Raw genomic sequence first — 72,089 nt, 5'->3', positions numbered from 1 at the left:
GCCTGTGTGGTTGGGGAGGATGAGTAGAGAGATGCTAAGCAATGACCTATGGTAGTAATAGTGAACTGCTTGGGACAGTATGTTCATGAGTTTCTGAATAACATAACTTTTAGTTAATATTAACATTTGATTGTGTACTCTAAAAAATGTTCACAATTTTAAAGTTATGTATTACCTGACTGATACTGTGTTTCCAGGCCAGTAGATTTATACTATAATAGACCACTTTTTTTCTTCATTAATTATAAATGAAACTTTTAAGCTTTCTTCTTGCTCTTTAGATAAATACTATCATTAGAAAAATTATAAGTAGAAGTTTTGGTTTTGGTGATTTTACTTAACATAATAATTTTACTGAATATTTTCCCAGTTTTTTATTGGTGTGATTTTTTTTTCAGAGTTCACTCTAAAATGTATATCCTAGCATTTAGTTGGAGTTTAGCAATTGATAAGACAAAAAGTACTCATTTAAACAAATATAATAAAAAAAACATACAGCATTAAACTAATTTAATGACTTATACAATATGAGCATATGTGATAATAAAATGCAAAGCTAACAAAGTATATTTTTAGAGCAAATTATTCCAGTAACACATGTACTGTGATATATAAGTGAGAATCACATATATTTTTATTATTTATTTTACTTCCCACTTCTGACAAGTATATTAATAACCATGCCTTTTCTTCCTACGAGTAGAAACCTGTTTTAACATCCTGCATAATATAATGCTAGTTGTTGCTTTAGAAATCATGTTAAATGAAAGTAAGCTGGTATGTAATACAGAAAGCATACATTTTGTTTTTAAGTTTTTGTTTATTTAAAATAAATATTCAGCATTTCTTATATTTCCCCAATTAAAGAACATGGCACAAAATCAGACATATTATTCAATTGATTGTGAATGTTGCTCTATCTAGCTTATCTGTACTACTATAATTCTATTTTAATGTCACATGAAAGGTGTAAAAATAGCTGATAATGCTCCCTTAACTTTTGGTGATATAAGGGTTCTGTTTTTATTGGTTCATAGGTACTGAGCTTTACCCAAACTGTGAAGTGCTGTGGATTTCTTTGTGAATCACCATATCTAAGCTAACGTGGTGGTGGTTTACAAAGTAATTCATAGGGCTTTACAGGTGCTTCTGCAGTTGAGCTACCCCTTGGTGACTAGGATCCCTTTACTGAGCGATTGAGAGCAAGCCACTTTGTATTACAAGACATGCAAGGCCAAGAGATCACTGGTAAATATCCTTTAGGATCCTCCCATTTTGGTATTTAGGGTTAATTATTATCAAAACTGTGTCAAATACACCAGAAACTACTCTCCATTTACTTAAATTATACATGTTTTACATAGTTGCTCTCTCTCCTGTCCTCTTTCTGAAAAGTAATTTATAATACTTCCTGATTAAGAAACATAACACATCAGAAACAGATTCATTGAATGAGTACTTCTAACCCAAATCACAAATACAACATTTAACTTAAATATTTTAATTTCATGATAATACATATATCGTTATTCTACGTAAAGTCCATTCACAATGAATATATTAAGTAAATAGCTTGACTGCTAAATGGTCAGGGACTTCTAAACATCATTGTTATTCAGTATTTCTGTAAGTAACTAAGCTTGCATATTGATCAATCCAGAAAAACATTATTGGTACAGGCAAAGAGATAGCCAAAATTATACATTGTACTGGTGTATGCTAATATGAGATGTACTCATTTCAATGTTCTATTTTGCAGAAATATAGTAGTTTCTGTGGCCCATTTTATGATAGACAAGATTAACTTTCAAAAAAATCTAGTTACTTGATGACATACTGATTAGTCATTGTTTATTGTAAAACAAACTTTGTGGTCAGGATTATTTACTCTGATTGGTTCCTGAATCCTAAATAAAAATTTTGATGATTAATTATTTAAATAACTGGCTCAGGCTCTAAATACTCATGTTGGCTTTACCAGATCTTTTTTATTTATTAGTCTGTAACTTAGGTTTTATCTATATTTATTTATATGACCACAAGACTTTCTTAACCATGAATACTTTTTATCTATTATTTCTTAAGTGATACTTGTACACACCAAAATGATAATGGTAAAGGCTTCTGAGATTACCTTTGAATTATCATTTAACAAATCTATTGTTTTCATTATTATTTTTATTTTTGTCTTGTTATGTTTGATTCTTTAGAAGTTGATTATGCATGTGTTCTATAAGATTTGATGATTTGAAATAATCACATTAAATTGTTCATCCCTTTTTCTGTTAGATAAAAGAAAATTGGGCTAAAAGAGATCAATGGGGATATATATATATATATATATATATATATATATATATATAATAATTTCTACAATATTTTAAATATATACATATTATTTTAAACATATATATGACAAAAATGATGAATGTTCTTTTGGCATCAAAATATACCTTATACAAATATGATTAGAGATACTTTATAAAAACAACTTGGTGCCCTCATTTTATTTTAGAATTGCTGCTCTCATTTTATTTTAGAATAGGAGAAAAATATATTATTTTAATTGTCTAGCCATTATTGTATCAACATTTATAATTGCAATAAAATCTCTGAAAAATGTCATCCTCTTCCCTCACAATCCCTTTGTGAGAAGCAGGCTTCTCAGAGCTGTAGGATGCCCTGGGCTTCAGGAGCTCCATTGCTGTGGGCCAGCATTGGTTTGGAAAGAGACTCAGAAAAGAGGCCTCTGAGATTCACTTGTCCTAGAGCTCTCTGATTTTTCTCTTTTATGTAAGGGGCTACTTTTTAAAGTTTAGTTCAGTTGAAGCTGTTATTTTTAATGAAGATATTTATAAATGTTTAAAGAAAATCATAACATTTTTATTTTCTTCAGAGAACTTTTAGTTTACTAGAGATAAAATCGGGTTCATTAGCACATTTCATAATCATGCACCTCTCTTCTTGTATCACTATTCTAATCCCAAATTGTTTAAGCCTAGCAATGCTTATTTTTTCATTTTAATATAAATACACACAGGTTTACAAACAGTAAATTAATTTTGAGTGCAGTGTTGAGCAGAACACATGTTCAAAGTAGATTTACACTCTCCTGCCAGAGATAACGGCAGCATTAATTCCCTCTAACTTTTATGAGATACATCCTATATAATAAAAAAAAATAACATGCAAATTGATCATCATTACAACACACGATGGCCAGCCCCATGTGGTCAAAGATGGCTGCCCACAAGTGGACACAAGATGGCTGCCACAAGATGGCCAGCAGGGGAGGGCAGTTGTGGGTGATCAGACCAGCAGGGAAGGGAAGTTCGTGGAGACTAGGCCTTCAGGGGAGGACAGTTGGGGGAAACCAGGCCTGCAGGGGAGGCCAGTTGAGGGGAACAAGGCCTACAGGGGAGGGCAGTTAGGAGTGACTGGGCTTGGAGGGAAGGGCAATTGGGAGTTACCAGGCCAACTGGAGAGGGCAGTTGGTAGGGACCAGGCCTGCAAGGGAGGGCAGTTGGGCAAGATCAGAGCTGCAGGGGAGGGAAGTTGGGGAGAACCAGGCCTTCAGGAGAGGGAAGTTGGGGAGACCATGTCTATAGGGGAGGGCAGTTAGGGGCAATCGAGTTGGCAGAGGTGTCCTTCAGGCTGCCAGGGGAATGGTTAGAGGGTGATCAGGCTGGTAGTCAGAAGTGGTTATGGGCAATCAGGCAGGCAGGCAGGTGATCAATTGGGAGCCAGCAGTCCTGGATTGTAAGAGGGATGTCTCAGATTGAAGAGGGTAAATGCTGAGCTGAGGGACACACAGCCCTGCTCCTCATGTACACATTTCTTGCACCAGGCCTCTAGTGTGAGCATAAGTAAAAAGTGAGCATATTTGAAGGGGTTCTTTAGAGAAATAGAGCCAACAAGGTATGCTTATCTCTATCTCTATCTCTATCTCTATCTCTATCTCTATCTCTATCTCTATCTCTATCTCTGTCTCTGTCTCTGTCTATATCTGTCTATGTCTATGTCTATGTCTATATCTGTATCTATATCATATATCTATCATCTGTCTATATATATCACCAGAGAGAGAGAGAGCTTTAACTTATGTGGGTACGGCAAGTCCAAAATCTGATGAGAAAGGCTGGTGTGCTGAAGACTCAGGGACTAGTTGAAGTTCGAGTCCAAGGCAGTTTGGAGCCAGAATTCCTTCTTGCTCAGGAGAGGTCAGTCTTTGTTCTTTAAGGCCTTTGATTTATTGGTTGAGGCCCACCTACATTTTGGCAGGTAATCTCTTTACCCAAAGTCCACGGATTTAAATGTTGCTTTCATCCAAAGACACCTTGACAGAAACATACAGGATAATGTTTGATCAAATAGCAAGGCACTATTGTGTAGCTAAGTTGACACACAAAATGAATCATCTTATTGAGAATTTTTTTTAATGAATCAAATGTTTACTTTTAGAATAACAAGTTTAAGCTTTTCTTATTAAATGTTTAGTTTTATTTTAATGGGAGTTAAATAGTTTACAATAAATTACGAGTTTACAATTTTAACTTTTATCTTTTTCTTTTATTTTTTACAGAATATCTATTTTACACATTCATTTTTTAACTTTTAGTAACTGATGTACTATAAGTACCAAATAAATATTTCCTGAATGAATGAATAAAATGAAGTAAGCGATTATTTGATCTGAAATTAATAAATTAGAGAAAGAATTTGGGAATCACAATGGCATAAATGAATGATATATTACATGAGTGAAATTCTTAGAGTAAGGGAAGGATTTAGCTTATTAGGAACCTATGAGTTTAAAAAGTTCCAGTTCATTTGAATACTTACTTTGTAAAGTACTTCAGCTGAATTATTCAAATTCTGAAGACATTAGCTGTGTACTAATTAGCAGTGAGTAGAATCCCAGCCTTTTCTTTTCGTGTGGGCATCCTTAAGTGGTGTAACTGAGCACCACTGTAATCAGTGTCCTAATTTTGTCTCCTTGAGAGACTACTTTTACAACCTATTCCCCAAATAATAATTAAAGGAGTAAATTAAATCTCTGCAATTCTGCTCTAGAAAATAATGTGGTGGACTATACAGAGAAAGAAAAATTGGGAAAAGTAAGCAATCTTAAAACTTTTTAAAGTAGCTTTGCTTGAGAAAAGTAACTAAGATTTAGAGATATCTTAATTTTTTCTTCAAGTGATTTTTTTTCTTCTGAATCATCTCATCTAATCTAATTGAGTATTATTGCCCAATTTTAATAGATGAAGGAATAAAATGACCTAATTTCTAAATCACTGTTCTTTTTGTCTTATGACACACTTAATATCCCTGAAAAAGTCACAAGTCACATCCGAGAGGCTTTAAACCTGAAAGGAAATTTCAGAGTAGTAAGAAAAAAAAAATTATAAAAACTGTATCTGGAAAATCCTTTTATTTTCCATAGCACCTAAATTGTAACAATTTCATCAGATTCCATTTTTTAAAATCCTCACCTGAGGACATTTTCCATTGCTTTTTAGAGAGTGGAAGGGAAGGAGGGAATGGGGAGAGAAATAGAGGAGAGTGAGATTGATAGAGAAAGATATGTCTATATCTATATGTCTATATGTCTATATGTCTTTATGTCTATATCTCTATATCTCTCTATCTCTATCTCTATCTCTGTCTCTATCTCTATATCTCTATATCATCTCTCTCTCTCTCTCTCTCTCTCTGTATATATATATATATATATATATATATATATATATATATCTGTATCTGTATCTATATCTATATCTATCTATATTGAGAGAGAGAGAGAGAGAGATGAGAGATTCATATCCACACATCCACACATCCTTTGGTTTCCTCCTATACTTGTCCTGACATGGGGCAGGGAATTAAACCTGCCCAGGTACATGACCTTGAAGGAGAATGGATCCTTTTGGTCCATAGGTCAACACTCTAACTACAGAGCCACACTGGCCAGGGAAGATTACATTTTTTAATGCATTATTGCCTGTAAGGGAACTCACTTTTGGTTTTATCTTGAATGGTGTGTTGTAAAATATTTATATGCTGATTTTAGAAAAGCTTTCTCTAAGCGGATGCCTGTGTCTACCAGTATCTCCTAGAGAGGCAGGTGGATTTCTCATGTGGACTAGATATGTGACCTGGACTAGATATGTCACTATTATCCTGGTCAGATCCAATGACAGCTTTCCATAGCCACATGAACTAAACTCAGCATTTCTGAGTTGTTGACATAGGACAGAAATGGAAACTTTTGAAGACTAGCAGGCATGATGTTTGGAGAGCTGAAGACTGACTGAAGATACAGAAGGAGACAGGAAGGAAATGAGAGTATAGTAGTTAAAAAGTAGCAAGTGCATGTCTCAGGCAATAGAGAGGTTGAACAGTAGTCCTTCATTGGAGTGGGGATCACATATAAAATCTCCCAGGGTGATGGCCTTGTATAATTTGAGAAAACTTCCCAAGTGATTCTTAAATGTTCATCTGCTCCTGAGACCCAGTGAACTAAAATTGCATGTGGTCAAAAATCAAATAAACTCTTAAAGAAGAACAGAAGAGAGGACCATACAATCAGTATGAAGTGAGATAAAGTCTGAGGAGGAAAATTTTTAGAACTCAGATTAAAAGCATCTTTCTCTTGCTAAGGCACGGTTGCCATGGAAACACCACAGAGGCAGGGCCTGTGAGCCTGTGGGGGAAACTTAGAGCTGAGATCTGAATGGAATCTGTATTTCAGAGAGAACATATTAACTGTTTGCCAGGCCCAATCCAGAGCCAGAATTCCAAGAGCAAATGGTAGAAATATCTAGAACAGTGCTGTCCAATAGAAATATAATGTGCTCTACATAGGGAAGTGTTATATGTTCTAGTTTAAAATTATGATAAATTATTTCTAAACAGGAAAAAAGAAGCAGGTGAAATTAATTTTAATAACATCTTATTTAACACAATATGTCTCAGGTACCATTCTTTCAACAAGAAAGCAATGTAAAAAATACTAATGAGGCCTTTTACATTATTCATTTTTTGGTATTAAGACTTCAAAATTTGATATATATGTTACATAGACAGCACATGTCAGCTTGGACTAGACATATTTCAAGTGCTCAGAATCATTTGTTGCTGGCCACTGGCTTTGGACAAGGCAGGTCTAGAGGACAAATACAAATATGCATTTAAATTCTTACATTATTACCAAAATCCTTTTGCTAATTTTCTTAAACACCCTGGCCTCTTGGCGTGTTCAGAAGAGTGGGCTCTCAAATCAGACTGCATGGGTCTAAGGCCTGTTTCTGCCACTAGATAGCATATGTGTGTGACACATATCCTCCGTGTGCCTTAGTTTCCTCATCAGTAAAATGGAAATATAACATTTGTTCTCACAAGTTTATTATGAACAGTAAGTAGGTTAACATGCAGCAAGGGCTTCATTATAAGTAGCACATAGTAACAGCTCAAAAAGCACTGTTCAGGATGTGTTGGTGGTTGTATACTGGCATTTGAATGTTGAAATTTCTTAAGACTCAGTTCTAGTTTTTGCTTTTTCTCTGCTTTCTCTAGGACATTTTCTTCATGCCCAGGGCTTCAATTTCTATCTCTAAGGCAATTCACAGGTTTTCATCTTGGTCTCGGATTTCTCTTTTCCAAATCCAAATAGCAAAGAATCCTAGACAGATCTACTCAGATTACTCTAACTTATGTTAAAATGGACATATTAAAACTAGGACTTAAGAGTCAGCTCCCCTGTTGTTGTTCTTCAAATAAACAAATAAAAAGCATGATTGTCAATTTCCAGTTGACAGGAGCTAATAACCATACAGGGGTGCAGGCCAGAGATTTAAGACCTCATCCTACAATACTTCACTCCCCCTCACTTCCCATCACAAGTGAATTATCAAATAACCTCCTCTAACTGTCTTAAATTCATCATCTTCTCCATATTTCTAGTAGGATCAATTTATTCATGCTAACTTCCTCTCCTCCTGGATTATTGTAATAGCCTTCTTGGTGTTCTCTCTTCATCTATTTTATTTAAGGTGTCAATGTGATTATTTGATTCCTCTCCTTTAAAGGGCTCAGTAATTCCCTCTGTGTTCCAGAGTTAATGACCAAAATCTTTTATGTGGCGTACAATTTAGCACTGCTTGCCTCCAGCCTTTCTTTGGGATCTAGTCACAGTGATTTACTTCCAGTTCCTTTTGCTTCTTTGTCTCCAGCTCAGGACATTTATAGATGTTAATCCAACTATTCAGAATTTTATATTCCCACCAGTTTCAATACTGAATTTCTACTTGCCCTTCAGTCATCAGTTCAAGTACCACTTATTTGGGAGCAGTCTAGGTGAGCCTTTTCTGACAGCTGGTCTTAAAGCACACATAACCCCATTGCACCTGGTGACATATTTGTTTATGAAGTTGTTGATTAATATTAGCCTCATCTGCTAGACTATAGGCTTCGTGAGGGAAGGGGCCATGATTGAAACACATTACTATCCTATTTTCGGTGAGGAATACAGTTTTGCCCCATGGAGGATGCTCAAAATATATTGTGAAAAGATGATAGGGAACAAGAAACTGTTAAAGTGAAGCTAAAGCACAAAATCTCCATGGAAATGAAACCACTTTTCTAATTATAACAGAATTCTGTTCCCCCAACGAGCACAGGACTGTTACTGGTACTATTACAATTACTCCACCTATTCATTGAAATTGTTACAATTTGGCTTGTTCCCACCCTCAGAACTTAGAGGTAACATCACCAAGGTGTTTCATAACTCTTGGTTTATCTCGAAATAAGCATCTTATGAATTGTCATCTCCTAGTTGTCTTGTTTTCATACTGATCGAAGTCCAAAAAAATGTTTTCAAGTTTGTTTCTGCCTAGGGCCTCCCTTGCAGTCCAGAGGAAAATCCAGAGTGTTGCCCAAGGCAAGAATAGTCGGTGATGGGAGAAAGAGGCAGAGGTTGACCCCTGGTCTGGGAGCAAACTAGCACTGCTTTAACTACTCTGGCTCTGGAGAGCCAATTGATTGCCTCTGGGACAGATAGTGCCTGACACAACTGCTGAAACGAGGGTACAATAAACCTTTGCATGTTTCCCACTCACAAAAGGATGAACAGTTAAAGGGATTGCTCATATGTGTGTGTCAGGGCACCTATCTTGTTACATTTTCTGTGGCAAAATACTAAATAAATAAATAAATCACTAACTGTGCAGCAAAGAAAGGAAAGATTTAGACAGCCAAAATAGCCCTAGCCAATTTGGCTCAATGAATAGCGTATCAGCCTGTGGACCAAAGGTTTCCAGGTTGGATTCTGGTCAAAGGCATGTATCTTGGTTTCAGGTTCTTCCCTGGTCCAGGCTCTAGTCGGGGCCTGTGCATAAGACAACCAGTCGATGAGACATCTCACATAGATGTTTCTGTCTGTCTTTTCCTCTCTCTTCCACGCTCCCTAAAAATCACTGGAAAAAATATCCTCAGGTGAGGATTAACAAAACAACAACAAACAAACAGACAAACAAAAAAATCAGGGCGATCAGGTGGTTTTTAAAACCACCTTGGAAAATATGCAATGATAGGAAGAGCATCTATTAAAGAGCCACTGTTTATCAATCTTTGAAGGAAATTCAACACTATGCAGGCAGTCCCAGGAACTGGTCAGGAGCATGAGTGGATTTGTGTTTATATATCATTCACAGCTCCCCTGGAAGTTATACTTTGAAACAGAGGATTACCTAATATTCACTCCTTTTGGCTCTGTATTCATCCTATATAAGAAATGCCTAATATGCAAATTGACCAAACAGTGGAAGGGCTAGTCCCTATGATACTCATTGACCAAAAGGGGTCAGATGCTCAACACAAGAGCTGCCCCCTTGTGGTCAGTGCGCTCCAACAGAGGGAACCCTGGTCAGCCAGAAGCCAGGCTCACAGCTGGCAAGCCCAGTGGTGGTTGCCCTACCAGGGGTCCTCAAACTTTTTAAAGTGGGGGCGAGATCACGGTCCCTCAGAGAGCTGGAGGGCCGGACTATATGAACTACTAATTCCTACTGTAACACCTCAGCTGCACTCACTGCCCAAAAAACCTGGCGGGCTGGATCAGACTCCTCTGCGGGCCGCATGTGGCCCGCGGGCCATAGTTTGAAGACGCCTGCGACAGTTTAGTGGTGGGAGCCTCTCCTGCCCCAGCTGCACAAAGGGGCAGAAGCTTAGTGGTAAGGAGCAGCGAGCAGGTGGGCAGCAAGGAGTGAGGTGTCCCAGACTGCAAGAGGGTTCAGGACTGGCTGAGGGATCCCCTCCACCCTAATGCAATAATTTTGTGCCTGCCTGTGGGCTTTGAGAGGGAAAGGCTCACAAAGGAAAAATGACCTCTGCCAGCACTTCTGTCTGGGAGAAAGCTGCCCCTCCTTGCTCTGAACCCATACAGTTCAGTTCCTCTCCTTATGTCCCTGACACCTTGTGAACTGCTGCCCTAGAACTGGTGTTCAGTCCAAGTAGTTCCAAATAAGTTTTTGTATGGGCCCTTTAAGAGGAATGCCTGCAACTCCAGGAGCCCTTCATCTCACTCTGATACAATCTCCCCTGGTTCTCACACTGAGATGTTATGGAGATTTCTCTTTCCATCACCAGAAACCTGGGCTGTGGGATGTGATTTGGGGCTGAAGCCCATCACTTCTTAGAGAGGACCTCTATAGCTGAGATGACCCTCTCAATTTTTATCTACCACATGTGGGTTGGGACCAGCCCATTCTGATCTCCATCCTTTCTACCAGCCTTGAAGTGGCTTCTTCTTAATATCTTTTGTTATAGGCCTCTGTTCAGCTAGATTTCAAGTGGTTCTGAATGATAGTTGTTCTGTAGTTTAGTTGTAATTTTGATGTGGTTGTTGGAGGATGGGAGCAAGCATTTACCTATGTTGCCATCTTGACCAGAACTCTGTGAACTTATGATTTATCCCTTTTTCCCCTGCCCCCTCCCCACTTCCTGTGTTGATTGAATCTTATACATGATTTTCACTGTAACTTCCTTACTTTTCTCTCTGTTTCCAGATTCTCTGCACAGTCCATAACCTACTCTAGTACCAGAATTATACCACATCTTGCTTCTGTTAATATATCTTGAATATGACAAACTCCCAAGTCTTTTTTTAAACCCTCACAATTGCTATACCTTTTATTTTATATTTTTAATACCCTAACATCATTTTGCTGCACAGAAACAGAACTTTTAAACCAACAACCTTCCATTCATTTTCTGTCACATTGCCATTATATTTGAAGGCCCAGGGGAAATATTTTATTCTCAATAAAGCCTTCTCATTTCTACAAATAGAACTAATATACACTCCTAAAATACTGCTTTGCATATGACACTATGAGTGCATAGTAATTATTCAAACTTAAAATTTATAGCTATTGGGCCCCTCAAAGGCAGAGGCATGCCTTAGACAGTGTCCCTGATTTACAGCATGATCTATGATACTAGCCTGTTCATAACATTAATCATAGATAACAGTTTTGAGCACTTTTTACAGTGTGCGCTTAAATCAGAAATTCTCCATTTTTCGAATTAACATGTTGGGCCTGATATATTCTTTTCTTTCAACTTTATTTTGTATTGGTTTCAAGTATACAGCTTAGTGGTTAGACAATCATATACTTTACATAGTGTTCCTCTCCATATTTCTTTATTGTGGTGTGCTGCCTTGTAGGGTGGGGCGAGATTTTAGCAGCCTTTCTGGACTCTACCCATTGGGTGCCAGTAGCACCTCTTCCCAAGTTTGTGATGTCCAAAAGTGCTTCCCATCAATGCCACCTGCCTCTTGGATGGGAGGAATTGACCACAGTTCAGACCAAGTGATTTATAGGGATTGTCTCATTTAATCTTCCTCATTACTCCATGAGGCAGCCACAGTTTATTTCACCCTTTTTTTTTCAACAATAGAAACTGTGGCTTAGTTTATACAGGTAGGATGGTGAGTCCTCGATTTAAACCCCAAATGCCTCTGCAGCACATGTGGCTGATAACCAAGCTATATTGCATTCTAATTCATTGCTACTGAATAGTTTTTCTTTAATAACTGGAAACCAGTTTAATTTCTTGATATTATACCCTTAAATGAAATTTTAATTCACTTTAAGAATTGATAGTAATGAATCTGTTTGTGTGGATACTGATAGGAAACAATTATGCACATGTTCATGACTAATAGATGCCTGTGGTTTCCACCTGTCTTTGGGCCTCTAGCTCTATCCCTCAGTCCTCAAACAAATCTCTGATGTATCATCCAGTGCACAAAGGCATGGAGGTTAAAATAATGCATATATAATTTGGGCATCATCTGTAAACAAGTTTCCCTCTTGGAAACACAATAGTTTTCTGAAGTGAGCTAAGGTCCGCCACTTGTTTTTTCAATAGCCCTTAGCTTCTGTTAGACCCAGCTTCCTTCTCTGTGAAACAGAAATAATAATTGCAGTCCTGGTCACCACACCCATAAATATCCACTTGCTTGCTCAAGAAGACAGTGCTAAATAAATGAGGAGCAGTACTATTGTGTTTTAGGCTTACAGAAATTGCACTTGTCAGGCTGAGAAGGACTTCATCTTCATGAGATTATTCTTACAGGGAAACTTGGGCAACCAACTGGTAGAAGAATGATGTCTGGAAATGATCCCTTTTACTCCTGGAGGCAGGAGAAGTTATTGTAATCTGTAATACATTCCATCTCCAAGATATCTATTTCATAATCATCAGAATCTGTCCATTTCTTAGGTTACATGGCTTGGAAAATTGATTTTTCAGGTGGGTTTAAGGCGGCTAATCAGCTAACTTTAAAATAGGGAGATTATCTTGGATTATGAAGTTAAGCCCAATATAATTACAAGGGCCCTTAAAAGTAGAGGAGGGGGCAGAAAAGACAGCACCAGAGAGATGGCAGTGTGAGAGTGTGCGAAGGACTTGGCCCAGCATTGCTGGCTTTAAAGATGGAGGAAGAGGCCATCCTCTCAGGAATGAGGCTGTCCTCTAGGAGATGGAGTGAAGGCAAATGGATGGGATCTCTCTTGAAGCCTCCAGAAAGGAATGCAGCCTTGTTAGCACCTTAATTTTAGCCCAAGGAGTCCATTTCAAATTTCTAATGTCCAGGACTGTTAAGATAATAACTGTATTGTTCAAACCACTAAATTGGTGATAATTTATTACCAAAGCCATGATGGATAAATATATTGTGTGAGCATTGGGCTAACATTTGGTTGTTTCAGATCTATGAAATACAACTCCTTCAGGAGTTAATGATTGCTCCTGGGACTTTTGAGTTACTTTTTGGAACTCAATCGAAGTCCACTGGGAGTCAGTCATTCAAAGAAACACATGTCCTGCCTTGGAGAACTGACGGTTTAGCCTTGGGGGACAAACACATGAACACAAACATGTCACTTACTACAGTAAGTTCTTACAGAAGGAAGGGTACTTAGGGACTGTCTTTAAGGACATAATCAAACCTGGCCCTGGCATGTGCACAAAATGGGCATGTTGGTGAGAATATCCTATCTGGTTGAAGTTCCTCTCTTCCCAGAACTAGAGACACTGGCTGCCCCTGTTCAAACAAAAGAGAAGCTCAGCAGGTGTAGGCTAGGCTATGACACAGTAACAATATGCCTTACAATGTCAGTTTATTTCGAAGGCATACTCTGTGTCCAGGTCATGGAAACTGTTCCATATGGACTGTGTTCCAAGACTCTGCTTAATACGCACTCTGTCCTCTGGAATATCACACAGAGCAGTGCTAGCACAGGAACCAAGCCCCTGGACCAAACCAGTATGTGCATATTTCTCACTCTCCCTTCAGCTATGTTTCTCCACTTGGTTACAGTTAGTAGTCCATCTAACAATGGCCAGGACAGGATTTCAAGATTATTACCATTAGACTACAGTTTTCAAATTGTTGATATTATAGCTTTCTACCTGGCCCATTATCATTTCAGAGCTGCTGAAAGTGGTTCAAGTAATGAACATCAAATTTCTAAGAAGAAGCTAGATGTAAAAAATTAAATTTTTATTTAATTAAGTACAAGTACCCCTTGAAGGAAGGGGCAGTTTGAAAAGGAAACCACAGAACCAAACTTGGTCTGATAAGCACAACTTGTTTCTTTCAGTAAGAATTTACCGAAGTCTTACCCTGTACCAGCAATGTGTTGGGCGGGAGGTCTTAGTTTATACAAAATAGACAAGGCTTCCCCATGATGGCATAGTGGAGGATTCAGAAAAATAGACCAGCAAATTCCAAAACACGGCGATGAACACTAAAACGAGGAGGAGGACCGGATGCTGTACTCCTAAATCAGGTAAGGTAACAGATCAGGAACATTGCCTGGGAGAATCATGATCTAAGCAGAGAACTCCAGGAAGGGAGGGATTAAGTAGAGGAAGGGAGGCGTAGAGTTGGATACCTGTGGTGGGAGACGATATTGCAAAGCTAAGGAATTTGTATTATGCTTAAAGGCTTGGCAAGTGTATGTTATCTACCCTCACAGACAAAAGGGTCAACTTCCGGCACTGCAGAAGTCTCTGCTTCCTCTGTAAATTGTGTTCCATGGCATATGTGGGCATGGTGCAAAGCACAGTGATGCCAGTAGAGCCAAGTTTCCAATGTTTCTGGTCAACTCTGTGGATTAGAGAGGCTTCTTTCATCCAACCTAGGTCCTACTTTGAATGGCAGTGAAGACTTGGAATAGGCTGCATTTTAGCTAACACAGGTGCTGCTGTTCTGGGCTTGTGTGGCGCACGCACAGAGCTGAGGGCTTGTTTTTCTGCGTTTTCACCTGCTGGATAGAGTGTTGCCTTAGGGACTGAGGGGATGGAATAGGTGCCTGAGGTGTTTGCAATTTGCTACACAAAGTTTGTTTCAGATCAAGTCAAAATAAATGCAGTTTGAAATGAACGTTATTAAACCAACAAGCAGAAGTGTTTTTGCTAAGATGTGTTTCGAACAAGAACAGCTTTAAAAATGTAGGGGCTATAAGATGTTTTTGAACAGGTATACTCACTGGTGGTAGTGGGAAACCTAAGCATAAACTTCTGGTGTGGATGTTGAGATTTTGTTTTCCCAAAACCCCTAAATATGTGTCCTATATTATGCTCAAAAGGAGGGAAGCATCAAGAAAGGCCACTTTCCATAAAGAACACCAGACTTGGGCTCTTCCTGTCATTATTTAGGTTTCAGTTTTGCATGAAAGGACTGTAGAAACTCCACGTAAGTTATGTTTCTCTTGTGGCCTCAGTGTCCTGATTGTCCCCTGATACATAACAAGGATTGCACTGGGGATAAGTGGAGCCAATGTGTATAACTTAACAAAACAAAAAAAGGAGATATGTGCAAGTGTATGATGGTGTTTTTGTTGATTACTTATTTATAGCATGCAGAATCTGGGGTGAGTGTAGAAAAATATGGTTATGGGTGTGGACTGAGCATAGAGGAATCACTGGACTAAATAATTGAAAGGAAAATGGTATCAAATTATCTGGAAAAGGGGACAGGTAAGTGGTTAAAGAAAACAGGGGACATGTGGTGGGATTTTGAAACCAGGAGTGTGGCAGTTAGAAATTTATACAGCAAACTTATATGAAACACTAGAGCCCAATGCATGAAAATTTCTGCACTTGGGGGAGGGAGGGTCGCTCAGTCTTGCATGCACCCTCTCACAGTCCGGGACCCCTGGGGGATAGGGCCTAAGCTGGCAGTCAAACACCCCTCTGGCAGCCTGGGAGCCCTCAGGGGATGTCAATCAGACATCCTTAGCACTGTTGAGGAGGCAGGAGAGTTTCCCACCACCACTGCTGTACTTGCAACTGTTAGCCTGGCTTGTGGCTAAGCAGAGCTCCCCCTGTGGAAGCGCAGTGACCACCAGGGGACAGATCCTGCGTTGAGCATCTCCCCCCTGTTGGTTAGTGCACATCATAACGACTGGTTGTTCGGTTGTCCCACTATTTGGTCTTTTTGCATATTACCTTTTATTATATAGGATTTTCTATAGTTAGGCACTCTTCAAGGCACAGGGGAAACCCATGAAGATGGCATGGCTTTTGCCTTGTAGAATGTCATTTGATGAGAGAGAAACAAGGGCAATATAAGGGAATCTTAGCTGAAATGGAGACTCTGCTGAGCTGCTCTCTAAGCCCCAGAAATTGGGAAACCCTGTTTACACAAATTCACACAACAGGTGCAGGGCGCTGGAATATCCCTGAAGTTTTCAGAATTTATTTTCTGAAATGTGCATACTACATAGAACTCCCACACTATTTGTTGATCAGGGACTCACCTGTGGAGCTGGGAGAGATAGGTTACAGAAGGAGGTAGAATTCAGAAAGGAAGGTGGGAGTGAGAGTGTGATTAGGATTTCCTCCTCAGGATTTTCCCTTTTAAACTGCCTTCTTTCTGAAGTCTTCCAAGTAGACAGAATCCCACAAGACCCACTGCTTGGTTTAAGAAAGACTAGAGATGTAAGAGATGTTGGTTCTAGCAGCTGAGGTGTTGTATCAGTGACACTTCTCCTGAGGTTCAGAACCAAGAGGGTGGAGTTACATATTTGAAGAGGATTTATTATTGGAATTGTTTATAGTATTTCAGAGGGCTGAGAAGTCCCATGACCTGCTGTTTGAATGCTGGGGATCCAGAGGGCTGTTAGTGCACATCACAGAGATGCACGGGCTCCATCTGGACAGAAGGAGCAAAGGGTGATGGGAGGATTCCAGGGAGAGATAAGGACTCCTTTTCCTTCTCCCGATTTCTGGTCTCCCAGGAAGATTACCAACACCAAGTGGGCAGTATGGGAGTAACTATGGATTTAAGTCATGGTAAGGAGCAGTGGAGGGTTTGGGCTGCAGGGCTAAAATAAGTCAAGTTGTGGGAATAGGACTGCCTTGAAAAGGACAGTGGGGGAGAGAGAGTGGGAGGAGGAGAGGAAGAAGTGGGAGTTTCAACAGCCATCTTCAAAATAAAACACAGGAAGAGGTGACAGTTGGTGTGAGAATGATATTTATAACATGATACTATTTATAGAATACTAGAGGCCTGGTGCATGAATTCGTGCACAGGTAGGGTCCTGTAGGCCTGGCCAGTGATAGGGGCAGGTAAGAGGGAGGGACCTCGGGAGGTTGCCAGCTGTGGGAGAGGGACCACAAGAGGCTGGCCTGCTACGGGAGGTTGGCTGGCTGCAGGAGGTTGGCTGTCAGAGTGCACTGACCACCAGGCAGTAGCTCCTGTGTTGAATGTCTGCCCCTGGTAGTCAGTGTACATCATAGCAGCTGTTCAACCAGTCACTCCAGTTGTTTGGTTGTGATGGTCACTTAAGCTTTTATGTATATATATTTCAGTAATGATAGTTTGAAGCAACAATATGGAAAATAAATACACACACACACACACACACACATCAATAGCTTTAGTGAGATAATTCACTTTCCATATAATTCACTCATTTAAAGTGGGCAAGGCAATGATTTTAGTTTATTCACAAAGTTGTATAACTATTGCCAACATTAAACTTAGATAATAACGTGGATATTTTCCCATATTTCCATCTCTTTTCATGCTGTACACATAAGCTGTCTTCCTGTGGCCTTTCACTCAGTGGTTTCTTCTTGACATATAGGGAAGGATTGAAGAAAAGCTTTTTAGTCTTTTTCTAGATATAACCCAGGATATATAAGACAACCAGAAAGCACAGGGCCTTGTTGAAGTAAATTGTTTTGTTTAAAGTAGACCAAGCAGAGAAATTGAAGTGCATTTTAAGAAGTAAAACACTGTCCATTTCAATTGAATGACACACATTTCAAAATTATAATTATAATTTCTGAAAACTGTCCCTTAAAATCCACAGGAAATACATATATATGTTTAGGCAAATAACCAGATACAAATATGTAAATGGTAAATGTTTGGTCACTGGATTTTGAAAGATGAGCAATAATGTGCAACAAATCCCTTTTCATTTAATTTCTTTTTATTTTATTTTCTGGTCTTGACATGTGACAACTGGGAGTTTCTTCCAGCTCAGAAAATCACTTCAAACGGAGCCACGGGCTGGTACAGCCCCGTGGGGTGTGAGCATAGGAGGAAGGGAAGACCCGTCACAGCAGATGGATGAGAAATGACATAACTGCCGAGCCTCACACAGAGCTGAGATGAAATAACACCATAAATGAACCTGTGATTCTTGTACAAAATCTGACACATAAGGTTGCCTGGATTGAAAGAAAAAAATGGGTCAAGTCAAAGCATATTTCTGTGGTGTTTCAGCTGCCTTCAACTTCACGTTTTCTGTCTTACATATTGTCAAAAATGGAAATCTTTTCTTCTCAGCCCACCAAGGCCTGCAAGGCTGGGATTGGGGTCCTGAGGGCTGAGGTGGGTCAGAGTGGCCGAGTACTGTGGCCAGATCTGTAGGAAATTCCAGGATTGTTCACCACCCTCCCACTTCTACCTGTGAGAAAATTATACCTCCTCATCCCACTAAAATTCTTTCTAGCCATGCCCACACAGTAGCTCCTGAAATACAGGGTGGGTCAAAAATAGGTTTACAGTCATGAGTGTGGAAAAACAGTTTATTCTTACATTACTATTTATTCATTACTAGTGACCCAGTTCACAAAATTCATGCACATTAAAAGGGAATTAATTAGAAGAAATATTTTAATATTTGCCCTTTCTCTGTAATAGAAGTGTCAGAGATGAAAGAAATTTATAAAATGTATATGAAAATCATCCTTCTGTCAGAGCCTGGGAAGTGCCATGGGAACTAGCATCAATTCCCTGCCCTCCCACAGGCACCTTGAAATTGCTTGAGACCCAGACCCAGCTGGCCCCAGTCCTATTGGCCTAGATCCAGACCTGCCTGGCCCCACCCTTGGCAAGCACTGTCAGGTGGGAGGCAAGGCCTCAGCTAAACTGGCCTTTCTCCAGGTCGGGGTGTGTGGCCTGAGGTCCCCTGGGCTGGGGCAGGGGGGCACACTTTGAGGTCCCTATCAAGCCCTGCCGGGTAGGGGGCACAACCTCAGGTCCCCTGGCCCAGTGCCAGGGCTGGGGCCATGGCCTGAGATCCCCTGCCCTGCCCAGTGAGTGCCATACAACCTTAGGTCTCTGCTGATTGCTTGGTAAGTCTCATTATGGGAACTTCGCCTCTACTGTGGGTCTAGCCATCTTGTTATGGCATAACAGTCAATTTGCATATTCTTGCTTTATTCAATAGGATTGTGCTAGAGCCTATTGCATGAAATTTGTGCATGGCAGGGTGTCCCTTAGCCCCGGCCGCACCCTTTCCAATCTGGGACCTCTTGAGGGATGTTTGGCTGCCAGTTTGGATCCAGCCTAAACTGGCAGTCAGACATCCCTCTCATAATCCTGGACTGCTGGCTTCTAATTGTTCACCTGCCTGCCTGCCAGCCTGATCACCCCCTAACTGCTCCCTGCTGGCCTGATTGATGCTTAACTGCTCTCCTGCTTGCCCAATCGCCCCCAACTGTCCTCCCCTGCCAGCCCAATTGCCCACAACTGCCCTCTCCTGTCAGCCATCTTATGGTGGCCATCTTGTGGTGGGTGGCCATCTTGTGGTGGCCATCTTGTGGCTAGGGCATGAGGACCACCCAGGCTTTTATTAGTATAGATTACTTTCTGTATGAACAGCTATAAGCCTACATTTGACACACCAAGTATATGTGGCCTGATATTGCCTCTTCTGGGAAGAGCTTTAAGAGTCATCACATGGGTTTGGCATTGTTCTTTCCCCTTTGCAGTGGGTACAGTTATGTATAAGATATATATATTTTTTTATATTCTTCAGCCTGGATTTCATATTTCAGACTATATGTGGAATGCAGAACGTTGCTAACCAATATTCAACTTGTAATGTGGGTGAGAAATAACCTTGTTTTTGTAAGCCACAGAACTATTTCATTTGCTCCGGCAATGTAATCTAACAAAAATAGGTGGATAGTATAAGACAGGGAAGTCAAATAATAAGAGACAGATTGGGCTGAGAGATGGTAACTAAAGCTACTGGGTCAGGAGCTGGGCAAACAAGGGGTCCCTTGATGGTTACTGTGATCACAAAGGAAGTTTCCATGGCCACTGACTTGTCTACTTCTTAGTGTCTTCAGCCAGAGTGCTATTTGGTAGGTGAGTTGGTCATTTCCAAATTAACTCATAATAGTTAACATTCTTTTAGAAAAGGGAAATCCCCAGAAACCACAGTAGATTCAGAACTCTCAGGGAGTGACTGATCCAGAGCAGACAGGTTTACACAAAACCATTGTAAGTAAATTAATCTCTCCTTGGCCTCCCTGGACACCCTATGGGAATAACTGGCCGAAATAGGCCTGAGGAATATTACTGCCTCTTTCAATAGAGGTTCCAGAGTGGACAAGAGTCAGGCATATTGACTACAATGGAAAGATGAGTGAAACCTGTGCTGTATCCTTAAAATTTACTTACACCTGCAGAGTGACCTGCACATTCATTCCCGGGGGCTTCTTTCTTTTGGGTGAGAGAGGGAAATGTCTTCTACCTTCTACTTTCTGCGTGTGTCTTCTGATGAGTAGAACTAGATGCATGACCACTGGGTGTTGTTTTCCTGGTGTGTGTGTGTGTGTGTGTGTGTGTGTGTGTGTGTGTGTGTGTGTGATGAAGCATTATTTTCTGGAATTCTGTTACGGTAACTAGAAGTCATGCTTATAACTCTAGAAGGCTCATTATGAGGACCACAGGGCATTGTCTCTGAGCTAAAACCACATCCCATCCATGGACAAAGCTTAGCAGATAGCTCCATTCAGGCTTCTTGTTTTCAGCTGAAAGAAATTCTTTATCTGCAACATTTCATACTGTCCTAAACAAATGGAAATATTTTTTTAATAAGAGAAATCACCTGTTAGATCATTATTTCTCAGACTATAACATTCAAAGTCACACTTAATGTAAATATTGAATACTCATATATGTATATAAACTACTAAATTTTAACAGAAAGTACACTCTAAGGAAGGCCAGTTAATTTTTAAATGCTTCAATTAATTTAAAAATGATACCATTATCTCTTCACTCCCCCACATTGCTTTTCATTATTTCCCTTTGAGTTGAAACCATGGGCTATAATTAACTTTTTGAAAAGATGCTATGTGGGAAATAGGAAACATACAATGCATGACTGTTTTACATCAGTTCTGTTCAAGGAGTAATTAATTTTTAGGAGACATAATAAGGAAATTTAATGAAAGGCAATTCTTATTCCTAAAGGAAATCTGGATGCTAAGACCATACTATTCCATTGCTTTCACAGAGTATTCAGAGATTTTTATTAGGGGGGGAAATGAATCTTTCATGCCAAAAAAAATGTTCAGTAGTGAAATACAACAATGACTGCCCCCAGGTCCCCAATTTAGAGGAATTTAGAGAGCATCTGCTCACAGCACACTACCAAGTGCACCTTTTTTATCTTTTGTCAGGAGGCTTACATTTTCCTCCCATAAATGAATCATCCTGTGCCTAAAGAGCCCATTAACGAAGTGCAGTGGGTTGGTCTGACCTGTTTGAGGCAAGGAACTTCACGTTTTCATAACTTTTTGATACACAGTAAACCCTCACCATTTGTGAGTGATCCCTCCGGGGAGCTTGTCAATCCTGAGTCATGAATAGCTCTTTAGACTGTGATTTTCGCTATAAAGTGAATGAATAATAATGAAAGAGAACAGTACAACCGTGTCGAGCTGTGCCTTCCAGTGCCTCTGCTGGGCTCTCTCATTCCCTCGGTGTCTCACTCCTCACACCAGCTGGGAAGGATTTGTAGTAACATCCTACGTCTCACCAAAAGGACAAACTGACCCCTTGTTCTGGAACTCTTTGGTCAATCCCAAAATGTTAGCTAGGAATGCTAAATCCATAATGTCAAGATCCACTTTATTTCTCGTTACAAAGGCATGTGACCAGGGGGTAGATAGTTTGTGCCCACATAGAGATTTGGCCCTGGGAAGTGTAGGTGAAGAGATTTACTGATGAAATAGCGTCACTGACAACAACACAATTGGACCTTGAGAATATTCTGTGAAGGGAAATAAGTCAAACAGGAAAAGCTAAGACCTATATGATGTCACTCACATGTGGGATATAAAACTGAAACTTATGAACACGAACAGCAATGTGGTGGTTACTAGAGGAAGGAGGGTGCGAGAAGAAGGGGTCCTTAGGTGAGGTGACAGGAGATTTGACTTTTGGTGGTGGGCACATGGCCTTATGTACAGATTGTGTAAATTAGTAATCCACACATGAAACATATACATTCGTGTTGAGTAATGTCATCCCAATAAAATTAAAAAATAAATGTTAAAAAAAAGAGTGTTACCTTCCTGAAATGTGATGAAGTGTTTTCATCAGAAAGTAGGAACAGGAGGTAATTTTTAAAATGATTAAGTCAGGATATATGTACCCCTATGTTCATAGCAGCACTATTTACCATAGCTAAGATTTGGAAACAGCCTAAATGCCCATCAGCAGATGAGTGGATTACAAAACGGTGGTACATCTACACAGTGGAATACTATGCTGCAGTCAAGAAGAAGGAATTCTTACCATTTGCAACAGCATGGATGGAACTTGAAAGCATTATGCTAAGCTAAATAAGCCAGTTAGGGAAAGATAAATGCCACATAATCTCACTCATTTGCAAAATATAATGAACAATATAAACTGATGAACAGAAACAGATTCAGAGACAGAGAAGCATCTATCAGACCCTCAAACCTCAGAGGGAAGATAGTGGAAGGTGAGGGTAAGAGGGAGCGATTAACCAAAGGACTTGTATGCATGCATATAAGCCTAACCAGTGGACACAGACACTGGGGGGGTGAGGGCATGAGTAGGGGAGTGGGAGCAATTAGGGGAATAAGGACACATATATAATACCTAAGTCAATAAAGGAAAAAACAATAAATAAAAAGATGAATTCAGGATGCAACATAAAAAGAACAATGTTCTGTGGTTTTGTCTTTTTAAAATTTTTTAAATTAAATTATTATATGTGTACATTGCCCCCTCTCTCATAAATGCCCTCTCTCCCCAGAGTTTTGTGTCCATTGGTTATATTTATATGCATGCATATAAGTCTTTTAAATATACAAAATTATATTCATTCCTGAATATATAAGTTAAACATTTTATAAATATATGCATTTGCATTTTACTAGTAACATAATGTATTACCCCAAACTTTCAAAATTCTCCTGTCATTACCCTTTCACTACCATGTTTTTATATAGGACTAGCGGCCTGATGCATGAGATTTCTGCAAGGGCCTTGGTCCTGGCCCCTGCCCATCACTGCTGTGGTGGTGCTAGGGGGTCTCTTCTGTGGCCTGTGGCCCTGCCCGCAGCAGCTTTGTTCGGAAGGAAGGAAGTCTGGTCTAATTAGCATATTACAGTTTTACTTTTATATTATTTCCTTCTGTGTTTTTCTTTAGGCAGACATAATTCTAAAATCTAAGGTATTTATATTAATACAGCTACTTGTCCATAGTACTTACTGATAATTAATCCCACTTTAAAGAGGAGACTAACACTCAGAGAAGTTACCCGTCTATGCTCTAATTAGTGTAGCTCATAAATTTAAGAGCCAATATTTTAAACCCAGATCTTTCTAATTCTACTACCTTGTGCTCCCCTTTAGAACTAAATTCATTGAAAAAATAGGAAACAGAACATAAGCCAAAACAAAGCATAGTTTCCTCAATACATTGGATATAGAACAAGCAGTGCCATCAAAAACACAGGTTGAGGGTTTACAAACCAACATATAGTCAGGAAGAGATACATTCTTGAGCAAAGATGGATCATTTTCTGTCTCTTCCTTTCTCTTCCACTCTCTCCTTACACTTTTATTTTTCCTTCCCCTCCTCCTTCTCTTTTATTCCCTTCCTCAGTCTCTCTTTTCATTCATTTGGTTATCTTTATATTCTTCCTCTATTGTTTTCTCTCTCATGCAGATTTTTTTAGTGTGTGTTTCCTTTCTCTTTTTTGCACTCCCTCTCTTTCCTTATTTCTTTTTATTTTCCCATTTCTATCTCTTTGCATTATTTTAATCCTGATGTATTAATATTTTTCTGTGACCTGAGGAGCCATCTGATCATTAAAGTTTCTCTATAAGACAAGTAAAGACAGGATATTGGATGATTTTTAAGTAATATAAAGAAACTCATGCTTATGGAGTAAAAATAAATGGAAAGGATACGTTTAAGAAATGCAAGGTTTACTTTCAGGGTGAACTGTATGAGTGGCATTTTTATAGATCATAAGAATTAAATATTGACTGTTATATATAGTTGAACCTAGTATTATTTCTTGAACTTTGAATGTTTCTGAAGAATTTACTGACATCTTATTTTAAGGTGCAGCATGTATTTTAATTTCTAAAGATATTCATGGGATTTGGAGGAACTGCAGAACAATAGCTTTAATCAGAATCTGTCTCCCTGCTGTCATTAGTTGTCATAGTTCAGTTTCATACTAGCATTTATCGTGTTTCTTAAAAATATCAGCCATTATATCTCACTCGGAACATAGGAAAATAGTAATTTATGTCTTCTAATTGTCACACTTCTGAGAAAAATAAGTCCAAAACACAACCAAGAGTCAATAACAGACTCTATTCTGTAATTATTTCCTATCTCATCTCACAGTAACTAAATAGACATCAATAAAAAAGCTTCAGTGAGATGGGATTAGTGTTCCAGGATAGTTTCAGGATTTCAGAAGTAGGTTAATTTTGGCCCAGAGATGACAGTTCCAAATTAACAGATCTGAGAGCATGTAAGTATTCCAAAGGAATTATTCTTACCTTTCATATCCTGAGTATCTTAGTGTGATGCAGAAGTCGCTTAGAATGACCAATGAACTTACATTCTGTGAGTGCTTTAGGGCCATCCATCTTTATAAGTGACACTTTATTTCCCCTTCACTGGAAGATATTTCTTTGTTCTGCCCTGGAGAAGACAAGAAAAGAACCTTTCATTTATAGAAGTTATACCAGTGATGTTCTTCTCAACTTTAATATTGTAGCTCGTTAGGAGAATGTAATAATGGAGAAGTCCCTTTGCATAGTTTTGGAGGTGAAGAGGCAAAATCAGCCACTCAGCGGTTGCACACTTAAATTTCTGAGACTCAGTTTCTTAGTCTGAAAAATGGCATAGTAATTTTCTTAGGATCCTTGTGAGAAATCAATGGTAGAAGGGTTCAAAATATGTAGCCATTTCTGTTTCAGGTGTTATTATTAACCTACACCAACTAGGGAGAGGGACAGCCTTTCAGTCCTGTGGGGCTGGCAGGAATAAGTGTTTTTTCCTTGTCAGGCTGACAGTGGATCCCAATTTCCATCCCTCCCAGGAAATTGGAGAATTTCTTGACATAACTTAGTTTAGTTTCATTGTATGTTCACCCAGGGCATGTCTACAAGAAAGAATCAGAACCCTAGTGTAGCATGAGAAGTAGAAAATGCTTCACGGATAATTAATCCATAAGACTCCTGGTTCAGTAAAATGCTCTACTATAATATATTTCAAAGCCTCATTTGTGAAATTGACTACCTGAGGAAGAGTTTCTTTTTCAGTCAGAAGTATAGTGTGGTGTTTTGGATCTTTCTCAGGTGGTTGACTGAGCAAATATAATGACTACTATTTACTGAATAGTTTGGAGAATATTTTGTACTCAAGAAACTGAACATGTCCAAACTCAGAGGTAGGATGGACCATCTCATGTTCTAAGACCAGTAACCCCATCAGTGTTGTTTGGTCATAGTAAGTGGGAAAATATAGGATATGAAGATGGAGAGAGAGGCATGAACCAAACATTCTCTCTAATGAAGACCTTATATTGCATCTTATCAGGCATATTAAATTGCACCCATGTCCCTAATTATATATAACTTTTATAGAACTAAATGTGTTCTGTTGACTAGCTGATATGGCCATCTTTAGATTTTAAAATAAATATGAGTTATTTTTTATTTTGTGTATCTATTTTTAAAATATATCTTATTGATTTTTTATAGAGAGGAAGAGAGAGGGATAGAGAGTTAGAAACATCTATGAGAGAGAATCATACATCAGCTGCCTCTTGCACACCCCCTACTGGGGATGTGCCCACAACCAAGTTACATGCCCTTGACTGGACTCGAACCTGGGACCTTTCAGTCTACAGGCCCATGCTCTTTCGACTGAGCCAAACTGGCTTTGGCTATTTTTAAAAATTGCATTAATGATCATTTTTCTTAAGTCACAGTGTGCTATATCCTTTAAAGTTCCCCAGGATCTTGACACTGGGCTGTAGCATTGGGATAGCATTGCCTTGCTGAGTGAAAGAATGGATCTGAGAAAGGCAAGAGTAAAAGAGAAGCAAGGGTGTCAGCAAAGATGCTGTTGTCATGTCAAGGAGTATTGGGTCTCAAGTTATGGTGCTGCACTAGAGAGAGAAAGAAGTGAGCAAATCAAAGATAGATTTTGTTAGTAAAGCTTACAGGCTCTGGTGATAGCTGAGATGTCATAAGGGAAATGAGTAAATGGGGGAAAATGCAGGCTTACTCCATGATTCATAGCTTGAGTAACTGGGAGAATAATACAAATAATAAATAATTATGTATTGATTCATTTAATATAAAACTAGTAAATAACCACACATTAAATAACATGTTTTATAAGAACAACTACACTTATTTTATAAAGGACAAAGAGAAAATAATGGCACTGTTTTATATTTTTATCAAGCTCATTAATGTCTGACCTGGTAGAAGACAGATTCTCCTATCTGCCTCTGCACTCCCATCTGTTGTGATATCACACATCATGTAGTTTTTGGAAAATAATACTGTGCATTCATGTCAAAATGGCTGTGAAAAAGGCAAATAATGTTTCAGCATAATTATGCAACTTGTTTTGACCTTGTGAATCCCTAGGGCCCCTGAATGCACATGAATGCTTCTAAGGTAAGATAGTTGATGATTCCCAGCATCTTTCTCCTATTATTTCTTTACTTCCTTTCTCCTGACTTTTTGTATAACTTTGTTTCTTTGTTCTTCTCACAGTCTTAAACTGCCTTTATGGGAAATTGTAGTATACTAGAGACCCAGTGCACAAAATTCGTGCTTGTGGGGGAGGGGGGGGCGGTGGTATGTGTCCCTCAGCCCAACCTGCACCTTCTCCAATCTGGAACCCCTCGTGCAATGTCCGACGCCTGTTTAGACTCTGTGGGATGGGTCCTAAACAGGCAATTAGACATTCCTCTCACAATCCAGAACTGCTGGCTCCCAACCACTTGCCTACCTGCCTGCCCAATTGCCCCTAACTGCCCTCCCCTGCTGGGGCAGCCATTTTGTGGCAGCCATCTTTTGTCTACATGGGGGCAGCCATCTTTGACCATATGGGGGCGGCCATCTTGTGTGTTGGAGTGACAGTCAATGTGCATATTATTTCTTTATTAGATAGGATTTAAATTTAAATCTAGATAACTCTTTGGAAATCCCACCCTCCTAATTCTTACTTCCAATCCCTCCATTCACTGGGCTTACAGAAATTCATAACCTCAGATTTTAGTTTTACAACTCATCCTTCCCTTGTATTTTCTGATTAAAGGAAAATGTTTCATAGGAGCAAAGGAAGCAGCCTGCACTGTCTGTCTCCAAACTTGCTTTTCAGCATGGAGGCCAGTCTGGCACTGTACCCCTGAACAATCCCCATTATCCCAACAACATTTACCATAGTTTCTTGGCTCATTTTCGGGAACCAATTCTGTTCAGGGAGGGTGGGCTGACAACTATAAAATCTTTGTTATGTGGGAAATCAAAACACACTTTCAGATATTTGATTCTGTTCTTGGCAGACTGAATGTTCTACACCCTTGGATACATGACTTTCTAATACTTGGTTTCTTGAGAAAACATTCTTTTATGTCCTAGCTCTTGGCTTGAACAAACAGAATAAACCCAGCATAGGTAAGAACAGAGGGATATATTTATGAAGCCTGATCTTATAGTTCAAAAACATCTATTAACACACAACTGTAGAAAGCACACTTTTCTCTTAAAGGATAAGTATGCCCTGTCATTGAGATCTGGTAATTTTGGAATAAACTATAGAACTGCATAAACTAGTATATAACTAGTCAGGAAATAGCATATTAAATGGAACTGCTATGTGTTATGAGTGTCCATTCACTTAAAGGATGAACATTTTATTTTAATTATATCTGTTTTTATCAAATAGGAATATATACATTAAATCCTATATAATAAGAGGGGAATATGCTAATTATCCATTACTCTATAACATCATGACCAATCTACAAGTGGTGGAGAGCTACAGGAGGGTGGGTCAGCAAGCTGCAAGGAGATAGAGCTACAGGAGGGTGGGGTAGTGGGCAGAGAGCTACGAGCAATGGTGGGCAGGTGGCCAGCTGAGGCACACATCAGTGAGCTACTCAAGCATGGATTAGTGTGCAGGGCTACTAGTAATGATATAAGAGTAAGAAAAAATTTTGTTAGTGTTGGTATTAAATATAAAGCTAACGTAAGACAGTTTAGATTATCTGAGATTTGACATGCACCTACCTCTTACCATAGGTCAGGACTTGGTACTCAAGAGTCAGTGAAATAAGTCAGTCAGAGAATGGCATAAGTGATTTCACTTATATGTGGAATCTGAAGACAAAATAAATAAATAAAATTGAAACAGACTCTTAGACACAGAGAGCAGATTGGTGGATGCCATAGGGGAAGAGTGTTGGGAGATGGGATGGCAAAGGTGAAGGGATTAAGAACTACAGATTGGCAGTTACAAAACAGTCAAGGGGATGAAAAGTACAGCATAGGAAATTCGGTCAATTATGTTGTGACTACTATGTGTGGTGCCAGGTGGGTACTAGAAATATTGGGGCAAAACTTTGTAAAGTGCTTGTTTATCTAACCATTATGCTAAAAGCAATACAAAATAGTATTTAAAGTAAATTGTAAGTGAAAAAAACATAAAATAAAGAATTCGTGTTTTTCAAGTTTGTTAATTTCTCATTCATTTCAGTTTTGATTGTTTCTACCTGACCCATTGTATTTGGTTTGTATCTTTTACAGAGAAAACATCTTCTTGCAACGTAGCTGTTCATTCATTAACTCACTCATCCACTTATCCATCAAGTATTTATTGGACAAAAATGAAAAATGATTTGATCCCTGCCATCAAAGGAATCATGGCCAGATAAGGAAAAGAGCTGTAGGGGATGTAAAACAAAGAATGTGATAAGTGAAGACTGCATGTGGCCTAAAATCTGACTCTTCTAAGCAAGGCATCTCCATAGGAATCCATGACATTTTAGTTGGGCCTTGAAGTGTTAGTAGGACTTTAGCAGGTGAGAAAAGAGAAGACAAGGAGAGATAGGAACAACCAGGAAAAGAGAATGTTCTGCACAGGAAAGATAGTATTAGCAAGCTGGACAGGTAAAATGGGCCTGTATGTTCAGTTTGATAGTCACCTCAGCTCTTTTCCATAACAATTAGGACATCAAGAAGTTAAGTATATTTTATATATTTGTTAAAGCCAGTAGGCTATATAATAATCACTTGTGTGTCCTCAGTAAAACATAAATATATATATATATATATATATATATATATATATATATATATATATATATATATATATATGGAAGAAGGGAGAAGGAAGGGAGAGAGAAATAGGAACATCAATGTTAAGAGACAATCATTGATTGGCTGCCTCTTGAACACCCCCTACTGGGGATCGAGCCAGCAACCCAGGCACATGCCCTTGCCTGGAATCAAACCTGAGACCTTTCAGTCAGCAGGCCAATGCTCTATCCACTCAGCCAAGCCAGCTAGGGCTCTAAAGTCCTTCTTAGTGGGAATATTTGACTTGATTCATTTGAGGACTCTGGAAAATGAAAATAGCTCCATTAAGTAAGCCTACAGAAGCCTCATCAATATTCTTATATCTGGTAAAGTTAAACAGCAAAATAAGTTACTTTAGGAAAGTCATACTAACATTTTGCATAATATTTATTTATACATTTCCATTCAATATTTCTTGCTCAGAAGAAACTTTTCAGAAGAGCCACTTCTATCAGTTTTATGTTTGATTCTTGCAAATTCAACTGTTTCCTGAATCTAGTTCTCATTCTAAATGTTCAGTGCCTTTCTGAGTTTATGCCTCCAGAAATATCAGCTCTTACCTGGACAGTCCCACCTCCAGCCTGTTTTCATCTCCTCCTTCTTGTAGAGAAATCTAAGATCCAGATTTGCTTTCACTTATTTTACTTGCAGTCTTCACTGCAAGAAATCTATCCCTGCTCTGCTAAGCTTTACCTCATTCATTTATCCACTCATTCAGAAATACTCACTGAGCACATATTTACTTATTCTGTATCAGGTACTGGAGATAAAATAGTGCACAAGGTCCTATAAGGGTTCTCCTATTTTTTTTTTCTAATTAGTTCCAATATTGTTTCCAGTGGAAGTGGGGTCCCTGAGGTGTCACAAGAAAAAGCATTTTCAAGGACCCACAAGAAAAAATAAGGTCTAGTGGTAAGATTAATTTGGATGAAAATAAAAGGTGGCCCCTGGGTTTCCAATGCCCCATCTGTTGTGTGTCCCACCATGGAAAATTGGGGCCAGAAATAGGGCAGAAATCCTGTGCCATATTAAAGCTTCATGCTTTGAATCCCACCTGGTCCCAGGGCACAGGCAGCTGCTAAGTGGTTTCAGTCTCTGTCCAGGTAGCTAAGCCTGTCCCAGGCCATGATCCATTGCAGTGTTATTGTCCCAGACTTCTGCCTGGAACCTAGGTCTGAGTCTTAGCCACCATCAACCACAAGGCTGCTAAGGCCACATGGTTACTATGGCCAGCACCTAATGAAGGGAGCAAGGTAGTGGAAAGAGAGCTCCTTGTTCCCAGGCTTGAAAAGGACCAGAAACTTTTTCAAAATAACCAATCAACTTCCAAAGGTTTCCTGGATGTGTGCTGGGCCCTCCTTCCAACCAAGTTATTGTTCCCCCAGGCTAGACTGCCAGGCCTCTGTGGTCGCCATCTGGCTTCCATTGCATGTGCTTACTTCCTCCTGGTTTTGTTCCTTTCCTCAGTGACCTGCTGGGTAGGACCCTGGGTTCCCTGGAGAGTGTGTGAAGCTGTAGCTTCCCCGTGAAGCAAGCAGGATCAGTGTCTGATTCAGCTCCCCAGCCCATTAGACTCAACAATGTCCGATTCCCTTTGCTTTCTTTATTAATATCCATCTACCTATGCTAACAATATGAGACAACTGAAATTAAATAATTCACTTATACTATACCCAAACTCTCCAAGTTGCCAAAAAATGAAATAGAGTTGACTCTTGATCAATGAGCAGGTTAGGGGCACCTACCACCAGCAGTTGAAATATTAAGTTGCCCCCCTACTCCCCCCTCCAGCATATGTGGATTCCTAGCCTTAGAGGAAAATATATAGGTCAAAAGAGTAACGTTCTTGAATTTTCTATAAGATCAATAGTAGGTTGGGTAAGATTACTACAGTGAAAAAATAAAAACATAGTTTATATAACAGGAGCAAGGAAGTCAGTTAGAAGGTAGAAGAATATTGAAAATTTGATCTGCTTAAACTAAGTAGCTTCATTAGTTCCAAATGCTGTTTATTATTATGGTTGTTGGCACATTTTCAAAATGCTTAAAATAATTTTATTAGGATTAAGTTTGCAAACATAAAGTGAGTTTAATACATTTGGATTTGAAAATAAAATGGGATTTCAATATAAGGAGCTCTGTATATTTTTCTAAAATAGGTACAGAGCAACATTTAAAACATCTTGGCATCTGTCTGTGAAAATTCATACTAATATTGCCATAGTAACAGACTCTTCAAACTTTCACATAAAGTATATGCACTTAAATGTATTAAGTATTATGAATACAACTTTATCAGTCTGTTCCATGTTTCCACACCTTTGATTTGAGCATTTGCCCCTGATGGTCAGTGTGTGTCATAGTTTCTGGTCAAACAGTTATTTGGTCACTTATGCTTTTATATATATATATATATATATATATATATATATATATATATATAGTGATTTTTTTGACAATTCCTTATTTCTGGGCTCAGTTCCTCTTATTTGTCATTTGATCCTTTTATTTATTAAAAACATCCAAGTGGTATACTCTTTAATTATAAGCATTTTATCAAATTCCTTCTGAATCTAAACTTATCTTTAATAGGAATTGAATCTCATTAGTGTTGAAATCTTTCTCTTAAATTATCCAATCGATTAATCATTCAGTCATCTATCATATATTCAGTACTGGATCAAGTATACCAAAGGATACAGAAGAAATAGGGGAAAAGGAGTTTATATAGGCTAAGCCAGTATACAATAAACCATCCCTTATAAAATACAGTCCTTGAGTGCAATAGAAAGAAGGGGCTCCGTGAAAGTTATATAAGGTAGGCCATGAGTTGGGCTTGGAAGGGTAAAAAACTGTTTGAGGTGGGGGTGAGCTTTTATTACCAGTATCCTTGTCTTACATAGAAGGAGTTATTTCTTTCTCTTCTTTCTTGTATCCTATTGCTGAACATTGATTTTTGCTCATCTGTTTTCAGAGACCCACATTCTAATTATTGTTTTTAACCTCTGGAAAACCATGGGAAAAATGACACAGGCTGTGAATGCTCAGCATCTCCCAGATATTTGAGAAGGAATCACATTTATACTTGTACATTTATATAGAAATACTATTTAACATCCCAAATTTGTTTTCTGTTTCTAGATTTAGGTTTATGTACATTTTTTAAAATATAGAAAGTTTCATGGATTTATGTCTGATTCTTGCACAGGGGCCTTCCTAATCTCTGCATCGTTCCAGTTTTTTTGCGCTGCCACGTGAGCACTGTTAGAGAGGACTGAAGATTGACAAACCTAACTTTGAATGAGTAGCAAACTAAATTGAAGACTGTGAGAATGTGAAGGGTTCTCTGCAGACTGTCCAAGGGAACCAAGGGAATGTCAGATTGTGCAATAGATCACAGGATTGATGTTTACGGTAGTGCATTGGAAAGGAACTCTGAAGGCAGGTTTGGGGATCATAGTCAGATCGCTGATTCCGGCATTAAGAACTCGCGCAAGGGAGAATGATAAATGGTAGATGATAAATGGGTCGAATATCAGGGCTCACCATAGAGAAAGACACACTGGGGTGCACGGCTGCTTTAGCATTTAAGATTGGGGAGGATAGGCTACCTATTTCGGTTCAGAATGAAACTATACTATAGTTCAGAAATGGGGATTATATCTCATTTCTGCTTTTGGCTTGTGTTTCCGACAGAATTAGTTATAAATATAAAAACATATAATTGTCTAAGTTTGTAGATGTGCGAAAAACTATTCACACTTAAAAACCAGCTCATCCGGAGCTGGTTCTTTCTCTTTGTTATCAGAGTTTGGGCTACTTCAGTGAGCCAGGAGGTGCGCTAAACTGGACAGCCCTATAAGCAGATAATTAGAACAAATGTAATAAGTGCTGCAATCAAAACATGAGTCAAATGCCAATGAAAGAGTGATTTCTTGGAGTAGGATCCATTGACAGCTTGACTCAGACAGTGCCATTTGGACTAGAGTTCTCTGGGTGGACAGGGGAAGGAGTGTGGAGGAACTGTGGAAGGACATGGCTGGATCAGAATCCCCACTTGGCAACTTTCATTTTGTCAGGTAATTATACAGGATGTAGCTAAAATAATAATAATAATAATAATAATAATAATAATTATTATTATTATTATTATTATTATTTTAGCTTTGTGAACCAATGATTATTTTCTAGAAAATTCCAAGACAGTGATTGGCAGGGAGTTTATATCATTTCAAGTTACCCTACTAGGAAAAAAATCAGAGAAGTTACTTGGTTCTATAGAGCAGATAAGACAAAAATATAAGTTTCATATGACATTTCTTTTGTCTTCAAGTTTCAATAAAAAATACAATTTTAACAAATGTTATGAGATATTTATAAAAATTATGTAAGGCTGCATAGGTAAAGAAAAATGTCATTAGCAATGAAGTATTAAGAGTGGGAAACAATGCATTTGTTTTCATTACATCAGATAAATGTGGAATGAAATTCTAATAAGAATGGGTTTCCTTTTAATACCTTGGCAACCCCCAACTGCTTTTCTTTATTGATATTAATTTACCATTAAATTGAAAATAATTTTCTAAAATTCAAATTTAAATTAACTAAAAGGTTTTCACTTAACAGGAGTGAATCAAACAGTTCTGAAATTAATTGAGAAAAAATAAAAAGAATATACATAAAATAAGCAAAATTAGAAAAAAAAATATTATGAGGCCCTATTGTTCTGTATTTGCTCCTTTGAGGTCTAGTGCTCCACAGTTTGTTCACATAGTCTTTACTAATTCATAGGGAAGAGAAGAGTAAAATAATAAATATACATTTAAAGCTACATTCAGTTTGGAGGTCACTCTCATGGTTTGGTTATAGAAGAAATGGTGATGTCCTTAGGAACATGTCCTGGTTCCGCCATGAGGAATTACTGGTAAAAGTCAATAACTGTGCCTCCAGTTTATGCTATGTATACTGTAACTTTTCCTTGTTCCTTTTTTCTCTCTCAGTCAGTCATTTATCTATGTCCTCTTCCATTCATCTGGATATATCTCCTATTGATGTTTTACTGATTTCTGCTTTTTTCTCATACCATTCTTGGTGTAATCATCTCCAGTCCATATTTACCATTATTTTCTGTTCAATTTAGGCTCCTGATGAATATCTCTGACAGACCTAAGCTTAACTTTTGTCCCTACCACTTTCTACCCAGGCAGAGTACTCACTTTATCTATATTACTTGGCCTAAAAAACAAAAACTGAAAATTAGAGGAAAATAAATAAAATGGGAAGGCTAAAGTTTGTTTGGAGCATTTGAGCACATGTTAGAAGCATGCTGTGTTCTTTCTGGTAGAATTTCTCTGATATATTTGTTATCATGCAATCTCTATTTTTCTGTGTGACGGTAGTCATTTTTATTTTCTGAGAAAAATTAATGTTTTCTGAAGTCTTATTTCATAGGAAGTAAGAAATTCAACTGGAAATGGATAACTATTAGTAAAAGAATATATCAAACACATTTTTGGAATTGGATTCAACAAGATTGCTAAACATGGCCAGTTTAGTGCTATTTTCTTTGTTTAAATAGAGTTTACAGAAGACATCTGATTTATGTAACTTGCAGAATCCTTTATGGATCTTAACTTATTACTAAAAGAAGCCCTAGCACTGCCCCTCCTCGAGAGAGAAGGAACTCTGCTTCCTTCACAGTTGAAAGCCCCACTATGGCCGTAGCTTCCTGCCCTTTTCATGTTAGCCCAGTGCTGTGGGGAATGGTTGTGTTCTCTATGCTGTGTTAGTGTGTATGCATGCTTGTGTGCACATATGTGCATAAATGTGTACACATGCGTATTTGTAGGAGCAAGAGGAGGTCTCATCTGTGATAGCAATAGTTTTGGTGGGGGATACGAAATATAATTTAAAATCTCAGAATCTATATAGAGTTATATGTCACAAATTTATTATAAAGCTACCCAGAGCTAGAGCTGTTTTAAATTCATTTCGTCCTTTGGGGAGCTAAGCCCTCTTAGTTGCCTTGACTGTCATATTGGCCTCTTAACAGATTTCCCTGCTTCTAATCCCCATGTCTGTCTACCTGTATTTCAATCAATGGCCAGGGTTCTCTTCATGAAACAAATGCGTTCATTTCAATTCTTGTGTTGAAAGCCTTCTGTGACTCCCATTTGCTCTAAGATAAAACCCACACCCTTAGCAGGTGATTGCAAGTCATCCACAATCTGCTCCCAATCAATTTTTACAGCTGTAGCCTTTATCATTATTCTCTCCTGCCTTTCCCTTAGTCTACATATGAGTGCTAGGGCTATCACGGACTATCCTCATTCCCAGAATGAACTTGCATGATTGTTGCCCAGCTTCCCATCAGCCCATGAGGCAAGCCTTTCCCTTCACATTCATTTGTTGAAATGTTACTCATCCCTCAAGGTCTAGTGAAATGTCCCCTTCTATTCTAGATTTCTGGCCAAATTTCTCATTCCCTCATCTGTGGGTTGCAGCACTCTGTTTTTATTTCTATTGTAACAATAGAGATTTTTAATCCTAGAATTTATGGAAGAAATTTGATTTCCAATAATCTATTCTGTTGTCAGTATTTTGCTGGATTTGGTTCTGAATGTATGTTCCTGTTTGTGACATTTATATCATGCCTAATTATATATATATATATATCCTATATAATAAAAGCCTAATATGCTAAGTGTCCAGTTGTCCAGTCATCCATTCAACCAAAGCATAATATGCTAATGATATGCTAAGGCCATCAACTGCTTGCTATAGCATGCAATGACCAGCAGAGGGCAGACACTCTGACTAGTAGGTGAGCTTGCTGCTGGGGTCCGGCTGATGCTGATTGGGATTGAGAGAGAAGGGCCAGACATGCCCTGGAGCCCTCCCATGGCCCCTCTCCAGCTGGTCAACTTCCCGTGTCCCTCTCAAGTCCCAATCGTGCACTGGTGGGGTCCCTTGGCCTGCCCTGCACCCTCTTGCAATCTGTGAACCCTCAAGGGATGTTGACGAGCCAGATTCGGCCTGATCCTGCAGACCAGACCTAGGGACCCCACTGGTGCATGAATTCATGCACTGTGCCTCTAGTGTGTGTGTGTGTGTGTGTGTGTGTGTGTGTGTCTATATATATATATATATATATATGTATGTATATACAATATATATATACATATGCATATATATATATATATATATATATATATATATATATATATATATATATAAATAAATAAATCAGGGTCATAACATCCAAAATGACCAAAGGCACAACTGAACGCCAGGCTGCATGTGCAGTAGGTGAGCGGGCTGAACTTCTGACCTCTCAGAGAGAGAGAGAGAGGCAGGGCTGATCAGCAGTGCAGTGGCTGCAGGAGAGGCCAGCAGGTTGATCAGACCCTGCTTCTTTCTCTGGGCTTCGCCAGCAGCCAAGCCTCTCTCTCTCTCTCCCAGAGGTCGGCAGTTCACCTTGCTCATCAGCAGCCTGGGGTGGCTGCTGATCAGCCCCATCTCTATGATCAGGCCTGGAGATATGCCTGGTGATGCTGACTGGCATAGGAACCGACTGTTCAGAACCAAATTTGGGTGAATTGTGAGGAGCCAGTGGCTGCCTAGAAGGCAGAGCTTTTGACACTGACTGGCATAGAAACCGACCAGTCAGAACCTACTCTAAATGAACTGCAAAGGCAGAACCTAAGGTAGGGGATTGAGGGCAACAACTGTTTCATGTAAGGTGTAAGAAAGCAATTCAATTTTTTAATGACTGGTTTGGCAATATAGTACATATGGCTGGCTATCAGTTGAGATACAGAGAATCTGAGGTTTTGTCCGCCAAGAGCATCTCCTCCTGCTGAAAAAAGGCCTTTCTCCCCCATTTAAGCATTCCTCTCCTATATAATCTATCTATGCTAACAAAAGGGTAATATGCTAATTAGACTGGGACAACTGGCCATCTTCCAAGCATTAAACTTCCTTATGGACAAAGCCATGGTGGTGGGGGTTGAGGCAGAGGCAGTTAGGGGTGATCAGGCCAGCAGGGGAGGGCAGTTAGGGGCAATCAGGCAGGCAGGCAGAGAGGTTAGGAACAATTAGGAAGGCAGGGATCAAGGTAGGGGCAATCAGGCTGGCAGGGGGTGAGGTACGGGTGATCAGCCTGGCAGGCAGAGGGGTTGGGGCAATCAGGCACGGAGGCAAGTGAGTGGTTAGGAGCCAGTCATCCCGGATTGCTAGAGAGATATTGGACTGCTAGGTGCATGGGAATCTTGCACTGGAGGGGTTGTGACCTGTAGGGATTGGCCCGCTGTGGGAGTGGCTGTGGACCCGCCTTCTGAGCAGCTGCCCCTGCTGTGGAAGCACTGCTCATCCCAATTAGCTGAGTGGCGCTCCCACTGTTGTAGTACACTTACCACCAAGGGGCAGCTCCTGCATTGAGCATTGTTCTGGTTGTTCCATCATTGGGTCATTGGGTTTTTATTATATAAAGTATCTGAATTTTTACCTCCTTAATTTTATCTTTCTGGGAAAAATAAGTGTGCAAATAAATCATTATTTATAAATTTAATTATTTGTCTTTTGATTTCCATTTACCAAATGTAGTCTGCATGGTAAGCAAAGGCCAAACAAATCTCTTTCTCTCCTCCCTCTCTCTCTCCTCTTTCTTATGTTTCTTGACAGCCTCTAATCCCATTCATATGCAGAGTAGGGACTCAATTATGAGGAGTTAAATAGAAATGATTCAATAAAACAAAAAGGTGGTTAACTTCTACAGTGTTAATGTCTCTGAGGTTCCTCCTGTGAAGAAGTTTGATAATTACTAAAGGGTGTGGGTGAAGTCCTGGCCTGTGTAATGCAAGTCAATGTACTAGTGCTGACAATAGTACTTGGCCCATGGGTCTTATCAGCAGCTGCAGGTGTTCAGGAATCTGGAGAAGGAGCTGTGAATAAATGAATGAAGAGGCTATAGAAGAAATATGAATTTGGAAGGCATTTTGGGGTGCCAGACAGAAATTTAGTTGTAATGACTATGCACCCTGAATCTCTGGACCCAGAGATTTTTATTCACATATTTTACCCTCTAGCAAAGCAGATATACATATTAAAAGCAAGGTCAGGTAAACAATAAAGGACCATCAGGTTGGGGGAATTGCCTTAGGCCAGTGGTCAGCAAACATGAGGCTCAAGAGCAGTGATTTGCTGCTCTGTTGACTGAGTTTGCTGACCACTGTCATATCTTTGCACACAATATGCCACAATTGCCTAATCCTCACAGCTTCCAACTACAAGGTTGCATTTAGTCTATCAGAGTGGCAAACTGCTACTCTAATGTGGCTCGCAAGCCTCAGTTTGCTGACCACTGCCTTAGACTGTTCTAGCAGCACATAATGACATGCAGATTTTAGCCTGGTGAAAGAGTCCATTCAACCATATGAGGACTTCTCGCATTTATTATGATCCGCTGCCTTCCTCTGCCTGTCTGATGACCCAGCTGAAATTCCAGACCACAGTTCAGAAGTTTAGAGACAAGAGTATTCCCTCAATTCCACTGAAGCCACACACATTTTATAAACACTTAGGGCTTTTCTTCTTTTCTGTTTTCCTCAGAGAACTATATTGTTTCTGATCTCTTTTACTCACCAAGAAGCTCAATCTTCCACTACACATATTCAAATAAAACCATCAGGAAAACTGATTTCTGAGTGTTATCTTTTATTAATTTGACTCATAACATTAAATTAAAACTTTCACACAGTATCTCCTCAATTGAAGTTAGAAAAGGACAATATACAATAGCTTTGAAAATTCTTTGGTATTATGAAATACAAAAGATTAATTTTGTCTTAAAGGAGGAATAGATGATAGAAATTATCTGTGCATGCGAAAATTGCAGCTTTTAAAATTGTAGTTTGAAATTATTCATGTAGTAAAAAAAATGTTTTTTTCATATCCACCACACAGCATTACAGAAGTACCCTTTGAGGCCTGATGTTTGCTTTGTGATTAAAGAGAATGTATCTGGGTGGTTTTTTGTGCACGATGAAAATTATGTGCTTCTAATTTTTTTCTGGCTACTCCCTGCTTAATTCTGTAATCAGGAGAATCCATTTAGAGGAGGAAGTATAGTAAGCAAATTATATTATAAATCAATTTATATTTAGTTAAAACTATTAAGTGGCCCCTTCTATAGTATCATGTAATAAGAGAAATAAAAAGCATAACCATTCTTGATTCCCTTTGGGAGTGAACTTAATTAAGATCCAGTGTGTAGAAATTAGGCACTTGGATTTGTCACAGACATATGGCAATATGATGTGAGATAATGTAAAAAACAAGCAAACAAAAAAAACACACACAAACACACACACACACACACAGGGGAACTAGAGAGATAGAGAGAGAGAGAGAGAAAGAGAGAGAGAGAGAGGGAGAGATATCATCTCAGGATTGGAGCATTATGAATTGAGACTTAACCCATGGAGACATTTCAGTAGGGGAGGCTAGAAGATAGGACAGGGGTCTTAGGAGATCATAAAGGGAAAGTTGTAAATAAGTGGAGATGAAAAGTGTACCTACTATTTGGGAAATAGCACAGGAACCAATGAAGAAAGATTAATGCAAGATGATGGCTTTTAAAGGTTTTAACAACAAATATCCCTTTCTTTAACTAATGCACTTAGGGAAAACCTACTATTTTTTGAAAAAACACAGATAAAAATTAGCTGTTTTGACTGAATCCAGGAAAGTCAGGATGGCAACTTTAAGAGCAGGTGAAAATTCTCAGTAACAGTGTGGATTTATTAGAAAGTTTCTTCATACTTGTGCCTTGTATTTTTCTTGTTTATCTCTGCAATTTGACTCCTGCTGGTCAGACACACTTACCTGGAATGCAGGTAAGTGTCTGACCAGCAGGAGTCAAATTGCAGAGATAGAATTGTGATTCTCACTCTGTTTCTTCTGGATTTTAGAATTGTGATTCTCATTCTGTTTCTTCTGGATTTTAGAATTGTGATTCTCACTCTGTTTCTTCTGGATTTTAGCAGCCCCCATGGACCCTTGATTCTGTTCTCCTCTAGCCAGTACCTGGTCCCTAGGTCTGTCTACCCCATTCGTCTTATTTGTTCAGACTTCCCTTCTTCCTACCTACAGCTTTGCCCAAGAGTAGGTCACCACTTCAGCCAAGAAAACCCACCCATTTTGAGAATGGTGTCATGACACAAGTATTAGGTAGTAAGAAAGGAACTGCAGAGACAACTGTGGGAACAGAAAGGAAAGAACCTTTGCTTTGTAATGAGGCTATGATAGCACTCGTAATGGGTTAGATATAGGAAGTGAAAGAGTTCAAACAAGCAAGACTTACAGGTTTGGATCAAAATGCAGAAAGAATGTGCCATAGTAAAATAAGTTTTAATAACTACTACTATGTGTATAGCCTTTATGGTCCATAAAGCATATTATTTGTGTTCTCATATTCACCCTCATAATAACCCTGTTAAGATTTGTTACCTTTGTGCTGCAGAATAAGAGGAAAAGAGATTATGTGCTTTGGTCAAAGACATACTGTAAATTAGTTCAGACTGCCAATTTAACTCTCATCTTATGGCTGTAGATCCATTCTTCACTTCATGGTAAACACCAACCAGATACTGTACAAAGCACTAAGGGATTCTTCATTTGCTTTCATATTGGGTCCTGTGATGAGGGCCACATTTACAATTAGCACATTTCACAGGATTAGGAAGTACATGGTATGCATGTTGAATAGTTCTTTCTGCTCTAGTGAAAGACATCATTAATCAACTATCCTAGTCTTCCCTGCTGTGCCTGGATGCTGCCTCAATATATTACTCTAGGCAACCACTACCCATAAATCAGAGTTGTCTGAAAGTTGAAACTCATTTGCCATTCTGGCACTAGCATCTTGAAATGACACATACACTGTGGTACAAAACTCAATAAAATGACATGCTTGGTTTCTAGTCCCTCAGGTTAGCCTTTTATATTCCCACATCTGAGGCCAATTAACCCCTTGAGCATAAGGTTAGACTTGTTAAATGAGATCTAATCAAGCGCCTACTAATTAGTCTTATACTTTGATTCCTGGGACTAAGCTCCTACATTCCCCTCAATGTCTAGAAATAAATGCTCTATCTTATTCTTCACTCACAGGGTTCTGTTGCAAAGCCCAGTTCCTCCAAGCTAGGACCTTCTCATGAGTTCTTCCCTGTATTTCAAGAGACTGGAGTCCAGTTCCTATTGTCCAGGTTCTGTGACTAGATCCCTGTATTATCTATTATAGTAAAAAAAAAAAATCCAAATTTAACAGGCTTGAGGGAATAGCAACAGTAATATTTAGTAAAAATGTACAATTTTGCTAGGGATTTTCATGTTTTCAGGAATGGATCCTTTTTGTTCCATGTGATTTAGTTCTAGTTTAGTTTTATTTTGTTTTTTCCTGATTGGCAATTTAATAGAATTTAATTTTATAGCTTAGCAATGAAGGGGCATACACTTAAGTCAATATACATATATACCTATAGATATGCATGCCCATGTACTCAGCTGAAAACAATTACAAGATATAGCCTAACAGAGACTAGAGGGCCTCAAAACAAAACTAACACCAACAAAAGAAATGTTGATAAGTATTGAGCTTCATTTTGCACACTGAAGTTCTCTATTTTTGGTGGGTCATTTACATGTCTGGCAGTGTGCTGCTGTCTCTGGTAACTGATCCGGACTATGTGCTGGATCTTTAGTTCTCTCTACATTGGCTGCTCTGGGGCTACTTAGTCTTATTGACAGCATGGTGCCTGATTTTCAAAAGCAAGCATTTCAAGAGTGTGTGGCATTCTTATGGCCTAATCTCAGAGCCACTTCAGCCATATCCTGTTGGTCAAAGTGGTCACAAAGGCCCACCCAGCTTGAGGAGAGGGGACACAGATTCCATCTCTTGATGGGGAGAGGTAGCAAAGTTCTAGAAAACCTAGATATCTGGAGATATTGCTATGGCAATCCTTGGAACAATGGAAGTTTTCACAGTGTCTCTGCAAGGCTCTGCTGCCTTTTTTATTTTTTTATTTGCCCATCACTTTGCCCATCTTTTGAGATACTGACTTCCTCCTGCCTGCTGCCAGATGTCCCAGGTGCCATCTGCCTGGATCTGAATTCCCACTGCTATAGTTTATCATGTTGGTGCCATAATATATTTATAAATGCGCCTACTGCCAACATTTAGCACACAAACCAGAAGGTGTTTACTGAACTTGAAGTTTCTGATATCCCATCACCTAGGAAATTATATGATTGAGAGAGAAAAAAAATTTAAAAGGCTTGTTTTTTTTTTTGTTGTTTTGTTTTTGTTTTTTGTTTTTTTTGAGCCAAGTGGATCTCATATCCAATCCCAGCTAACACTGTGGGAAGCTTACCTTTCTCAGCCTCAATTTACTCTTCCATCCAATGAATATAGTACATTTTTAATTTCATAATTGTGAGAATTAAATATATTGATGCAGTGAGAGGTTTGTTGACTAGCCTAGAAGCTGTGGGGCAATAATATAAAGCATGCATATTTTTATTCAATTATTACTTTGAACCATGCTCTGTTTTTACCCTTTTTTTTTTTTTTTTTTTTTTGTGCTCAATGTCCTCAATGGCACTATTTTTCCATTTCTTGTTACTTTGTGTTACAGCTAAAACTCCCATCTTCTGCTCACTTTAACACCTCTGCCTCCCCACCGTGCAAGTCCTTTTTCATGGGGTTACTTGGAGTGGTGAGAGGGCCTGGTTTGTGCGCTCTCTTCCTTTGCCTTCTACCCATCACTGTAGAGTAGATACTGGGTTGTGTTGAGTTTGGTTGAGTTTGGTTTGACTGTGAGATACCTCTCCCTCCTTTTCGGAGTCTGGCTTCACGGGGTTGGCTGGTATCCAGCCGTGGCAGGTAAGACAAGGAAGGGTCTCCTTGTCTGTGATGCATTCAGCTCTCTGGCCAGAATGTGGTTTTTTTTTGTTTTTGTTTTGTTTTGTTTTGTTTTGTTTTGTTTTTTCTGCTGCCGGTGGTCTCTGTTCATGGTAAGCTTGATTGTGAAAGAGATAGCTTCCAGCTTCACCCTCTCCCTGTCAGTTAGGACACCTTGATGGAGAGGAAGCCTTGCCTCCAGCCTCCTGAATGTCTGTGCCACCCCTCTAATGACAGATTCCTTGACTGGCCATTTAGTCCTAACTACGGCTTCTTTCTCTAACCTAGATGTGTCTCCATGTAGAACCAGAAGAACCAGGGAGGGTATTATTGAACAGAATTGGGAATGCCCTCCCGCCCTTCGCTTCCTAAGCACCTTACCCAAACACTCCTTTCACCCCCTCTTAGCCACTGTCTCTCTGCTCTGCAGTGAGGGCTGCCAGAGCAAGAGTAGCCACACTAGTAAAACGCAGCTGAGAAGTTAGCGCCAGGTACATTGTTGTTCTCGAACTCCAGGGCATACGCGTTAGGCTTTCTCAAGCACTCTTTCACAGTATTCAGCTCTGATGGCAGCTTTGAGGTTGGGCCTGTAGCTTCTACAACTGGAGGCATCCAGCCAAGGTTGGAGTTATCTACTGCTCCTTCTCACTAACTGCCCTGGCCTAAGAACCTTCTCCACCACTTGCTCTGTTGGTATGAACATCCTACCAGAAGAAACATTATTACTCTTCCCCTGATAATTTGCTTTAATAATCTTTCAGCTCAGCTTCTGTGCAGGTATTTTAGTCCATGCTCCTCATGGACGGAAAGCCCAGGAAAGATAAAAGCACAGTTTCAGCAACTTTCAAGGGGCAGCAGCATTTTGTCTGAGTGTAGCAAGAATTGAATATAATTGGGAGTCTCTCCAAGATGTGTCCCTCCTCAGTGCACCCGTGGATGCTCGCTCTGAACACCAACATGGTCTATTTCTGAGGAACTGTGCTGTGGGGGGGCTTATTTATTTTTTCCAACAACTCATGTGAATCATTGCCTGCTCCTGTTTTGGTTAGATACCAACTGTTTCCTTAGAAATCCTGAACACATTCAAATACTAGCTGTGCAAGTAGCAGGGAAGGAGGCTGTGCATTGTTCATTTTTTCCTTCAGAAAGTAAGCCTTGAAGTCTTGCTTATGAGGATGGTGTTTCCTCCGCCCCTTACCGCGTGTGTGTGGGTAAGGGGTGCCCTGTCTGGAAAGCCTGCAAAGTGTCAGAGCTGTGACGGCTGCTATTTTTGTGGCCAACTGATTATTGGTTTTCACTGAATATTCACAATTCCATTAGCCAAGACCCCCACTGTTTCCTAGGGAATAAAAACTGGGTAGCCTTCCAAGAGTCTGTGCCCACTCTGTGATTTAACAATGGCCCCAGGGCTGCTATTTTCAACTGAATCTGGAATGGGAGATCAATTATATTCTCCTGTTTACATTTGCCAGGTATATATGCCAGTTTTTTTTTTGCAAATTATTTTGAAGGTGGTGTGCTCCCAATTTTTAAATCATCAATGCCATTAATTTGTATATTGTACCCCAATGCTGGTGGTGCTGAAACTCATTTCCCATTCTTCTAACATTGTTGCAAGCTATCACGTCAATCTACAGGATTAGATGACAGTGCTTTTGGAGCTGTTCTGCTAGTTGCATCTTCTAAAGATGCATCTATAATAGAAATTTAGAATTTTTTTTTTAGTTGGCCTAAGTTTTCTAATGTCATTATCATCCTCTTCTTTTTCCTGCGGCAAGTTTTCTAAAGGGTCCCTGATTGCTTTGCTCAATCTTTCCCTTAAGCCTTTTTCTGCCCTTATATTCTACAAACACACTTTCCTAAGCCATGGTCGTATTCCAAAATCCAAGAATGTCCAGGCAACACTCATTTTGGTATTCTGTTACTTGCTGGTTTGACATTTTTAATGTTTTATGAGATTTAGTCTAGCCTCACAATGGATATCTCTAGTTAAACTAAGCGACAAATCAATGTCAACATGGTGCTTATGCGTGAATAATCCCCAAGTGTTCAGCAAACCACAATTAATTTATTAAGAGCTGGAAATGACCATTTGACTCCGCCGGTGAGGGATTTTAGTAAGGAGTAGTGGTCGGTGTGGACAAGCAGCTTCTGTTCATATGCTCTTTCCCTCCTGTGGTAGGAGGGAGGTTACAAAGAGCAGAAAGACAACAGATAGAGCATATAGTTTTTGTGGCCCTCGATGTTGTGTCCTTTCTTAGGACTTTGGAAACACCTGAGAAAGCTGTGCAATTGGGCTCCAGACTTCATGCCAGCACCAGGGCAACATGTTTCCTCCTTTCTGCCTACTCTTTTCTCTTCCAGCTTTCCTAAATCTCTCCATGATATTTGTTTTGATCTTCGCACTGGTACAATGATTGCACCAAAGGCAGGAGTTGCTAGCTGACTTGAACTTTAGTTGGAATACAGTATGAGTTTGCTTGAGGGTTTTCCTTCTGGATGGACATGGCAAGTCCATAGCAGCCATGCCCACCATGGTCAGTGGTAAAATGGTGTTTAGAATCTAACATATCTGGTTGTGAGTGGCCCAGTGATATAAGCAATCCCATGCTCATATTTATTTCCTCACTCAGAAATCACTGTATCATGGCCTATTCTGTGACTAAGTAATAACAAATGCAATTTGAAGAAACTGTCCTTCTCCCAAGAAACTTGCAGTCTAGTGAAGAACACAAAGCATGACAATACAACAGGCTCTTGGCTGCTGTGCTCTAGTAGACATTCCAGCATACAAATAGCAGCCATTAGCTCAAAGGAACTTCTGATAACTAGGAGAGATTGGGAAATCTATGCAAATTAATATCACACATGTAAAACACACCATATTAGTAAAGCATACAAATGTGCCACATGAAATCTATAATAATAAAAGCATAATATGCTAATTAGACCAGACATCTTTCCGGATGACCTTCTGGATGAAGCCAAGGCTACAAGGAAGTCCAGGTCCTGGTTGCCTGCTGGTGGCCGGAGGGAAGCCCAGGTCCCGGGTGCCAGAGGAAAGCCGGTGCCGGCAGCCAGGGGAAGAAAGGCCTACTCTTGCATGGATTTCATGTAATTGGGCCTCTAGTATTATATAGAGACACTTTTCATAAATGTTGTAAATATAGAAAAGAAGAGATGTAACTGCTAATTTGGGAGGGGGTGAAGGAAGGGTGATGCTTGGGGATCAGGGAACAGTTTACAAAAGTGGTGAAATCTAAGATGACCTCCAAGACTGCAAACATTTGGATGAAAGGATATCCTTGGCTGAGGATCAGCAGGACCAAGAGCAAAGTGTTTGGAAAGTACAAGGTCACTCCTAGGAAGGGTGAAGAGTTTTCTGTGGCTGCACCCTCATTAAAGGAGTACTAATGGGTCAAATTGAGGAACGGTTGCTGAAGATCTTAAATTGGTTGGTTATGCTAAGGAATTTGGGGCTGTTCAAAGGATGCTGAGCGTTTGATATAGAGAGAAGTTAAAAAATGAAGAGTGCTCATATGCAAATCATCAGGTAGCAAATAAGTGATCATTTGTATTTATTCTTTACTAGGGGTGTCGAACTCAATCAGAGAAGGGGCCAAAATCTAAAATCCAGCCTAAATCGCGGGCCAAATGGTTTACTGAACAGTCATAAACTGTCATTGTGATGGAAACGCAGCGGAGTGCAGTGATGACAGCGCGGTGCGGGCCACATTGCAAGGCCTGGCGGGACGGATTTGGCCCGCGGGCCTTGTGTTTGACACGTGCTTTAGACAGTAACTGTTTCGTTTTCTCATTTGAATGATTAAAGATTGAATATGGCTCATTTTGCAGAAAATAACCCCCTTTGGGATTAAGAGTGTTTTCCAGGTTTAACTTTCTTTAGTTTGTTACTAGTTGACATCCTGTGAATAATGCAGGAGCTACCCCCTTCCTACACTGCCACTCAAAGTGCAAATTAGGAAGTTCGTTTTCTTAAATTTTGAGCTTGATAACTGACAGGTACAGATTCCCAGAGGCAGCAGTTAACTTCCTGTAAACTGATATAAGATTAAGCTGATGCCTCTAGAAGGGAAAGCTAATATGGTAGGTGAATTAAATCCTCTTTGCTCCAAGGAAAGAATTTCACTTAGCTATCTGCTGCCCTCCAGGATCTGTGCTTTAGAAATATCTAGTGCAGAGCAAGTAAGTCACCTCCGCTTCCAAACCAGCCACCTAACACTCTGAGCATTGACTGAAACTCTGCTCATAACTACAGAAGGAGAAAATGTGATTCACACCCACAAGGGCTCACTCTCCGTCCAGAGAGAGGTGTGAGTTCAATCATTAACTTTTGAAAGTATGAGAATTGCTTTCAAGAAAGTCCTTCTTTTGTGGTCTCAAGGGTCTTTAATCTCACTCTGGGCTATGCCTATATAACCCTCTTTCTCCATGCTATTGTTTTTCCAGTCCTTATCACAGAAGGATGAACAGGAGTGTAAAACATCTAAATATAGGGATGAATATAATATAAATATAGTCAACGTATGAGAATGTTCCATGAAATGGCAAACCAAAAAATAGCAATCCAAAGGCCAAACACATTCATATTCTTACTCATTATGCCTGTCCCAAAGCCTTCCCATCTTCTTCCTAATATACTCTTGTCCTTTAAAACTGTTCCTCTCCTTTTCAATTGATATGTTCCAATGGGGCAACCATTAGTAGGGACCAGCTCCTAGACCACGGTTGAGGGTTATATGATGGACTCCTGATACAAGTCTAACTAATTCCTTTCTTGAGAAGTTTCAAGCTATAAATATCTATCTATCTATATATAATTTGCCTATCATTTATATATCTATATATTATCTGTCTATCTATTTATCTATCTATCTATCTATCATCTATCAATGAAGACAAGAGGAATAGTTCCTTTCTAGTCTTGAAACATTGGAGACTTGGACTCAGCTATTGGTCCATATTTTTACCATGTGGACCGGGTGGAGAAAGTTGTTCTGGGAGAAAGCAGCCACTGTGCAGACAAAAGCAAAAATGAAAAGTAGAACGACGTAGTACTGGTGATGTATTTACATGTCTATGTCATTATCTCTAACAAACTAAATCTCTGTGCCTGCTAAGATTATATGAAATAGCCAAATTGTTATTCAATTAATTTTTATTTGGTTCTAACTTAGTTAAGATACCTTTCTATTATATGTAACCCAAACATTATTTTATTAATGCAAAAGAATGGGTATACCTGAACTTTCATAAAAATTTAAATCAAATCTTCACATATTTCAAAAATTCTTAGAATCTGTATTAAAGTTTTCTACTTTTCTAAGCACCCACTACCGATGCTAACTTTTTATCTCTTTAATGTTTAGGATTCTTTAGTGCTTCAATAAAACTTATGAACCTGTTAAATTCCCAAACCTGTCACATTCCCATGATGCCATGAAGTAAGGTCTGATTTTCTTTCTAGATAATGTTGCCTGTGAGTACAATAAACTTGTAAGCTGTGGGATCTGATAGCTGAACAAACTGCATTGTGGAGTAGGGGGGGAAAAAGTATGATTAGATGCTTCATTGGTTACTTTTCATCAATCCTCATGTCTTACTCTCCTTTATTAATTATGTTATAGCAGACTCACAGTGTTATTAATTTTTTGTACTTAAACATTTTGTCCTTTAAATTAGCTCAAAGTATTGATTTTTTTTCTCAGTAAAGCAGATATCTAATTCTTTTCTACAAGTTTTAATTGAGTGGATTCTTTATTAAATCACCCTTTTTTCTTTGCATTTGTTCTTAGCAGTTGCCAGGCAACTCCTGTGATACTCGGCAAGATATTCTGAAAGGATTTTTTTAGAGTAAAATTATTAGAGGCATAGACCCCTTGTAATGACAGATATTACAGTTGTTCAGATGTAACATTAGCCACTATGAATGAAGATTGTTATTTAATGTTACACTAAGTGGAGTTTTCTGTCCAATTGTGACCTGGGTCTCCCACCTACAGTTTGCCTAAATTGCAAAGAATATCTTAATTCCAGATTTTAAAAGGAAGCGAGGTTAATAAAAATATATATAATGACTCTTTTATTGAGTTTTAAAAGGTGAATGATGATAAATGCATTTGCCCAAGCATTTTCTCTCTGATTCAGACGGCTGTCCTTAGAAAAATGGCTCGGGAAAAAGCAGTCCTTTCATTTCAGATTTCCCATTGAGAAATACTTATAAAGATCAAGAAACCAGCATTCAGTTATGCTGGTTTCTTTCGCAGGCAACCCCATGTAAGATACATTCTAGTAATTTAATTAATATGCTATTGAACCCTCTGAACAAGTTTCTTAATTGTTATTTATTTTATCTATTTTTATTACATAGGTCCTCCTTTTTTCCTTATTAACCTCTTCCAGTTTGCTCCCCTACCCCTCTTTCCTCCATGCCCTCACCACCCCACTGCCTGTGTCCACAGGTTATGCATATATGCATATACACATTCTTTGGTTGATCTCTTCCCACCCACCCTTTCTTGCCTTCCCTTTGAGGTTTAACAGTCTGTTCATGCTTCTATGTTTCTTGGTCTATTTTTAATCATCAGTTCATTTGGTTCATTAGATTTCATATATGAGTGAGATCTTATGATACTTATCTGTCTCTGACTGCCTAATTTCACTCAGCATAACACTATCGAGGTCCATCCAGGCTGTTGCAAATGGTAAGAGTTCTTTCTTTTTCATTGCCATGCAGTATTTTATTGGGTAAATGGGCCACAGTGTTTTTATCCACTCACCTGCTGATGGTCATTTAAGGTGTTTCCAAATCTTAGCTATTGTAAATTGCACAGCTATGAACAGAGGGTTGCATATATTCCTTCTGATAACTATTTTGGGTTTCTCAGGATATATTCCTAGAAGTGGGATCACTGGGTCAAATGGGAGTTCCATTTTAAATTTTTTGAGGAGACTCCATACTGTTCTCCACAGTGGCTGCACCAGTCTGCATTTCTACCAGCAGTGCGCGAGGGCTTCCTTTTCTCCACAATCTCACCAACACTTGTCCTTTGTTGATTTGTTGGTGATAGAATGCTGGGGATATTAATGAGAAGTCACATGAGTTAAGGCAGTGTTTTTCAACCTTTTTTGGGCAAAGGCACACTTGTTTCATGAAAAAAATCACGATGCACACCACCATTAGAAAATGTTAAAAAATTTAACTCTGTGCCTATATTGACTATATATAAAGTAATTCTCTTGAATAGGAATCAAATAAACACAAAGAAAGTATTTTATAATTACTTTATTATGAAATATTAAGTAAACAAAATAGTGAAAAATTATAAAATTCTTGTCTTGTCTGCACCTACGGCACACCAGGCAACATCTGTGCCGCGGAACAGCGGTTGAAAAACGCTGAGTTAAGGCATGTGAAAGTGATTTTGACAGTACTACACTCCAGGTTTAGATTTTTGTTGTATTGGTGCTGGTGACAGTGTAGTTGTTAACTTTGGAATTAAGAGGGATCCAGTATGAGATCTTCCTGAGAATTACTTCTATCACTTATGTCTTATTTTAGAGCCGATGTTTAGATTTGGCCAATGGGAAACCGAGTAGGGGGAGACAACTCTTCAGAAACCAGATGGAATTAGGAAAATAGTGTTGTCCTATTAATGATGGCAACCCTCTCTCTCAGCTCTAAATTCCATTTTCTGTTTCTTCTTTTTGAACTGTGCTCCAATTCTCTCTCTTTTCTCTATATTACATTTCTCTGTGTTAGCCAGAACTTTTGCTGGAGTGCATAAAGCTGTCTGTATCTGTTCCACCTTAAGGGAAAAAATGAATAAGATATTATGTCTTAATTATTTGCCCCTTGACAGCTTGCCTTCCTTTGGTACTGAATGTGTTGCTATGTGCTTGGGCCCCCACTTCTTCAACCCATTGTTCTTTAGTCCCCTTCACACTTGCAGGGCTTTACCTCGGGCTGTAGTTCCTCTTGTCCTCTCTCCATATAATGTGAAACTTTTGACAATTAGCTCCTTTACAAAGTTGAAAGTTACTCTTTCATCTTCAGTTTCATCATTTCATCAATTAGTCTTTATTTTCACCTGCCTTCCCTCTAACTTCTTTTGAAATGTTTAAAAGTATGTTCTTAATGAAGTTATTGTTTAAATATCAGCATTGCTCAAGATTCTCATAGGCACTCTTACCTATGCACACCCCCAACTGGGGATGTGCCTGCAACCAAGGTACATGCCCTTGACCGGAATCAAACCTGGGACCCTTCAGTCCATAGGCAGATGCTCTATCCACTGAGCCAAACCGGTTTCAGCTCTTTACTCCTTTTTTTTCATGGAATAGCTTGCTCATTCACATAAATTCCTCAGCCAAGATTCTGACCTTATTCTTGAATACTCTCCCTTCTATCCCTAAAATTGCTTTCCATCAAACTAGAGTATCTGTCTCACAAATTTACATCTATATCAATATCTATATCTATATCTATATCTATATCTATATCTATATCTATATCTATCTATCTATCTATCTATCTATCTATCTATGTCTATCTGTCTATATTTAATCCTCACCAGAGGAGTGGAGGGGAGGAGGAGAGAGAGAGAAAGAAAGACAGACAGACATGTGAGAGAGACACATTGATTGGCCTCCTCCACATGTCCCTACTAGGGCTGGGGAGCCTGCAACCTCTGTACCTGCTCTTGACCAGGAATTGAACCCTTACTCTTTGGTCCAAGGGCAGAAGCTCTAGCCACTGAGAAAAAATAGCCAGGGCTCACAGATATTTTTAAGTCTGTCTTCTCCTCTTCAACCCCATTGTTTCTAAACATGGCCCATTTATAATTATTTTCCTGAGTGCTTAATCACATGTTCCTCCAAAAGCAGACTCAATATTCACATGACCCTTTCTCCTACATTTGTTTGAATAATGCAAAGTAATATTAAGGGGGAAATTGAGCATATTTTTATAGTGTGTGGATAATTTAAAGAAATCATATTATATAAAAACAAACAAATCTGGAAGTTAGCAAAGGAAGGAAAATGGTTTTCCTAGGGTAATAATACCAGCAAGTGGATGTATTTGAGTAGGAATGCTAAAAACACTCTCCCCCTCCCCCCCATAATGTTCAGTGATTGAGTATTTCTATATTCATCTGGATCTTCTGATTTAGTTATGGTTCACATATTCACCAAATCTAAGGAATTTTTTAAAACCCGTTCAACCTAGGACAGGCTTTTAAATATGATCATTTAACTATTCTAGTTTACAGAAATGGAATGAACTTCCATCTGCTGCCTTCTTGAATGGCTCTGCATTTCTTTGTCCTGCCAGAATGAACTGGGAGTGATGCTACAGAGTCTTGGTACCTGGCCTAAAAGACAAAAGCTGAAGAGTTCAACTCTACCTGATATTAATTCTTTAGAAATCATGAGTGCATTTGACATTTGAGAACTTTGAAAAATTTTTGGTTAGGCCAAAATATTTGACAGACTACACCTTGCTACTAATTGGTGAAACCTCTGCTTATTCAGGAGTTTTAACTTGTTGATTAACCATGCTATACTAGTGATTCCAGTATTAGCAGCATATATGTGTCATCATGTCATCATGTCATCAACATGTCATAAACATGGCTAGATGACATGTTGTCAGGAACAAGTGTATTTAACAGAGATAGGTCAATACCAGAAAAAAAATGTGATGACAATATACCTGAGATAATGGCAGGCTTTAGTTTTTTCTGAGATGTATTAAAAAAGAAGAGAAGTGGTTGTTTTGATTAAGTCAAATACAGACTCAGGCTCCTTGGGAATATTGTTAGTGAAGTACTGGAGTTGAAAACAAAATACAACAGATTGAGAAATGAATTGAGGGAAAAATAGAGACAGTAAGAGCAAACTCTTTTAGCAATCCTGGCAGTAAAACAAAAGAAAGAAGACAGTAACTCTGAAAACAGGATTAGGAGCTTTTATAGATTAAAAACAAAAATATGTTCTTGTACAAGAAAAATGGGAATACATTTTGGGAATACATAAATTTCTATTTATTAAGACTTAATTTTTAAAATGTTTTTCTCCTCTATAAGTGACTGCCTTGCTGAAGCAACATTTATGTGTATGTATGTCGTTCCTGTATGTTCACACGGAGACTTCCCCAGCTTGAGAATTACAGTGTAAGATGCTGCATTGTGTAGGAAATCTCAGTCCTGATGCATCTCAAATAGGAGGAATTCTTTAAGGATCTAATATCCTTCTGAGTTGACAGATATGATATGCCTTGAACATTTCCAGAAAATTACCATTTTTGGAAGGCTGGGCTCACGTTCATGATGTACATGAACAGTATCTGAGCAGTGACTTGCGTGGTGAATTTGAGGTGGGGACAGGGGATTTAGGAACAAAGAAGGCACCGTGGCCAGTTTTTCTCAGTGGTTAGAGCATTGTCCATTGGACCCAAGGGTGTTGGGTTCAGTTCTAGGACAAGGGGACATACCTCAGCTCAGGCTTGATTCCTAGCCCTGGTCAGGGAATCTGCAGGAGGCAACCAATCAATGTGTCTTTCTCACATAGATGTTTCTCTTTCTCTCACACACTCCAGTCTTTCTAAAAATCAATGGAAAATATATCCTCGGGGTAAAATTAACAAAAACAAAAAGTTGGGAAGAATGTGTTCAGTGTTCCATTCTGGCTCTGTTTCTGATCTGTTTACATATGGGAATATTTTTAGTTTCCCAAATTAGGAGGACTTCTGATTTTTGAAGATTTTTCATTCAAGGTGTTAAAATAAGTAGTAATATTCTTTCAGTTTTGTAACATATTATAACTTTCAAATATGTTCATGCCCTTTATCTCACATGAGCAAACTGAGACTCAGTGATTTAAGTGAGTAAACTAAAACCACTTCATTAATAATTAGTGAGCACAGGACTAGGTCTGTCTGTAGACAACCAGGTGCATGCTTTTTATACTACACCATGGCTTGACCATTGATTATATGTCATGGAACATAGCTGTGGTGCTGCTTTAGGTTATTTTATTTCTTTAATCTCATGGTGAGCATATAGATTTCCAGAGCAGACCAGGAAGACAACAGAAGAGAAAGGAGAGAAAATACAAACTGAGGAGACCCACTGGACACCTTGTTCAAGTGTGGTTGAGGAGAGTTAGAGAATGATCACTTATAGTTAAGAGTAATCAGCTGACTGAGCGAATCTTCAGCTAGCCAGTTCACACGTTCGTGTTATGTCTCTTTAAAGAGAACTTGGCTAGCTGAAATCGGTTTGGCTCAATGGATAGAGCGCTGGTCTGCAGACTGAAAGGTCCCAGGTTCGATTCTGGTGAAGGGCATGTACATTAGTTGTGGGCACATCCCCAGCATGGGGTGTGCAAGAGGCAGCTGGTCGATGTTTCTCTCTCATCGATGTTTCTAGCTCTCTATTCCTCTCCCTTTCTTTCTATAAAAAAAAAATCAATAAAATACATTTAAGAGAGAGAGAACTCTGCTACAATGAAAGACACTTGCCTGAACTTTGACTTTGTATCCTCCTTGTGGTTTGGTTAAAGCATCATCTACTTGAATTAACTTTGACTATTTTTACTTCCCCTACCTTAGCCTGAAATTTTGATAGACATCTCTAATTTTTATTTAAGTTTGCTGCCCCCAATATTTCACTCTAGTTTCTTGATTTTATTCCTGTTCTAGCATATGATGTAGACCAAATACAATACTAAGAACTCTTGAGTGAAGTTTAGCAGATAAACTTCTTCCTCTTGTAATGCTTTCTATTCTTCCACTATAGTTTTATTTGTATATTAATTGTTTCCCCCCACCACCACCACCCCTGAAATTTATGTATGGTCTACAAGGAATGCCCTGATAGGATCAGAGTCTTATTGCTGAAATATCTTTTGGAATCAACACAGATTTTCATCATGGATGCCTTAGATTTGATGGCAGTATCTCAAGAGTTCCCCTTGGAGTCACGATCCTCTATTTTCCCTAGAGCCATGGTCAGCAAACAGCGGCTCATGAGCCACATGAGGCTTTTTGGCCCCTTGAGTGTGGCTCTTACACAAAATACTACAGCCTGGGCGAGACTATTTTGAAGAAGTGGCATAAGAAGTTTAAGTTTTAAAAAGTTGGCTCTCAAAAGAAATTTCCCTCATTGCACTGTTAATATTTGGCTCTTTTGACTAATGAATTTGCTGACCACTGCCCTAGAACATACCCATCTTTTTGTGTTCTATTTTATGGATGTTTTCTACCTGTCTTATTGCAAATAAGTGCAAAGTGTCCTGTCACCTTATAAGAACAAACATTTATAAAACCACTAATTAAGTCCAATCTTCTATGTTACTAAGGCCCAGTTTACAAAATCAGCCCAGCCTGCACCCTCTCCAATCTGGGAACCCCTGAAGGGATGTTCAGCTGCCTGTTTAGACCCGATCCCACCTAATTGCTTCTGCCTGCCAGTTTGATCACCCCCTAACCACTCCCATGACAGCCTGATTGATATCTAACTGTTCCCCTGCTAGCCTTTTTGCCCCCAACTTCCCTCCTCTGCCAGCCTGGTCACCCCTAACTGCCCTCCCCTGCAGGGTTGATCACCTCCAACTGCCTTCCCATGCAGGCCTGGTCCTTCCCAATTGCCCTCCCCTACTGGCCATCTTGTGGTGCCCATCTTGTGTTCACATGGGGTCAGGATCTTTGACCACATGGGGGCAACCATCTTGTGTGTTGGAGTGATGGTAAATCTGCATATTACTCTTTTATTAGATTAGATAGGAGGATAAAGGCCTGGTGCACCAGTGGGGGCTGGCTGGTTTGCCCTGAAGGGTGTCCTGGATCAGGTGGGCATTCCCTTGGGGTATGGAACAGCCTGGGCAAGGTGCCTGTGGTGGTTAACAGACTGGCCACGCCCCCCTGTGACCCAAGTGGAGGCCCTGGTATCTGGAATTTATTTACCTTCTACAATTGAAACTTTGTAGCCTGGAGTGGAACCAAGCCCCCTGCTTGCTCTGTGGCTGCCGCCATTTCTGTTCGGATTTTTTTACCTTCTATAATTGAAACTCTGTAGCCTGGAGTGGAGGCCTAGGCTGGCCAGGGCTGCAGAAGTTTGGCTTCCTCTTTTGCGGGGAAACCCAAGCCTCTCTCCTGCTCTCTGTGGCTGTAGCCATATAAGTTGGGGTTAATTTGCATGCTCACTCTGATTGGCTGATTGGCTTGACTTGAGGTGTAGCAGAGTGATGGTTAATTTGCCTATTACTATTTTATTAGGTAGGATAGGCCATACAACTCTTGCTGAGTGTTTAAGCAATTTTTCAGAACTTGTGTTTTGATTTAGAAACAATTTTATATTCCTGACATGGTATCGTTATATTCTTCTCTTCTATATAACTCTCTTAGCAATATGTCCACCAGGCCTAGGAACCTACATCCATGCTTGTGTTGGGCTTTTGTGACCAGGAATTGCCAGATCACTGGGACAATGTGTAATGATAACTGGAGAGAGCATCAGAAGACAGGCTCTAGTCCTGGCTTTACAAGTTGCTATATGTGTGATTTGGGTCCATATACGCTTGTGCCATCTAGGCTCATGGTGATAGCTTTTAGGCTGAAATGCTTTCCATAATAAAAAAAATGCTAGACTTGTTATCATTAGCTACTATATTTTTAACTCTCTAAATCTGGTCCCTGACACTCTTTATATCTTCATTTAATATAAGGCCACTGGTGAAGACTTTTGTCTGTCATGCTGATTTTCTAGGTTCTTACACACAATAAAATATTTTCTATTTCAAGGTGTTTAGTTCTCTTTGACTAGAATTTTTTCCTGCTGACCTTTTTTTAAAATATATTTTATTGATTTTTTTTTTTACAGAGAGGAAGAGGGAGGAATAGAGAGTTAGAAACATGGATGAGAGAGAATCATTGATCAGCTGCCTCTTGCACACCCCCTACTGGGGATGTGCCTGCAACTAAGGTACATGCCCTTGACCGGAATCGAACCTGGGACCTTTCAGTCTGCAGGCTGATGCTCTATCCACTCAGCCAAATCGGTTTCGGCTCTTGCTGACCTTTTGCATGGCTGGATTGTTTTTATTTTTTGTCTCAACTTGGAGGCCCTCATTGATTATCTCATCTAACATGGCGTGTTCCAACTATTATCCCATACCTATAGCCTGATTATTTTGTTAATAGTATTTATTATAAAACATGATTATCTTATTTATTAGTTTAGCTATGCACTTATTCTCTGTTCCCAGAATCACTATGAGAGAGAAGCTTTTCCTATCTTGTTCAAAGCTGTATCTCCTGTGACAGATAATATGGTAGATGCTCATGCTTGTTAAATATTTACTAAATAACAGAAGGAAGAAAGGAGGGGAGAGAGGGAGGGAAGGGATTCATTCAGGCTTATATTCTATGTCCTCTCACATGGCAGTGCTCACTGCTGCATGTGAAGGAACACCTCCACATCTGGAGTACTCTTTAATATCCAGCAACTGATGATATCAGCTATATATTTTTCCACTATATATTTTAGTGTAGCTGCCTACAATATTCCAAGGTCTGCCTCAGCATAAGGAACCATGGTTCGGCCACTCGTTTGCATTGCCGAGACTATCTACCGTATTTTTCGGACCATAAGATGCTCCGGACCATAAGATGCACCAGTTTTTAGAGAAGGGAAATGAAGAAAAAAAGATTCTGAAACAAATAGTGTCCTAAAATATTTTATGTGCATTAAAACCCAACATCACAGTCATAAACACATGTAATCAACCCTGTAAAGTAAACAGCAGCATTTAGAACCATTTTAGAGCCGGGCAAGCACACACAGACCACACAGAGCCGGGCAAGTAAAAAAACATTTTTTTAAAAGTATATGTGTAGGCTATATTTGGACCATAAGACGCAGGGACTTTTCCCCCCCACTTCTGGGGGAAAAAAAGTGCGTCTTATGGTCCGAAAAATACGGTAATAGCTACAGATACTGGGAATATCATTCATAAATGTCAATTATGGTGGAATTGGCAGGAGCACAGGCACTAGGATTGTCAGTGAAACCCATGTACTGCACATCCTTCCTCCCATCAGCAAGCTGCTCTCCCTGCCTGCTTTCCACATCATTTAGGCATTTTTATTTTCTTTAAAGGTTGACAAAGCTAGGATTTCAGCTCATCAGAGCCTATCTACCTTCTCTGCCTTTATCTCAACAGAATCATAATAAACATTGAACTCTGATTCTGAAGATTGAACTCTGGAAAAGCCAATCTCTGAGAAAAACAATCCTCCACTGTGCAATTTACCATTTTATTTAATGTAAGAATAATTCTTAAGATATTTTGTAAGAGAAAGAAGGCGAAGGCGGCTGTTATTTTTCTCCTAGTGCATGTAGCTGAGGCATTTGATGGCACCTAAGGGTTGTTATTAGGTATATAACTGGGCCATTAAGCATAGGAATTTGCATGGACATTCTTCTATGCTGTTAGAAATCTGAATATCTCATATGAATAAGGAATAGCTTAAATATGACACACCCAGAACAATAGAAAATGATAATACATTATGAAAGAGAATTTTTTGAAATTTATACAGTATTTTATTTGTCTTAAACCAGTGCTTTATTAATAGAAAAAAGCAACATTTATGTAAGTTTAGATGAATATTTTATTTATTAAAAGGTTTTTATTTGAAAGTACTACCAAGTAATCATACTAAAAGTAATTAATATATATTTTAACTTGACATTTATTCCCAATTCTAGTTGCTGTCTGAGTTTTACTTTTTCTAATGAAGGTATATTTGCATGTGTTTGTAAATTCTAAATATATGCCAAAATTTCTTGAATTGTCACAGAATATAGCCAAGATTAAAAATATGTTGCTGGGACTTAAGAATGAAACAATTTTATGTTAATTTAAAAATAATATAGGAAATATAGCTTATTAATTCAATGAATATCACATGCCTACTATGCCAATAAAACAAAGTCATTTGCTCTCATGGATCCTATTTTCAAATAAAGACACAAAAAATAATGAATGAATGATAAATTACTGAATAGACAACAAAATTATCAGGAAATAATAAGTGCCATGTACTAAATAAAAAATAATAATAATAAAGGAAGAGGTATTCAGAAAGATTCTATGGTTTTTATTGCAGAATTATAATTAGAGAAGACCATTTAAGTAAAATTTAAGCCAAAATCTGAATTATAAGATATAAGCTTTCAAGAAAGGATTTTAAGGAATGTTAAGCCACTAAGGTAGAAATGAGTAGAACATGTTTGAGGAACCAAAGAAAACTAATATGGCTGAAATGTAGTGGGTGGTGTGACAGTCGGCCTAGCCGGCCCAAGAGATACGGACTTTGGAGACAGACCAGACCAGAGTAGAAAATTTTAAAAAGATAAGGTCAGTTGAAACTCGGTGCCTAGAATTCCTCTACAGTGAAACATGCAAACCTCCCTCTAGATCTAGCTAGGAGATTGGTGTCAGCAAAACCGCAATGTCCTGCATTCTGGCTTGAGACAGAACAGACATCCTGCTTGAGACAGAACAGACAAGTTTGTACAAACCACCTAGGAACAGCTAAGGACGGCCAGTTCTTTGTCCTGAGGAGCCAATCAGGGAGTGACAGACCAACAGTGGGATGGGATGGGAAAAGAGGTATAAGAGGAGGGACTGCCCCTCCATCAGGGCTCTTACCTGGGTGTTTGCCAGCTGCTGCGTCAGCCACAGTTTGAGCCCAGATTTGAATCTGTAATAAATTCTTGCTGGCTTAATCAAATTGGCTTCAGTGGTCTATCTCTTGGGGACTCGCTCAGTAACAGGTGGAGGGTAAAAGTGTATATATATATATAAAAGCCAAGCAACTATGGCCAGCCAACCTCCTGCATCCCCTCCCCGCAACTGGCCTGGCCCAATTGGTCCTCATTATGGTGGGCTGTCCAGACCCTTCCCATGCGTGAATTTGTGCACTGGGCCTCTAGGTAAAATATAAATTCATATGTGAGTGAAGACAGAGTATTATCATGTAAGGCTTTAGAACTCAAGTTAGGAGTTGTATTTACTTCTAAATTTAATAAGGCATGGCAAAATTTTATATCAGGCCACCATAAAATCTTATTCATGTTTTGAAAAAAAAAAATATCCCCTTGACTACCATATCAAGATGGATATGGGCAAGGAGGGAAAAATAGACTCAGGGAAGAGACTGGTTAGGTGGCTCTCAAATAATTCAGACAGAGACAATGACTGGGGCTAGAGGGGCCATCATAGAATAGAAAAAGGTGGATAGCTTCAAGGTGTGCTTTGGAATTAGCATCAACAAAACTTATTAGCTGAATGAATATAAGGGAGAGAAGAGAAAGAAGAACAACAAAAAACCTAAACACACACACACACACACACACAAATAAATAAATAAATAAATAAGAACACAAAACAACTGCAGGATGTATATCTATTTACAAAAATAATGAAGAGTGGTATTAAAGTAGGTTTTGACATTAAATTAAGAGTTCTGAGTTGTCCATGTTAAAATTAAATTTGAAATACAAGGCATCCATAGGGAGACAGAATGGTCAGTTGGAAATAAAGAGTTGTACTTTATGTAGAAATAAAGATGCTGTAGTCCTGAGTATTAAACTATTTAAAAGTAATGGAATGGGATGAAATCATTTAAAAGGAAAAGTGAAGAACAAAGACAGAGCCCTTGAGGAATCCAACATTTAGAGGTTGAACACGGGAGCAAACATTCCCAAAGGAAACTTAAGAATAACCATTAAGGGCTGAAACTGGTTTGGCTCAGAGGATAGAGCATCGGCCTGCAGACTGAAGGGTCCCAGGTTCGAGTCCGGTCAAGGGCATGTTCATTGGTTGCGGGCACGTCCCCAGTGGGGGGTGTGCAGGAGGCAACTGGTCAATGTCTCTCTCTCATCGATGTTTCTAACTTTCTATCCCTCTCTCTTATTCTATGTGAAAAATTAAAAAAATATATTAACAACAACAACAAAAAAGAATAACCGTTAAGGTAGGGAAATACCTAAGAATGGGATACTGTAGAAGCAGAAAGAAAAAGAAAAAAAAAAGAGTGTTTGTTTTTTTCCTGCTTTGCATATTACTGAGTGATTAGTAATATAATGATGACTTTCTAGAGAAATAGTCAACAGTCCTGAATTCTGGGCTTCATTTTTTTCTTTAAAAAAAGAATTTATTTTATTATTTATTATTTTGCAATTTTTCTTAAAAAAAAATCTTTATTGTTGAAAGTATTACATGTGTTCCCTTTCTCCCCCAACCCTCCTTGACTCCTTCTAGCTGCCACCTGGCCCCCACCAGGCCTTCACTGCCCTATTGCCCCATTATTATTTTTTTTTCAATTTTATTTATTTTTTAAATTACTTTATTGATTAAGGTATCACATATTAGTCCTCATATCCTCCCCCCCACATTCCCATCCCAAACCCTCCCTACGCATGCTTCCATCCCTCTGTTGTCCATGACCACTGATTAGGCTCATATGCGTGCAAACAATTCCTTTGGTTGATCTCTCTTTCTTATCCCCACCCTTTCCCTCTAAGTTCTGACAGTCTGATCAATGCTGTTCTTGTTAATCAGTCTATGTTGTTCATCATTTCCCCTAGATGAATGAGCTCATGTGATATTAGAAATACACTTATAAGAACTGAAAATGAGATAAGCAATAATGGTTATGCTGAGAGGCAAATGAATCAGTCTGTAGTGAGTTTCTTTCTGGGCCCACAGTTCTTTTTTGAGTCCTAATTTCTATGTCAAACAGTTCCTTATGTGTACATGTCCTATTATTGATTGTGTCCATGGGTTATGCAAGTTCTTTGGTTGATGACTCTCCACCCTCACCCCCCACTCCATGCTAAGGTCAAACCACTTCCCCTCTTTTATCTTTTCTTCTTCAAATGTAAAATGAATCACCATTTCTCTGCTTTTGTGCCTAGTATGTACATCAGTAATCACTCTTTCTTGGTGAATCTGAGTCATGCCTAGAATCTTCAACTCACTTCTCAAGGCCATTCTGACTAACCTGTCAAACTTGCTTATGTGAAATGACATCATTTTGTATCCCTGCTGTAACTTATCTTTGGAACATTTTCAACTTTAATTCTATTTTATGATGGAAACAAAATGACTTATAATACCTTATCATTTTATAAATGAGCTCAAAAAGTTTTGTTTTAGTCCTTGTGGTTATCTTGCAAATATTTTTTCAGACTTTGCATATACATTGCATCATCCTGGAATTTGTATATTTTCCATGTATGTAAAAATATGTTTCAGGTTATCATTATCAAAATATCTCAATAGTTCCATACAGTGGATAATTTGGACTTAATGTTTTGTTTTCCTAGTTTTATTTGTGTGTGTGTGTGTGTGTGTGTGTGTGTGTGTGTGTGTGTGTGTGTTTTCATGGAGGTGATGATGAACCTTAATATGGATGAAATCTGGAAAACAAAGGAGCCAAGATTGGATAGGATATTATAATAGGAGGATCTACTTGCATCATTAGAATTGTGGGTCAAAGAAGAGGTTTAGGCAGATGAAGATTGAGAGTAAGCAGGGACACATGTGTGAGAGGCAGGGGGTAGAGGAAATGTGCTTCAAGGAGAAGGAAGAACTATGAGTACTCAGGTGAAGGAGAGCTTTATGGTCTTTGAAGAATTGAAAGAAAGCCAAAGTAGGTGGAGTAAAGTGAGTAGCAGATAAAATTAGTCTCCAGGAAGGGGTAGGATTAATTAATATGTGACTTTTTAAGCAATGTTAAGTGTTTGGGATTTAATCCTTGTTTCAATTAGAAGCCATGAAATTAATGAGCAGTTGTCTTAAAAAAGGCATTCCTAAAAGATCACTGTGGACATGCTATGGAATAAAAATTAAAGAGAAAAACAGAGGGAAGGAGATCTGTTCAGGAGTTATTACAGTAGTTTAGACAGAGGTGATACAAAGTTGAGTAGGTGCCAGGATTGTATCAGTCCTGATACTAGACCAGCAACTCTGTCAGTGGCATAAACATTTTTATTTCTTTTAAGAAATTTGGTATACGTTAAAGTTTCTACATTTCAGCAATTACTGTCCTCCAAATAAATTTCATATGATGTTCCAGGGAGCAATATCTTTATCTTATCTTATAAATGATTAACAGCTTTAATTAAAGAAACACTTACATGCCAGGAATTTTACACCATACCACCTCTATCTATGCCAATAAATAATAAAAAATACTCAAATGCATAAAATACTGCTAAGACAGAAAGGAGGTTTGGAGCCAACTTTACTCCAGGCACTGCATGACCATAATTTTAATTCCTATTCTTCTTTTAACCATTGATGTTACTTAAGAAAATTTACCTTCTGGTTGGATTTGCACTGTAAACATAGATATTGTTAAAAATCAAAGGATAAAATGATGGTGGAAACATTTTTGTAAAACTATTTCTCCTCTGAGTGGTATTAAGTCAGGTTGCCTTTGCTGAAGATATGGAATGCATTCTTTGTTGCTCATTCCACCATTAAATTGCATAGCTTTGCCCTTATCCCAGAGAACCTGCACAGGAAATGAGCAGTTCAGACCCTACCCTACAATGCCAGGATTTTATAGCAGTGTAACCTCAGCAAGGAATCAAATCAGGGTTGTGGTTACTGAATATTTGAAGTTGGATATTTCTTCAGATAGTTCTGTCTCACTTTCTGAATCACTAACAGGGAATGCAAGCAAAGATCATTTATCAAAAAGGTCAGGATGATTACATCATATCTTTATGGAAACTTTAACATTTATAGTCAATAATGTCATTGAAAGCATAAGTACATTTTTTTTTTTTACTAACAAAAACTACTTTGAAGCAGCATAATGCAGGGGAACAAATTCAGTTTAAGATTGTTTCCTTTCCTCTGTGTAATAAGGGGCACTGGAAATAAGCAGATGGCTTTCTGTGGGCTGAAAATGAATGACTAAAGATTCATGGCAGGATCCTATCACCAGATTATGTGTAATTGATGCATTTAGCTCTAAAAGCTTTTGGGTCTACAGATTGTTTAAAGCATTGCTGAAACTGCATTGAGAGAAAACACTGGAATGATTCAAAATTGCAATATGATGAAAAACAAGGTGTTTTTACTTTTACTGTTTTTTTCCATTATTATGATGAGTCTGATAATAGTTAATATTAAAATCAGTACAATGCATCATAATTTTATCATGATCTACACTCATAAAAAAGAAACATGCAAGTTGACCATACCTCCGCTATGCCCACAAGCCACACCCACCAGCCAATCAAGTGAGAATATGCAAATTATCCCAACCAAGATGGCTGTGGCCACAGAGTAAGCAGGAGGCTTGGGATTTCACCAAAAATGGAGGAAGCCAAGCTTCCCTCCTGCTCTGACCAGCCCTGGCCTCTGCTCAAGGCTACAAAGTTTTAATTATAGAAGATAAATAAATCCCAACAAAATGGTGGCAACCACGGAGCTGAAGAGAGCAGGAGGCTTGAGTTGCCCCCAGCAATGGAGGAAGCCAAGCTTCCCACAGCCCTGGCCAACCCTGGCCTCCACTTAAGGCTACAAAGTTTCAATTATAGAAGATAAATAAATCCCAAACAGCAGGGCCTCTGCTTGGGTCGCCAGGGGGCATGGCCAGCCTGCAAACCACCAGAGGCCCCTTGCCCAGGCTGTCCCACACCCCAAGGGAACCCCCACCCTGATACAAGACACCCTTCAGTGCAAACCAGCTGACCCCCACCTGTGCACCAGACCTCTATCCTACCTAATAAAAGAGTAATATGCAAATTGACTGTTACCCCAACACACAAGATGGCTGCCCCCATGTTGTCAAAGATGGCTGCCCCCACGCCCCTACAAGATTGCCAGCAGGGGAGGTTAGTTAGTAGGGACCAGGCCTGCAAGGGATGAGAGTTGGGGGAGATCAAGCATGTAGGGGAAGCCAGTTAGGGTTGACCAGGTTAGCAGAGAATGGAAGTTGGAGGTGACTAGGCCTGTAGGGAAGGGTAGTTGTGGGGGATCCAGGCCTGCTGGGGAGGGAAGTTAGGGAAATTGGGATAGCAGGGGAACAGTTAGGCATCAATCAGGCTGGCGGCAGTGGCTGTGACTTGGGCATGATGCCCTGCTTCCTCTCCATGGCTGAGCCATCTGTGGCTTGCTTCACAGGGTAAGCAGTCCCCTCCCACCCATCTGCATGGCCTACCTCCTGAGCCGGTTGTGACTGTTAAGGTGCCCCAGCTAATTTGCATATAACCTCATATATATATATATATATGTATATATATATATATACACACACACACACACACACACACACACACACACACTAGAGGCCCGGTGCCTGAAATTCTTGAATGGGCAGGGGGTGTCCCTCAGCCCCACACACACACACACACACACACACTAGAGGCCCGGTGCCTGAAATTCTTGAATGAGCAGGGGGTGTCCCTCAGCCCAGGCTGAACCCTCTCCAATCATGGGCCCCTCAGGGGATGTCCAACTGCCCTCTCACAATCCAGGACTACTGGCTCCCAATTGCTCACCGGCCTACCTTCCTGATTGCCCTTAACTGCTTTGCCTGCCAGTCTTATCACACCCTAACCACTCCCCTGCCAGCCTGATTGATGCCTGATTGCTCCCCTGCCAGCCTTTTTCCCCCTAACTGCCCTCCCCTACAGGCCTGGTTTCCCCCAACTGCTCTATCCTGCAGGCCTGGATCCCCCACAACTGCTCTTCCCTGCAGGCCCGATCACCCCCAACTTCCCTTCTCTGCCAGCCTGGTCAACCCTAACTGCCCTTTCCTGCAGTCTTGATCACCCCTAATTGACCTCCCTTACACACTTGGTCCCTCTCAACTTCCCTCCCTTGTTGGCCATCTTGTGTCCAAATGGGGACAAGATCTTTGACCACATGGGGGCAGCCATCTTGCATGCTGGAGTGATGGTCAATCTGTATATTACTCTTTTATTAGATAGGATAGAGGCCTAGTACATGGGTGGGGGCCAGCTGGTTTGCCTTGAAGAGTGTCCCAGATCAGGGTGGGGGTTCCCTTGGGGTGTGGGGTGGCCTAGATGAGGGGGCTGTGATGGGTTGCAGGCTGGCTATTATATCTGAGGTTTATTTATCTTATAAAATTGAAACTTTATAGCCTAGAGCAGAGCCAAACCTCCTGCTTGCTCTGTGGCTGCTGCCATTTCTGTTGAAATCTATTTATCTTCTATAATTGAAACTTTCTATCCTTGAGCAGAGGCCTTGGCCTGCCAGGATGTGTGGAAAGCTTGGCTTCCTCCATTGGCAAGCCTCCCTCCTGCTCTCTGTGGTGGCAGCCATCTTGGTTGTGGTTAATTTGAATAATCACTCTGATGGCTGGTGGGCATGGCTTGTGGTATAGTGGAGTGATGGTTAATTTGTGTATTACTGTTTTATTAGGTAGGATGTTGTAGAAACAGTCTCAATATGACTACTTCTTGGAATGGCTCTCTCTAACACTTTAAAGTGAAATGATAATACTCAAGTACCTAACAGAAAGTGATTTTATAGGTGCATAGGTAAATGTGGTTGAAAATGCAGTGTTGTGCTGGTCCTGTGTAATGTATATAAAAAATAAGCTATTTTGAAAAATATGAAGGAAGCATGATCCCTATAAATGATATTTATTAAAGATAGTTTCTGTCAACTTGGCTCCTGATGAGACTGGCAGAGATGCTGACCATCCCACCAGTATATTTTCTGATGTGGACAAGGTATTCTAGTTCTTTTCACTCTGGGTGAAGGCAGGAGTATTTGCTTTTGAAACTAGTTGTCACTCATTCTATTAATAGGAGCATATGTAGTATGGAGCTGTATCCTCCATTTTATGGGTAAGAACTGAGTCAGAAACTTCTCAAAATTATTAGCCTGGGAATGGTATTAGAACTCTGTAATGCTTCTGTAATCCCAGCACAACTCAGTAATTAGTACCATATTTGGAACTTTCAAAATGCAGAGGGCTTTGACATTAAATACACCTGAAATAGCAGCGAGGGCTCTTGGAGGCAGCAGCTTCTTCCATTGAGGACATGCACCTCAGACTTTCATTTATGGGATTTTCATGCTGACAGTTCATTTTACTAATGAGTCAGGTATAAAATTCTGGGAAATCACCTATTCAATCAGAAATGAAGACAATGTCTTAGCAGAATTTTAAAGTCTCCATCTGTATATTCTTTGATGAGCACCTACTCAGGTGAATATTACCTTGTAGCCATGCCTGCACCTCAACCAAATGGGAGTTTGACTAAGAGATAACTCTGAAAATTCCATTATTCCCACAGAATTTGAAGGAGATACATTTTCATATATGTTCTATGTAGCTCATTGTAGAGAAAATTGTCAGTATAATTTTAAGAAATGCCTGTCAGTTTGCTTTTATGTACACACTTGAGAAAATAGAATAGGATTATAAAACATGGAAATTTTATTATAATTTCTGTGTGTGTATTTTAAGACTATTTTTTAAAATATATTTTTTATTGATTTTTTGCAGAGAGGAAGATAGAGGGATAGAGAGTTAGAAACATTGATGAGAGAGAATCATCAATCAGCTGCCTCTTGCACACCCCCCTACTGGTGATGTGCCCGCAACCAAAGTACATGCCCTTGACTGGAATTGAACCCGGGACCTTTCAGTATGCAGGCGGACACTCAATCCACTGAGCCAAACCGGTTTTGGCAAGACTATTTTTTAAAGAGTAGTTTGAGGTTTATAGCAAAATTAAGGGGACATCATGTAGATTTCCTATAGATTTCCTGCCCCACACAGGTTTAGTCTCCCTCATGAACAACTTCCCCCACTAGTATAGTACATATGTTACAATTAATAAACCTACATTTACACATTATAATCACTCAAAGCCCATACTTCACATCATGGGACACTCGGTGTTTGTTGTACATTCTGTGGGTCTAACATTGTGTAATGGTGTGTTTCCATCATTATATCATTATATGGAGACTATTTGCTGTCTTAAAATCTTACGTGCTCTTCCTGGCTTCTCACTACTTAATTCCTGCAAACATTGTCCCTTGTACTTCTTCAGTTTTGCTATTTCCTAAATGTTATCTAGTAGAAATCATACATTACATAGTCTTTTAAGATTGGATTATTTTATTTAGTAATGTTCATGTAGGGTTACTCTGTTTTCTCATTGCTTGGTTGCTATTTTTTTTTAACATTGAGCAATATTTCATTTTCTGGATATTCTATAGTTTAGTCATTCCCTTCTGAAGGACATCTTAATTGTTTAGAAATGTTGGCAACTATTATTAAAATTGCTGTGCACATCAATGTACAGATTTTTGTATGAAAAATAAGTGAGTTTTACTTAAAAATTCTCAGATATTTTTTCAAAACTTATGCATACTGATCTTGACCTTAGTCCTACTCCCCCAGTGATTACCCAGAGGATTCAATATAGAATATTCACTATGGAGGGCCCACTTAGGGATAATGGTTCCTTGTAGATTGAGCCACCTCAGAGATACATAGTTTCCAGCCAGCTTCAAAGATATCACAACAATTTAACACAAGCCTGTTAGGAGATATTTAAAGACAGAATAATTTTGTTTTTTTGTTTTTTTTTGTTTTTACCATGATGCCCTTAAAGTAAAGCAGTAATGCAAGATGGGTGGATTTTCATGAAAAGGGATATTACAAATGGACCAATCTGTATATACCACAATCATTTGTAGTCACCCAAATTTGGGGGCCTAAAGTTTAAATTTTATATTCATGGAATTAGTCAAAGGCCAAGAAGTCACATGGGAGATATATTTTTGTCAACCCAATAAAATTACACAGAGTAGCCAACTTCTGTCTGAGAATAAAGTCAAATCTCTGAGGTCACAGAGTCACTCAGAACTCAGGTCTCTGATATTTGGTTTACTGTAGTATCCCCTAGGTCACAAGTTGTATGATACCAAAGTATGTGTCTATGGAAGAAATGTATGCAAAAGCTAATGATGTTTCAAAATTAAATGTACCTAATGTGCCCAGGAAAATTAATGTTGAATTTTGAATTATATATTCATATGAACAGAACCTAAGTAACATAGCTCAAGTGCTAAGGAAATATCTCAATTATTAACAAATTGTAGGTTTGGGACAAGTGTTGACAGGTCAGGTTTTGAGTACAGACAGCCCTGCATGTTAAGACATGTATTGTGTGGTACCTGCATGTTTAATACAATTCCCATGAAATCTTAATCTTTTCCTAAAGTGCTTGCACACATTTGGTTGTCATCATTTTAAAATTGAATGCCATCCAGCACAGGGTCCTGACAAAGAATAGTAAATGTATAATTTATGTGGATGGAAACAGTAGGGATAATGTTACATTTTTTCCCATAATTCTCAAATTTTAAAGATGGTCTATGATTGGCTGGCAGAGGTTCCAGCTATATCATCTGCCCAGACATTGACCTGCTTAATGGTTTACTATTAAGCCTGGTTATTTAAGAAAATAATTGGATTTAAGGACCCTGTATCTTAGCTTAAATGAAGACACATTGTTTTAAGGAGGGAGAATAAATAAAATTCCTTCTGAGGAAGGCATTTATTAAATCATATTGTGCACTGCTTTGCTTCAACTCCTTTCCTGACCGAGGGAACACTTAAGTACTCTTGACAACTATCAAAATTTAATTTGAAATAGTGTATAAGGAAAGGATGCTCCTGTTTCCAGCCCTTTCTGTGCTCTTCTGAACCCAGCAAATAATATACCAGATTGAGAGATTGGAAATCAAATAAAGAAGGCTTCCTTGAACCTCTCTGCTTTTCAGCTAACCTCACTTCCTTGGGCTAAGGGACATCTCTTTGTATTCCTCAACTGTTCTTTCAACATGTCTATTTAACATGAAACTTCACGTGTGTGAATGTTTGCATTCAATATGGTGTCATTCCCTTGTGTTTCCTGAAGATAGTCCCTTAAAAGGAACTTCACATCTGACCCCAAGAGAGGGAGGAGATATTGGCCTAAGAAATTGCATTTTAAAGATCTCAGGAAATGAAAGCTTTGTTTCCTACCCTCAGTGCTCCTCAGATACCCACCTTTTAATACAAGATGGGGAACTCTGAGGGACTAAGAGGAGCAAGATGATTTAACACAAGTGTTATGTTCTAGGTAGGCATGTTTAATATCATTATCCTTTCACACCTCTTTTAAAGAGATGTAAGTCATCATCTTATACTGGGGTGAGAGAAGGCCTGGGTTCAAACTTATCTTTGTAATTCCTTGAAAAAAATAGACAATAAAGCTTATGTATAAAAACATTCTAAATATTAACAGGAGCATCATGATAATTTGTTACCATTTAGTTAATGTTGATTATGCCTGACATACTCACCCAAGTTACATTTATCGTCTGGAGGAAATATTTCATTTTATATTAAATTAAGTTCCATGTTATGGTCTGCTCACAAAATATGTGTACTTTTAACATGGCCTTATTATAGGAGAAATATTATCTGAACTAATAAGGAAATTATTGAATTGTACATCAGTACACTGGAGTCTATGAAGAAGCTGCGTTACTCTAGGAAAGTCACTCAACCCCTTGTAAATGAAGGAAAGCTTAGTAATCATGATTTTACATGATGTAACTTGACAGTATTCTTCTCTTATTTCAAATGAACAGTGTTGTTTTTAGTGTCATTTTTTATAGGTTGTTGGTCATGATTCACTCTTCTGAGATGGTCAACCAGTTTCCAGTAAAAAGTACCACCTAAACGCTATCCCCTTACCCCCACCCACCTAGCACAGTTCTGCAGTGCTGTTGACTTATGAATCTCTACGCCTTGCTGTTGGAAAAAAGCTGTGATTACTACCACAGGAACCAAAGAAATGAGTTTTGCATGGTTGTTAGCTTCATTTGAGGGCTAACGCTTCAAAATGAGATTTTTCCTTATCTGATATCCAATTGGAAACTGAGCTGGGCCACTGCAATTAGGATTCAGATTTACTGCCTGTTTCTGAGAGAGGATTGTAACATCTCTAGCCCATCATGCCATGTTACTCAACCTTACAGCACAGCTTATTAACTGTCCATCTGCTTTTACATGTGGCTATCTTGTCAAGAAGTTTGAGGGAATATCCCATGCACTGGAACTGGCTAAAAAATAATAAATATGCCTCGTAACTCAACCTCATGTTATTGACAGTTAATTAGAAAACCTGAGGCAGGATATGCTAGTCTCTATGCATAGAGTGAGACATCATTTTAAGGCTGGTTATGTTATTGTTCTTCACTTGATGAATGTTTACTGCCATGGCTCAATAAGAGATGAGCTACAGCCTGCTAGTTTTG

General features: G+C 39.1%; 1 pseudogene; it reads right to left on the bottom strand.

Annotated features, from left to right (window-relative positions):
* Positions 1 to 32,879: 32,879 nt before the first annotated feature.
* LOC118732256 lies at positions 32,880 to 32,978 on the bottom strand (annotated as a pseudogene).
* Between the last annotated feature and the right edge of the window lie 39,111 nt (positions 32,979 to 72,089).

This window comes from Pipistrellus kuhlii, unplaced genomic scaffold, assembly GCF_014108245.1.
Source record: "Pipistrellus kuhlii isolate mPipKuh1 unplaced genomic scaffold, mPipKuh1.p scaffold_m20_p_36, whole genome shotgun sequence".
NCBI lineage: Eukaryota > Metazoa > Chordata > Mammalia > Chiroptera > Vespertilionidae > Pipistrellus > Pipistrellus kuhlii.
This window is presented reverse-complemented; position numbering and strand designations above follow the sequence as displayed.